This window comes from Suncus etruscus, chromosome 2, assembly GCF_024139225.1.
Source record: "Suncus etruscus isolate mSunEtr1 chromosome 2, mSunEtr1.pri.cur, whole genome shotgun sequence".
Taxonomy (NCBI): Eukaryota; Metazoa; Chordata; class Mammalia; order Eulipotyphla; family Soricidae; genus Suncus; species Suncus etruscus.
In genome coordinates, this window is record NC_064849.1 from 27,368,036 (window position 1) to 27,440,124 (window position 72,089).

General features: G+C 35.4%; 1 non-coding gene across 1 annotated transcript; it reads right to left on the bottom strand.

Moving 5' to 3' along the window:
- Nucleotides 1-42,378: 42,378 nt before the first annotated feature.
- LOC126002555 (small nucleolar RNA SNORA51) lies at nt 42,379-42,511 on the bottom strand. The gene has a single exon (XR_007493242.1). It is a non-coding gene; the product is annotated as a small nucleolar RNA SNORA51 (small nucleolar RNA).
- Nucleotides 42,512-72,089: the final 29,578 nt, after the last annotated feature.

A 72,089-nucleotide genomic window follows, 5' to 3' on the forward strand; every position in this document is an offset into this window, starting at 1 on the left:
TCTTTTTGTCATAATAAACATGACATTCAAATTTAAAAATTCTGAGAAACATTGTTTACTCAAAACATTTTAATCTTTCTGTCTTTATGTCTCTTCTTTTTACAAAATTTAAAAACTATAAAAGATCACAAAAGTATATCAGACCTAAAACCATAAGACACATAAAAAAATGTAAACAGAACACTCCATTTCATTGAAACTAAAGGCATCTTCAAGGAAGAAACACCACTGGCCAAAAGAGTGAAAGCAAAAACAAACAAATGGAACTACATTAAACTCAGAAGCTTTTGCACCTCAAAAGAAATGGTTACTCAGATATAAAGATTACCCACAGAATGGGAGAAGTTATTCACCCAATACCCATCTGATAGGAGATTGATATATAAGATCTACAAGGCATGGGTAGAACTCAGCAAAAATAAAAAAATTACTAACCCTGTCCAAAAATGGGGAGAAGATATGAACAGACATTTTCCAAAAGAAAGAAATACAGATGGCCAAAGGACACATTAAAAAAATGTGTCGACTAATCATCAGGGAGATACAAATCAAAACAACAATGAAGTATAATCTCACACGACAGAGACTTGTACACATCATAAAGATTAAGAACGAGTGTTGGTGTAAATGCTGGGAAAAAGACCACTCCTTCACTGCCAGTAGGAATGTTGATTTGTCCAGCCTTTTGAAAACAATATGAATATTTATCAGAAATCTGAAAATTGAGCTCCCATATGATCAGGCAGTACAACTTCTAGGCATAAACCCAAGGAACATAAAAACACAATAAAAAATACCATCTGCACTCCTATGTTCATTGTAGTACTATTTACATTAGACAGAATATGGAAATAACCCAAGTGCTCAAGAATGGATGAGTGGCTAAAGAAACTCTACAATGGAATACTATGCAGCTTTTAGAAAAAATGAGTATGAAATTTGCTCATACATAAATGGATATGCAGCATACTATGCTAAATAAAGTGAATCAGAAGAAGAGGGAAAAACAAAGATTACTCTCAATCATTTATGGAATCTAAGAAAAACAAAATTAGTGTGGTAATAATATCCAGAGACAATAGAGAGGAGGGCCGAAGAACTAGTAGGAAGTTTGACACGAATAGTAGAGCAGTGCCATTAGGTCATAGAAGGGATCATTATGTTAGAACTGATCATTTGGGACAATAACTGGGTGTTTGATGGAGATAAAATGATATGCACAGTACCTCTTCATTAACAATAGTGCAAATCACAGAGTCCAAAAAAGTTAAAAAAAGAAAAAGGGGATGGAGCAAAATGTCTGTTCCAGGCACAGCAGGGTAGATGGTGGGAGGGAAACCTGGAACTTTGGTGGTGAGAAATGTTGATGGGTGATGGGAGGCATATATTGTAAGACTGAAACTCAGTTGTGAACAACTTTGTAATCATGGTGTTTAAATTAAAAAAGTAAAAACATAACTAAAAATATAGGTTATTTACCCTATCCTCAGCTTCCAGAGAGCTGAATCTTCTAACCTTGTTGTAGTACAATTTGAATTTTTTTGCTTTGTTATTTTTTGCACCACACCCTTGATTCTCAAGCTTTTGGGCTAAACCAGGTGACACTCAGGGGTTACTCCTGGCTATGTGCTCAGAAATTGCTCCTGGCTCTGGGGACCATATGGGATGCCACTGGGGGATCGAACCTCAGTCTTTCCTGGGACAGCCACTTGCAAGACAAATGTCCTACTGCTGAACTATTGCTCAGGCCCACCCTTGATTCTCAGGAGTTACTCCTGGCTCTATGCTCAGAAATACTTCCCGGCAAGTTCAGGGGACCATGTAAGATGCTAAGGATCAACCCCCTAGTCAGTCTCATGCAAGGTAAATGCATTACCTGCTGTTTTATAGCTGCAAGTCCACAATTTGAATGTTTTATATCTAGTATTGTAAAAAAAAATGTAGTGATATGATTCAAAAGTACTCTATTATTTGACTCTTACATTCCTTAGTATATGATCAACATATTTTCCACAAAATATCACTCTGGATGTTCTGTCTTGTGCTTTTATTATGTTGACTCAAAAACAATCAACCTCACACAGAAGTTCATTTTTTAAAGCCTTGAAGTGAAATAGCAAGCAGCCAGTAGTCAGTAACTGAATTTTTTATTGTGAATTGTAAAGGCCTGTCAGTCCAACCTATGACATTTAGGTTTTCTCAGAACTAGATTGCCTTACAGAAAGAGTTTCATGGTAATAGTTTTGGCCCTAGGCTGATTTAGCTTGTTTGAGCATGCAAAAATATCTAAGATATCATGAACATGCCAGGTCCTATATAAAATATAGCATAGTGATTAGTGTCAGGTATCCTTAATAAGTTAATATTTATTAAGTTATTGCAAAATGATTAGGTGCTTGTGAATAAATTTTTAGTCATCTGAGTTCTCTCTCATGATCTCACCTGTGGCAAGAATCAGGATAATTAGGTTGATATTTTATTCTTAGTAAAAATATCTTGGTTATCATTCAATATAAAAGGAGAGTTTAAGAATTTTAAAATGTATCTTTTAAGTGTGCAATTTTTCAAAAATGTTTCTCCATACATTAAAACATAGGGTGATTTCTTCTAAAGAAAAAAAATGGTTTAAAGCTCTACCTATATAATTAATAGAAGTGAAAACCAAAAAAAGAAACATAGTTATTCGAGTTACAGTGATTGATGATTCGTTAGGGAAAAAAACCCAATAAAGCAGTATTTAATCCCACTAAAGAAAGAGACAATCTTACACGAGACAGGGAGAATGTCTTCTATGACAAAGTAGACCCTCTTTTTTCTCCTCATTGAGGTTAAAAGGTAGTAAGTAGTATTTCCCACTTTGGAATGGGAAGAGAATAAACCAGCATTACCTAAGCTGGGGCTTTACACTTTCCTTTCCTGGATAGGACTTGAGGCCCACAGAGATTTATTGAAACAGTTTTTGCTCTTCAGAATATTGAAGAAAAAAAATCAAAGTGAGAGTTAGAAAGACATTTTAGACTTTTTCAACTCTCAACTTCCTCGAAATACTCAAAAGTGGGGTGATAGGGATTCTTAGAACAGAGACTTTAAGCAGCACCAGATGTTCTAGAGAGTCTGAAATAACCTACTGAACAGGACTTTCTTTGCCTGTCTTTATCATTGTCATTCAAACACACTTCAAAACCAAGCCTTTGTATTGTCATGATAAAAGAGAAATAAGATTCACTCTAGATCAGTGGTCTTCAACCATGGACTTATGTACCAGTGCCTGTCTGCTGATGTATAAAGACTGAAAGCCACTGGTCTACAGCCTTAGTTATAATATATGGTCTATAGGCCTGCACATAGGACAGTATTGATTTATAGGTGTGGAAAGCAAAATTAAAGAATGCTGCTTTAGGTGACTCATTATCATAGGTGATTTGTTTCTTACTTGGATAAAAAGATTCTTTAGTAATATTAGGAAAAATATATTGTCTATTATATACCAGAGATGATTATTAGCAAAATCCTGTAGAATAATAAAAATGTATTTCTATAGCTCTTTCTTTCTCAGTTCTCTGATTGGTTTGTTGTGAAATCACTCCACGCACTATATTTCTAACCCTGGATGAATGGGTCAGAAACAGGATAGCCACAAAAAATTAATAAAGCAAGCAAGCTAGTCAGGAGAGAATCATGGAGTTGCTTAACTTTCTGCCTGTGGTCACACTCTGCACACCAAGCAAAACTAAAATCTCTTATTGACCAACGAGGAAGGAGAGAGTTGAGTAAGATCCAGGTGGACTTTTATAAGTCAAAGGGTTTGGTTAAAAGAAAGAGGAAGTTTGGGGAATCCCTTTATTTTGGGTGAAAGCATGGTGTAACCTATCAATTCACTCTTAATGTTCAAAAAATAGTTTTTTGAGAGGGCTACATAATTTTTTTCTGTTTCCATCAAACATAAAATAAAACCCCAGAGTGACTGTTAGTTTTCATATCCCAGTAAAAGTTGGATAGAATAAAAAGAAAATATACTTTCTCAGTAAGTAAGGTAGTGAGGATATTTTCTAATTCCTTGGAATCACTGCTGGTGAGGGCAGACTTGGCTGTAAAAAGTGTCATAGATTAGATTGTGCATACATCATTCTCACACCAATCAGCTTTTTCCATATCTTTGTCTTAAAAAAATCAAAAAAAAGTTCATAGACTTCTCTGAACATTAACATTAGAAAACTTTCTGCAGATATACTTGATTTGGAAAATAAGTTATTTTTTGTTTGTTTGTTTTTGGACTACACAAGGCAAGCTCAATAGTTACTCCTTGCTCTGCACTTAGATATCACTCCTGACAGGTTTAGGGGAGTACATGAGATGTCAGAGATCAAATATGGGTTGGCAGCATGCAAGTCAAATGCCCTACCTGCTGTGCTGCTTTGGCCCTGAAAGCAAGTTCTTAAAGAATCTTACACCAAACACTGTAATGAGTCTAGAGCATCTATGTTTCTTTCCCTTAATCTTCACTAAAAAATTATAAGAATATTTTTGTAAATAGTTTGCTAAAACATTCTTATAATGAGCACTTTAATAAGAGCCTATAGCACCCAAGTTGCTTTTTTTTTATATTTATGGGCAAAGCCCTGAGAACATTTTTGCAGATATAATTTGAGCATAAGTTATTTTTTATATAAAATCTTTATTTAAGCACCATAATTACAAGGATGATTGTAGCAAATAAAGTACAAAATCAAGCATTACAGCAATTGGCAACATTCCATTCACTAGGATACCTAAAATGCATTAAAAATCAAACAACATTATGCGTTTTTCTGGAACTGTGCAAGGAATATTAAGCCACGAGAGTTGGATATATAAATATTTGTGTGTAGTGGGTAATAAAAGAAAAGAGCAGCAATTATGATGTATACAGGTGGAACACACAATTAACCAGCAATATAGTGACCAATTCAAATATAGTCAAGAGAATAACTTGGAGAAAATTTAAGTTTGTTGGAGGTTACAAAGGTTCTGAAGGTAGCTTCTTCTCAGTTGGGTTTTGGTTGGGCTTGGATTCTTTATCTCCACTTTCTGTGGTAAGCTTGATTCTGGAATGGAAAAGCGTTTGGCACCTGGGCCAGAATCTGGGTGGGGGAATCCGCTCATCTCTCTACTGTTGATTCTCCTTCAAAGGAGCTATCTGGCTTCTACCCAATTAGTGACCTCGATACACGCTACACCCCAGCCGCGGGCCACATATTGTATTTATTCCCATTTTGTTTCTTCACTTCTAAATAAGATATATGCAGTGTGCATAGAAATTTGTTCATAATTTTTGTTTTTACTGTAATCTGGCCCTCCAACAGTCTGAAGGACAGTGAACTGGCCCCTGTTTAAAAAGTTTGAGGACAGGATGGGACGCTGAGGTCCTCGTACAAAGTACCTTTGATAAAAGAAAGGTGGTGGGCATTGGCTTTTACATAAAGAATTAATCACCACTGAGTAATGAGGGAGACCTCTCTCCTGCTCTTGGGCCATGTTTGTTGGAGAATCTCATACAGTCCAGAGCAAGAAATACAGGTAGATGGACAAGAGCAACGTGAAGCAGTTCAGAAGTGGGACCATGTGCACTGATATTTTAGTGAAAGGCACAGCACATTCAGTTTAATTTGAGAAAGCTGTCATGGTGATTATTCACGAGAGGCTAAAGTCACTCACCATTTTGGCGGTTTTTTCATGTCCCTAGGTTGCTGTTTAGGCTCTAGTTGTGAAATCATTCCATGTGCCCTATCTATAATCCCGGGTAAACAGGTCTAAAGTAAGGTAGCTGCAAAAAATTAGTAAACCAAGCCAGCCAGGGGAGAATCATGGAGTAGGTTTGCTTCTTGCCTCATGTTCCAACTCTGCACACCAATCCAAACTGAAACTTCTTTATGAACCAACCAGGAGGGAGAGGGCTGAGTGAAATCCAGGTGGACTTTTACAAGTAAAAGAGCTTGGTGAAAAGAAAGAGGAAATTGGGGAAACATCTTTGTTTTGAGTAAAAGCAGCGTGTGACCTAATCTTAATTTTTTTTAACTGAAAGGGTAAGTTGTTAGGTCATGGGATTGGAAATATGGCAATGGGGTGATTCCACAGTTTGCCAGCTAGCTAACTTTATTATTTCTAGAGTAGACTGTGACCCAAATTCTGAGACTCAATGAATAGTTGGAATCACTGGGTAGCACAATAATTTGTGCAAGGCATTAGGAAACATTTAGCTTAATTCTGAAATTTAGTAGGAAGAGTAGAGTTGTAGTTCATTAGCTAAATTAACATTGCTCTTTATGACTCTTAGTCATCTTGAAACTGATTGATTCAGATGAAAATGGTGAAAAGTTTTAAAATGTAAAACTTATTAGTTATTAAAAAAATAAGACATTACAATGATTGCAATTTATTTTCCAAAAGGTCATTCTTGTAATTACTGAAAAAGAAAGCAATTTCTTTCACTTTGCAAATGATTCTGGGAAAGATAATCAAGTACAACTCTGATTCTTTTTAACCTAGTATGTCAAACACCTAAAAAAACAAAATTGAAATAAAGGATATTAAATGCAGTGGATTGATATTTTAAATTAAGATAGTAATTTTACCATATATTACGTTATTTAAGAAACAAGAGTCAAGCAAAATGTTTGAGAAAAAGAGAAATTAATCATTGATTTCATTCACTATTAGAAATAATAGCCCCTCACAAGACAAGGCTGTCCTCTCTCACCACTCCTATTCAACATAGCACTGGAAGTACTTGCTATAGCGATTTAGGCAAGAAAAAGATATCAAGGGAATCCTGATAGGAGAGCAAGAAGTCAAGCTCTCGCTGTTTGCAGATGACATGATACTCTACCTTGAAAACCCTAAAGTCTCTACGAAAAAGCTTCTAGAAACAATAGACTCATATAGCAAGGTGGCAGGTTACAAAATTAACACACAAAAATCAATGACCTTTCTATACAAATACACCAATAGTAATAAGGAAGAAATGGACATTAAGAAAACAACCCCATTCGCAATAGTGCCTCACAAACTCAAATATCTTGGAATCAACTTGACTAAAAATGTGAAGGACCTATACAAAGAAAACTATAAAACTCTGCTCCAAGAAATAAGAGAGGACACGCGGAAATAAAAGCACATACCCTGCTCATGGATTGGCAGGATTAACATAATCAAAATGGCAATACTCCCCAAGGCATTGTACAGATTTAATGCCATCCCTCTAAAAATACCCATGGCATTCTTCAAAGAAGTGGATCAGGCACTTTTGAAATTCATTTGGAACAATAAATACCCTCGAATAGCTAAAGCAATCATTGGGAAATAGAATATGGAATTACTTTCCCCAAATTTAAACTGTACTACAAAGCAATAGTTATAAAAACAGCATGGTATTGGAAAAAAACAGGCCCTCAGATCAGTGGAATAGGCTTGAATACTCAGAGAATGTTTCCCAGACATACAATCACCTAATTTTTGATAAAGGAGCAAGAAATCCTAAATGGAGCAAAGAAAGCCTCTTCAACAAGTGGTGTTGGCACAACTGGCTAGCCACTTGCAAAAAATTAGACCCCCAACTAACATCATGTACAAAGGTTAAATCCAAATGGATGAAAGACCTCGATATCAGACCCGAAACCATAAAATATATAGAACAACACATAGGTAAAACACTCCAGGACATTGAGATTAAAGGCATCTTCAAAGAGGAAACTGCACTCTCCCAGCAAGTGAAAGTAGAGATTAACAGATGGGAATATATTAAACTGAGAAGCTTCTACACCTCAAAAGAAATAGCGCCCAGGATACAAGAGCCCCCCACTGAGTGGGGGAAACTATTCACCCAATACCCATCAGACAAGGGGCTAATCTCCAAAATATACAAGGCACTGACAGAAATATACAAGAAAAAAAAAACATCTAATCCCATCAAAAAATGGGGAGAAGAAATGGACTGACACTTTGACAAAGAAGAAATACAAATGGCCAAGAGACACATGAAAAAATGCTCCACATCACTAATCATCAGGGAGATGCAAATCAAAACAACTATGAGGTACCACCTCACACCCCAGAGATTGGCACACATCACAAAGAATGAGAACAAGCAGTGTTGGCGGGGATGTGGAGAGAAAGGAACTCTTATCCACTGCTGGTGGGAATGCTGTCTAGTTCAACCTTTATGGAAAGCAATATGGAGATTTCTCCAAAAACTGGAAATCGAGCTCCCATACGACTCAGCTATACCACTCCTAGAAATATACCCTAGGAACACAAAAATACAATACAAAAATCCCTTCCTTACACCTATATCCATTGTAGCACTATTTACCATAGCAAGACTCTGGAAACACCCAAGATACCCTTCAACAGATGAATGGCTAAAGAAACTGTGGTACATATACACAATGGAATATTATGCAGCTGTCAGGAGAGATGAAATCATGAAATTTTCCTATACACGGATGTACATGGAATCTATTATGCTGAGTGAAATAAGTCAGAGAGAGAGAGAGAGAGAGAGAGAGAGAGAGAAAGGTGCAGATTGGTCTCACTCATCTATGGATTTTAAGAAAAATGAAAGACATTCTTGCAATAATAACTTTCAGACACAAAAAAGAAAAGAGCTGGAAGTTACAGCTCACGTCATGAAGCTGACCACAAACAAGGATGAGTTTAGTTAGAGAAATAAATACGTTTTGAACTATCCTAATAATGAGAATGTATGAGGAAATAGAAAGCCTGTCTACAGTACAGGTGGGGGTTGGGTGGGGAGGAGGGAGATTTGGACATTGGTGATGGGAATGTTGCACTGGTGATGGGTGGTGTTCTTTACATGACTGAAACCCAAACACAAACATGTATGTACTAAAGTTGTTTTTAAAAAAAAAGAGAAGCAATATTCAAAAACTATCACCCATACATATATAAAAAAAGAAATAATAGCCTGTAATAAGTACTGAACAAGTATATCACTTCTTTAGGGCCATATAAATATATCCCACAATTTGAGAATATGATACTTGATACCTGATATTTTTGTTCCTCCCCAAAATATGTACTAATAATTCTGAGTGGCCTTTGTAATTCTGGAACAACACAGATCTCAAGTGGACTTCCTCTGCCATCCTTACTCCCCTCTGACCTTTACATAGTCCCATACTGTCCCTCCTCCATATAATTAACTTCTCAAGAAACTTTGTGCAAGGAAACATTGATGTGAGGACTTCAGTCTAAGAAATAAATATCATTTTGCATTTTGTATATGTATTTTTCCCAGCATCTATTTTACAAAAGTGGAGCATGTTAAATATGAGTCTACATTGTCTTTTCCTTTTTCTTTTCTTGTTTTTGTTTTTGGGCCACACCTGGTGATGCTCAGAGATTACTCCTGGCTATATGCTCCGAAATCACTCCTGGCTTCGGGGACTATATGGGATGTCAGGGGATCTAACTGTGGTTCATCCTAGGTTAGCTCATTCAAGGCAGACGTCCTACAGCTTGTGCCACCGCTCTGGCCTCTGTCTTTTTCATTTATTCAAGCATTTTTATTTGCTGACTCAAGTTTATATAGAGAACTCATCATATTTCAGTACAATATATCATACCTTACCCTATCTTTAATGCTTTTATTTTTTCATATTGCCACTCATTCTACAATATTATCAATATTTTGGTTTTTATTTTCTATGTGGCCAAGCAAAAGGTACTCAGGGAGGTTAAAAACTAATATCAAATATTGTTGGCTGATTCTCAAATTAGAATTTTTTACTGTTTCAATGTGAGGTGTGGAAGAGGAAAATTGGAGTTCATGTGGTGTTGTTCTTGGGTCAATATGTGGTGCCAGGGATTTGAACCAGCTTGACTGAATGGAAGGCAACCACTTTAACATTTATTATTGCTATATCCACCTACCCCATTGGCTCCTTTTGATATTTAAACTTGGGGGGGTCAATGAATGTATCCTGATATCCAGGGTGGTTGGTAGTTTAACACTGGGGCATGAAGATGTGGTGTTTGTGGGGAGTAGGGGTATTAGGGAATACCAGAGACATCATAACAATAATTGGGGCCACCAAAACCATCCTGGCAGTATTTAAAGCCTCCAGAATTACATGATGATATTGAAAGGGGAACATGTTTGATGGGCAGCAAACCATGCTGAAGCCCCTGCACTCTATAACCATCCTGCTATAAAAAGGTTTTATAGATATATTTTTGATTACTTCAGTTATATCTTAAGGCTATATACACAAAAGAAGAATGATTAAATTCAAGAATTTTCCTGTAGAAAATCTCAACATAGAGTGCTAAGATTTTTTCCAGAATTATTTTATATTGTTCTTATAAATGTATTTATATTTTCACTGCCACCTAGCATTTTGCTAGCTTTACAATGATCTTGCAACAACTGAATGGACATTAAATACTTAATTAAATTTTTGGCAATATTACTTAGAAAAAATGTGCTACTCTTGGTTTAAATTAAAAAATTAGCCTTTTCATCAGGTATTCCTTCTCTGATTTTTTGTTGCTCCTCTGTAGTAAATCCCAGCCACAAATATGTAATATGTGGCATGGTATAACAGTGGTCTGATAGCAATTTATGCTAACTTATTAGCTTCTTTATTTATCTCGAATTATTTATGGCACTTTATATGAGTCCTTGAACAACACATATACAATAAAAGTGCTTCAATGACCTTTTATTAGCTTTTCAACTCTATAATTTGCTTAAAAAGTGATTTAAAAATTCAGCACTAAGTCACCAATCAGCTAACTTCTGGTCTTCCTTCATTATAGATACATTTTAAATAGCTAAAAATCTATTTGATGGACAAATTCTTTAATGATGAATTCTGCTTTCTAATTTTGGTGTTGGGACAATTTACAGTTGGCACTAAATTCAAGACAGGCACAACAAAAACTATTCATTTGTTTTTCTTATTAAACTTTTTGCAGAAATTAATAACCCCAAAGCTATGATTTTAAATTGGTTTATCACTAATAAAAATAATAAAATTGTAAACATTTTAAAATAAATAATTGTTGACCAGTTTATATCTGACAAGATTAATGAATTAACTAAAGTGTTGTGACTGTGAAGTTGTACCACATGGAATTTTATTTTAAGTAATCCAGACCAGATTTTTCCCATCTGTGTTTCTCATTCAAGGGGAAAATCCAAAAATCTGTTCTGTTTTTAAGAACATCAAACTGCAATTTCCCTCCCTGACTCAGAACTCTAGTTTTAAACACTTATTGAGTTCTTTGTCGAGACTTTATATTGGTTTAAAATCAATGAAGCAATTCTAAAACTCCCACTCAATATCCTTAGGTACAAAATAATTAACTTGGAGATTTAAATGTTTCCATTGGTAAGCAGACCAATTTTCTCATCCAAGAATTAAAAACTCTAAAACTTCTTAGTAGCTAAAATTCATTTTTGAAAATCATCATTGGGTATAAGGTACTTTTATCTACAAGTTTTACAATGGGTTAAATGGCAGTAAAGTGAGTATATGAAGTAAGGATTTTCTAGTCTACAAGGATTAGAAAGTGGATGGTCATTAAGCAATGCATTTAGAATAGGTTGGACTTTAAGAATCAAGAAGAAAGTGGAAAACCTCAAGGACAGAAATTATAATCATTTTCTCAAAGCGACTTTCGTGAGTATGTAAGCACCAAGATTAAATGCCTTTGCTCTAAACCCCTTCTGGCTCTATTACTTGATTTCTATGCAAATAGAGATGAGCACCAGAAAAATGAGTTACATTCAGTAATCAAAACAAGTCAGAGTGCTAATAAAAATAAGGCTAGAAAACAGGGAAAAGACTCCATTTCAGGAGTATGCATGATGAAGCTATAAGTTAAAAATGTAATTTAAATTCATCAATTTAGGACCATCAAGAAAAGTCTATCAGTAACAGACACCTTTAATTTAACAAAATAAGTCTTAAATATTTAATCAATTTTAGGTAAGTGTAAGGTGTTATTATTAATGTTTATGAATACTCCTCTTTTCTCACATTGTTCATATTTGAAAAAGATACTTCAAATGAAAGTTTAATTTAATTTGATCTCAAGAACAAGCAGATAGATATTCCCTTGAGATGGGATGATCGAGAGAGAGAGAGATCCAGCAAGGTAAAATACTAGTCCCAAGGGAACTGCAGTACAGTTTGCACCTGGAGAAGGGGCCACCATCACAGAGTCTGGACACACCCTACAATGGGGCTCAGCAAGGTGGGCATCAGCAAAAGAGACAAGTATGGCTGTTCTGCTCCATGTATGCACATTTTTTCAGATCAATGAACCTCAGCACAACACATATAAAACATTATATTGCAAGGGTAACAATGGGAAAACAATGCAGCACTATACCATGTAACTATTCATTACAGAAAGAATGTGGGAAATTTGAAGACCTAACAAGTAAGAACCACCTATGTAGCTTCTCAGAAAAGAATTTTCAATAAAAAAATTTTTCAATAAAAAATATGAATGATGTTCAAAAAACTCAAAGAAAACAGGGAACAAACCAAACGAACCACAAATCAGACTCAAAAACATATGAAAGTAGAAATGAGAAAACTTCAAAATGAAAAAACACAGAACTAAAAAACTTGGTAGGTTAAATTAAAAACTCACTGGAAGGTTCAACCAGCAGAGTAACAGCTACCAAGGACAGTATCAATAAGATGGAAGATGAAATGAATAACACATATATACAACAGAAGAAACTAGAAAAGAACATTAATGTAAATGATGAGAAGATTGAAAAAAAATCCTCAAAGAAAGCAGACTAGAATAGAACTCTAGGATAAACTCAATTGCAATAACATAAGAATAATTACAATAATTTTCACAAACATACTTGTTACCGAACTTTTTCTTCTTTCTTTCGTCTTCCATTTTTTTAGTTTTTCTTTTTATTTTAATAATTGCTTCCTGTCATCTTATAAACAAATTATATTATGATCAGTTATGGCAATTATGTGATTAATTACTTTATGGAGATATAAGAATCATTGAAGTCCCAGAGAGAGAGGTCCAGGAAGAAAACCCCCATGAACAAACAACTGTCAAAAACATCATTGCCGTAACATACCAGGAGCTAAAGAGTGCATACAACCTCGTGAGTGGTGGGCTGTAGTGAAAAAACTGAACAAAATGAATATTTTGCAAAGAATATATCATGCAGTCAGACATACATTTAATATTGAAGGAAAGATACATAGCTTCACTAATAAAGAATAGCTTAGAAACTTTACAGACTCAAAATCAATCTTAAAAGAAAAAATGAAGGGTTTATTTTAAAGTAAGGCAGACCCAACAAATACACCAATGACACTCAATCCCAAGAAAATAATTTCTCTCAAGATCAATGTACTAAATGAACCAAGAAGAGTCTACAGAGTGGCAAAATGGATGGATCAGAAAATTGAATCCAACATTTTGCTGTCTGTAGAAAATGCATCTGAATATGCAGAGCAAATATAGACTTACACTTAAAGGTTGTAGGACAATTGTTTAAGCAAACTTCCTTGAAAGGGTTAGAGTAGACCTACTAATGTCAGATGACACAGATTTTAGGCTTCAAGAGATCAAAAGAGACAGAGATGGACATTTCTTAATAATCAAGGAATATTTACACAGGAAGAAATCACACTCCTTAATATGAACATACCCAAATAGGGGCCGGCAAAATATATAAAACAATTTCTGATATACTTGAAAAATTAAATCCATAGAAACACAATAAGTATGGAAGATTTCAATACTGCTCTGTCACTCCTTTATAGATCAACATAAACCAGACTAAAAGATAACGATATATATATTGGCTCTCAAAGGAAGGAATAGAATAAAGTAGCTTAGTAGTTTTATATAGGGCTCTTCATCCACAGAAAATTGGATACACATTTTTCTTTAATGCATATAGGACATTCTCCAAGATAGACCACATGCTGGGCAACAAAACATTCCTCCAAGAAATTAAGAGGATAGAAATTATATCTACTATGATTTCAAATCATGATGAACAGAAAATAGAAGTGAATTTCAAACAGACATAGAGAAAAACATAGAGAAAAACCTTTAACACCTGGAAATTATATAGCTCACTGCTGAACAACTAGTGGCTCAGAGACAAAATCAAAATATTCCTAGAAACACATGAGAATGAAGACACAAAATATCATAATTTGTGACAAACATCAAAAGCTGTATTAAAAGGAAAATGTGTAGCTTTGCAAGCATTTATTAAGAAGGAAGAATTAGCCTACCTAAATAATTTAATGGCACAGCTAAAAAAAGGTGAAAAATTTTCAACAAAATGAACCAAAAATAGGTAGGTAGAAAGAAATATTGAAGTTTATAATAAAATTTAATGAACTGGACACCCAAAGAACAACCCAAACAATCAATGAAACAAGAGTGGAATTTTTGAAAAAAGTAAAGATTGATTAAATACTTACCAAGACTTACAAATAAAGGGAGAGAAAATTAGAATAATTAGAAACAAAAAGGGAAATTACTACAGAATCTACAGAAATTCAAAGGGTAGTCAGAGATTTCTTTGTGAATCTTTTTTTTTTTTTTTTTTTTTTGGTTTTTGGGCCACACCTGGTAACGCTCAGGGGTTACTCCTGGCTATGCGCTCAGAAGTCGCTCCTGGCTTGGGGGACCATATGGGACGCCGGGGGATCGAACCGCGGTCCGTCTCCTAGGCTAGCGCAGGTAAGGCAGGCACCTTACCTCCAGCGCCACCGCCCGGCCCCTTTGTGAATCTTTATGCCTGAAAATAAGAGAATCTGGAAGAAATGGATTAATTCTTGGACCCCTATAACCTTCCAAGGTTGACCAAGATGATCTAAAATAGCTGAACAGATCTATCTTGATTGAGAAAATTAAAATGGTAATCAAAACAAAAGCCCATGCCAGGATAGATTCACTAGTGAATTCTTTCAAACCTTTAAAAAAGACTACCAATCCTTTTCAGGCTCTTCCATGATTGAAGAAACAGAAACATCCCAAAATTGTTTCAATGAAGCTAGCATTACCCTGATAACAAAATAGGACATAAATGCCACAGAAAAGAGAACTGAAGGCCAATATTTAGATGAACACAAATTAAATTATCCTCAAGAAAATTCTAGCAAATATGACCCAATGGCTCATCAAGAAGGTCATACATAAAATAAAGGATGGTTTAACATATAAATCAATATAATACACCATATCAACAAAAGGAAAAACAAAAATCATATGATCAGATCAATAGATGCAGAGAAAACATTTGATAAGATCCAATACTGGTTCGTGGTAAAAACTCTCAACAGGATGGGATGGAAGGAATTTACCAAAGTTAAAGTAAGCATTCTGCTTAATGAGAAACAACTAAAAGCCATTCCTCCAAGATATGGCACAAAACAAGTTTGCCCCATATCTCCACAGAATGCCCAACAAACTACATATGGCATAAAAGAAACAGAAAAACCACAGAAACAGTAGGCGTGCTGTTGGAAGAAGCAGCCTAAGAGTAAAGGGCATTAATGTTCAAGTGGGGACTATAGAACCAAATTATGGGGAAGAACTAATAATTGTAATAATAGTGACTATGTTATAGACTTTTATAAAGGGGTAAAGTATAAAATAACTCCCACTTATCACATTCTGGAACACTCTGATCGCACAAAGATTGGATGATTTGGCAGCACTGTCACCTAGCAGCTTCTACAGACCCTCTAGTGGAATTCACATGAAAGTAAGTATGCCCAGTAGTTTCCCTAGAAATTGATGGCAAGCAATTCAGAGGTATGATTGAGACAGAGGCAGATCTCTCCATCATATCTACCTGATACTGGCCTCATAATTGGGCTTTACTGGAGATTCCTATGGCTTGCAAGGAATAGGCAATATGCCTTCTTCCTCCATTCAACATAGAACTAGATGATTAAAAACCATTACCACCAAAGTAAATATAGCCGCATTCCAGTTCCAACTTTATGTGGCTCCTGTGTCCTATAATCAAGAGGGATAAGGTTTACATAATCAATGACATGTTAAGTTCACCATTTTTTCCCTATAAATCCATCTACCAATTTCCTAGCTCAAAATCCAGAGGACTCACATTATTAATAGGGGGTCACATAAAGTGCACACTACCACTCTGCATTCAGTGAAAATTTAAACATCCTATGTGAACAAGTCAGTGGTCCTTTAATAAAATTAAGGGCACTTATAAATTTAGAAGAAAAATAATTTAAATTGGGGCACATAGAAACATTATTTTCTGAAGGGAAAGATTCTGCCTTTGTTCTACTGAAAAAATTGGGAAAATGGCAAATATTTATTGACTTGAGTAATGTTAATACTACAGTGATTCCAATGGGAACTGACCAACATGGCATTCCTACTCCTGTAATGATTTCTAGAACTTGGCATCTGGTAGTAACTGACATCAAGGACTATTTCCAGAAGAGTCCCATTCACCCACACAACGATAAAAGATTTGCATTCTCCATTTGTTCTTTAAATCATAAGATACCTATGCACAGATTTCAGTGGACTGTTTTCCTTCAGGAAATGACTAACTCAACAAGTGTCATTATTTTTGAAGAATGCACTTTATTTCTTTAATCTTTTTTAATGATATCTTTAAGCACCATGTTTACAGTCATGTTTATAGTTGTGTTTCAGTCATAAAAAGTACACTTTACTTCATCAGTGCAACCCTCTTACCAATACTCCCTTCTGAATACTCCCCCTCTCTCTGACTGTCTTTGAAACAGGAATTTTATTTCTCTCACTCAATATCATTAGTTGTTAGTTAGATGTTAGTGTATTTATTTCTCTAACTGTGCTCACCACTCTTTGTGGTAAACTTCATATTATGGACTGGTCTTTTCAGCCTGATCTCTATTGCCTCTGGGTATTATTAATATAGTGTATTTTATTTTTTCTTAAGTCCTACAGATGAGTGAGATGATTTTGTATAGAACATTCTCCGTCTGACTTATTTCACTCAACATAATAATTTCCATGTCTATACCGGTATAGTAAAATTTCATGACCCCATTTAACCTGACAACTGCATAGTATTCCATTGCACCACAGTTTCTTTAGCCACTCACCTGTTGTAGAGCATTCTGGCTATAGTGCTTTAATGAACAAAGGTATGCAGAGGAAATTTTTGTATTGTGTTTTTGTGTCCCTAGGTTATATCCATAACAGTGGTATAGCTAGATATGGGAACTCAATTTCCAGATTTTTGAGGAATATCCTTATTGTTGTTTTCCACAAAGGTTGGACTAGATGATATTTCCACCAGCAATGAATAATAATAGTTCCTTTCTCCCCACATTCCTTCCACCACTGTTTGTTCTCTTCTTTGTGATTTGTACCAGTCTCTGTGGTGTGAGATGGTACCTTATTGCTGTTTTGATTTACATCTCCCTAATGATTAGTGATGTGGAGCATTTTTTCATGTGTCATTTGGCCATCTGTATTTCTTTTTTGATGAAGTCTCTGTTAATTTTTTCTCCCCATTTTCTGATAGGGTTCAATGCTTTTTTTATGGTTAAGTTGTCTTATATATATATGTATATATATGTATATCTTATCTATTAACCTCTTATCTTATGAATATTGGGTGAAGAGTTTCTTCTATGCTGTGAGTGCCCTTTGTGCCCCCGTAACTATTTACTTTGAGTTATAAAAGCTTCTCAGTTTAATGTAATTCCATTTCTTTATCACTGCTTCTACTTGTTTGGACAGTTGTGTTCCCTCCTTAAAGATTCTGTCATGGGGCTGGAGAGATAGCATGGATGTAAGGCATTTGCCTTTCATGCAGGAGGTCATCGGTTCAAATTCCGGCGTCCTATATGGTCCCCCGTGCATGCCAGGAGCAATTTCTAAGCCTGGAGCCAGAAATAACCCCTGAGCACTGCCGGGTGTGACCCCCCCCCAAAAAAAAAAAGATTCTGTCATAAGACGAACTCCAGGCTCCAGGCATACTAGGTTTTTCAACCCCATAGTCATTTCCTGTGATCCCGGTAATAGTTCTTCACCATCAAAGTTATTGCTGTCAGGTTTTTGTAGCTATAGATCCTGATTTCTGTACATGTCCTATGTCAGAGTCTGGGTGATGCATGGTATCTTCTGGTTTTGTCTCACCATTAGGTAGCATTGCAGAGAATCCTGCCCTAAAAGCAGACTGCTGCTGTTACCAGGTCTTCAGGTCATAAGAACCCTCTTTGGAGTAAGTCGGTGCCAGCATAATAGTAGGGCCTTCCTTGGTAGAATATTTGTTCCTGGTGATGGTGTAAGAAACCATGATTGTTCCTGTAGATGTTTTCTATGGTTCAGGGGTGAATGATCAATGTCCAATCTACTGAAGTTTAAGCCAAGTCTCTATGCCAAGTGTTCAGGGTGTAAGGTCCTACTGCAGTATAAAATTTTGTGTGTTCCTATCTCTATTAGATAAGTACTTTTCCCATTTTAATGTGCCTATGCAAAAGGAACAATGTCACAAGGTATTACTATAAGTAGGGGCCAAGGTATCAGGACCAACAATCACCATAATCTTTTTCTTACATAAACTCTAAACAGAGACAATATCTACTAAGATTCTATAGTAAACAAATCTTGAGGATGGGAAAATTGAAGCTACACGAGAAAATATCTGATAACGGTTATGCCTATTAAAGGAATGCAGCTAAAGAAATATTCAATGGAGATGTATATGCCCCCTTTAAGTCTTTTGAAATAGTTGGGAGAGCGGTACAATCTGGAGCTCATCTTCAACCTGTGATTTGACTTTGTGGAGTCTAAGGAAAATGTCTCACAGCAGTCATATATCAGGAAATGCCCTCAAGTGGGAAACTTCTTAGTAACCTAATTTGGAGACAAGCAAAAGTCCATGGTGAAGGGGAGGTGAAGGAAGAGAGGCCACCAAGAGCAAATCAATAGCAGCAGAGTGTCAATTTCTTCTCATGCTGAGAATCTATCTTTTCACTTTGGGAGCAAGTTGGCATCTGACTGGGATGGGGAGAATATTTTGCTTTGTGAGAAGTTATGGACTGAGTATAAAAAAGGTGAAAAGTGGTGAAATAACATAGGGGGCTAGAAATGGGTTTGTAAGGTGGTAAGCAAAGTGGGGAAAAGGGGGTTATCTAGGATGGGGGGAGAACACTATACAACATAGACATGTCTACTACAGATGGACATTAGACTGACATTTGTATGTTGAACACACTCTCATGCACATACATCAGCAAACACAGAGGATCAATCCATGGAATACATTAGAAAAGCTGACCCAGGTGATATAGGCATATAGAGGTGTATGAAAGAAAAAATATGGGACATTGGTGGTAGGAATATTAAACTGGTGATTGGTGGTGTACAGTCTATGAATAAAACTCAACTGTAAACATTTCTGTAACCATGGTGCTTAAATAACAAAATCATATAAAAGAAATAGGCAGGTAGGTAAAAACTGTTGCTAACTACTACAACCATTCCCTATAGGACTATGTCTACAAACAAAATAGTAAAGAAATGAGATGTACTTTTTAATTCAAAATGATCAATATATTTGTTAAAGCCCTGACAATTAGTAACTGTAGGCTCATATAAAGAATTCATGATTATTGCTCAAACACAAGATAAATATTATGATTCTTTCATGTAATCAACATCTTGAAATACGACCAAAAATATTTATAATACTCTATATCAGAACACATGAATTAAACTGTTTTTGATAAAAAATGAGTGGCTAATCTTGCACAAGTCATTAGCACCCGTTTGCCAAAATTGATTCTGTTGATTATCACACGTTCTCAATGTAACACATTCTAAATTTAAAATTCCTTGGTGTCATTTCTGCTCCTTTCCTCTCCAAACCCCTTGTCCTATTGCTGCTTTTAGGAAAGGTTCATTTAGTTCCATTGTTATTTAATGTTTTCAGTAAGGTAGAATAAAAATAAGCTTATTTTAGGAGAAGAAAACCCCATTCATTTTAATTTATAAAAATTATAGAAAGTATTCATCATATCCTTACATAAATGGGAAAAGTTATATGAAAAAAATAGAAAAAAGTCACTAAACCAAACAATCTTTTGACTGACTAAAAATAATTTAGATTCAGTTATCTATATAGAGCATTTGTAATCACAACTTGAGAATGAGAAAGAAAAAGAAACAGAAAGAAAAAAGAAATGAATGAAGAAAGAATAAGGAAGGAAGGAAGGAAGGAAGGAAGGAAGGAAGGAAGGAAGGAAGGAAGGAAGGAAGGGAGGAAGGAAGGAAGGAAGGAAGGGTAAAGGAAGGGAGGGAGGAAGGAAGAAAGGAAGGAAAGAAGGAGGGAAGGGATGGAGGAAGAAAGGGAGGGAGGGATGGAGGAAGGGATGGAGGAAAGGAGAAAAAGAGGGGAGGAAGGGAGGAAGGTAGGAAAGGAGGAAGTGAGAAATGAAGGGAGGGAGAGAAGAAGGGAGGGAAGCAAGAAGTAAGGGAGCGAGAAAAAGTGGGGAGGAAGGGAGGAAGGAAGGGATGAAAGGAGGAAGAGAGGAAAGGAGAGAGGGAGAGAAAGAGGGAGGGAGAAAGGAAGGAAGGATGGAAGGAAGGAAGGAAGGAAGGAAGGAAGGAAGGAAGGAAGGAAGGAAGGAAGGAAGGAAGGAAGGAAGGAAGGAAGGAAGGAAGGAAGGAAAAAGATGAGAGTGAGTAGAACTCCTTTAAGAGTGCTTCTCCAAGAACCAGAATTATTATTTGATTTTTCTTCAAGAATAAATTTTCTAATTCTTCTCTGAAGAGTTCTTTAAATTCTGCCACTACAGAAAGTTAGGTAGGGATAGGGGATTTCTTTGGAGTGCCTTTAATTGTCAATTGAAAGCACTCTAATATACATGCAGGTAGGCATAGAAAGTTGCAGTTCAGTAATTCCAGTTTACTTAGTTTTCTACTTGTATTATTAAGGTCAACATAGTCAACATCAGGAATTAAACGATTTGGAAAGATTCATTGTAAGCATTAAAAATATAATCTATGCCACTTAGAATAATGACCTCTTCCCAGATGCCCAGGGCCCAATTATGAAGTTTAAAAATAATTTGATTATATAAAAAGGGGAAAGATTTATGTAAAATGGGGACTACTAATAGGTAGATTACATGAATTATTCTGTTATACTCAGTGGAATCACAATAGATTTTTACATATATAAAATGATGATAGAAAAATGAGAGTTGAATGAGATCTGGTGATAGAATAAAGGCCAAGCTAGTGCAACTTGAGAAATACTTGACCTTGTTGGTGGCATTAAATATAGAGAAGACGTGATATAAGAAATGAGTGATGTATAAAGACTAAAAAACTAAAAATACTAAAAAAACACTGGAATATTATTTCTCCACTGAAGACTCCAAAATGGAACATAACCTTGTTTTGTATTGATTTTGGTCCAGCAAAGAGCATGCTAGTCTTCTGATATATAAGATGTAAGACATTAATTATGAAGTCACTGAATTTATTTTAATTTTTATAGCTAAAGTGGAAACTAAAATAAATACTTTTTATTGTGCATGTATTTATTCTATAATAAAAACCTTAATGTATGTAAATGGCTTTGTAATTGTTAAATGGAAAAATATAAAAGTTTTTTTGGTAAAAAATAACATAAAATGTCTAGTTTTCTTTAATTAGACATTCTAAGAAATGTGGTGGTTGAATTCTGCTAGTAAAATATTGAAGGAAATGAGAAACATTACTGGAAACTGGAGAGAATTAAAAGGATGCTTATTACAAATAGTGACAGAAAGGTTAGCAGGGCAATTCTATGAAAAGCAGAAAATAAGTAATAAACTAGAAGTCCAAGCAAAGCATTAATGGTATAACTATATGCATTTCTACAGTTTTCCATGATATGAGAAAGATAAATGGAGGAAAAATTTGAAGACTTGAAAATCATTAACTAATGATATTGCACGCATTATCTGTATTCAATAATACAAAGTGTTATTTGAAGAGATAATGTTTGTTTATCCTAAGAATTTCATTCAGACTCTGAAATCTCTGTTGACTAGTCAAGACTTTTAGGAAAACTTTATGCACTATCCTCAAAAATATAGAAACTAAGTTCCTATATGATCCAGCAATACCACTCCTAGGAATATATCCTAGGAACCCCTAAACACTATGCAGAAAAGACCTCTGCCTTTCTATGTTTATCACAGCACTATTTACAATAGCCAGAATCTGAAAACAGCCCAAGTGCCCAAGAACATTTGAGTAAATAAAGAAATTGTGGTTCATCTACACAACAGAATGCTACACAGCTGTTAGGAATATAAAGTCATAATATTTGAATGAGCATAAATGAATATTTAGAGAGTTTTGTTTATAATATCTTTATTTAAGCACCATGGTTACAAATATATACAACCTTTCCCCCACCAATGCCTTAAATCTCCTTCCTTCCCCATCTCTGGCCTATTTTTGAGACAGACTTTCTATCTCTCTCACTCACTATCATTGGGATGATAGTTGTTGGTGTAGTTATTTCTCTAATTGAACTCACAAATTTTAGTGGTAAGCACACATCATGGGCCAGACTTTCCAGCCCTCATCTCTATTGTCTCTGTGTATTATTGACATATTGTCTTTTATTTATCTTAAATTTCACATGAATGAGACTATTCTGTGTCTATCTAGCTACCTCTGTCCATTTCACTTAGCATAAAAGTTTCCATGTCCATAAGTATATAGGAAAATTTCATGGCTTCATTTTTCCTGACAGCTACATAGTATTTCATTGTACCACTGTTCATTACCCACTGATTTGTTTTCAGACCTCTGGATTGTTTCCAGGTTCTGATTATTGTAAAGAGTGCTGCAATGAACATAGGAGTGCAGAGGGTATTTTTGTATTGTGTTTTTGTGTTCCTAGGGCATATCCTTGGAGTATTATTGCTGGATCATATGGGAGCTCAATTTTCAGATTTTTGAGGATCATCCATATTGTTTTTCAGAAAGCCTATACTAGACAACATTCTGACCAGCAGTGAATGAGAGTTCCTTTGTTCCCACATCCCCAAATCACTGATTGTTCTTGTTTTTTTGGATATGTACCAGTTTCTGGAGTGAGATGGTACCTCATTGTTGTTTTGATTAGTTAGTGACTATTGATTCTTCCTGGGGATTTTCTTCCTGAGTCTCTGGGATTCAATAATTCTTATGTTATTTCTGTTGAGTTTATCAAAGACTTCTATTTTCATTTGTTCACATTCTTTGAGGATTTTTTCCATTGTCCTATAATTTGTTTTAAGGCTCTTTCCCATTCTCGTTTGTTGTATCGAGTTGTTATGCACCTCATCTTCCAGCTCACTGTTTCGGTCTTTAGCTGCTGTTACTCTATTGGAAAGGATTGCCAGTGAGGTTTTAATTTCATCTACTAAGTTTTGCAGTCCTATTATTTTAGTTTAGATTTTTTTCATTTCTATTTTCTTATCTTCTTGACTCTTATTTGTAGTTTGTTCAGCTCATCCCATGCTTTCTTTGAGTTCATGAGAATTCTTCATATTTTTTCTTTAAAGTCCTTCTCTGAGAGGCTAAAAAAGTTGGTCAGCCTTTTCAAATCATCAGAGCTGACATCTGTATGCATAGTGGAAGCCATTTCCCCATTGTCATACTTGTAGTATGGTGTTTCATTTTCTTTTGTTGGTATTTACTGACTAGCAGCTGTGCATGGCCATGGAGTGAAGAAGCTGGGCTCCACTCGATTTTGAGAGTCTTACGCTGAGTTCAATGAGTCAGAGGGTAAGGGTTAGGCATAGAATTATCACACGTATCTGTGGTTATATATATATATATATATATATATATATATATATAATAAAATACAATATAGTCTTGTAATAATAACCAAAGACAATAGAATCAAAGGAGAGGAGGGCCAGTTCATGATTAGAAGTTTGCCACAATATCAGAAGTGTGCAGTTCACACAGAAAAAGGACTACTATGACAATGATAGCTGGACATGAACACTCTGGACAAGAACTGGGATCTGAAAGAAGGTAAGGTGACTTGCATGATATCCTTTAGTAACACTATTGAAAGCCACTGTATCTAAAAGGAAGAGAGGGATGAAGACAAGAAAAAGTTTCCCATAGTGGAGGGAGGGTAGATAGCAGTAGTGAGCAGTAGTGATGGGGAGAGGAAAACTAGGACGTAGGTGGTAGGAAATGTACACTGGTGACAGGGTAAATGCTGGATATTGTGTGTATAAAACTCAAACATAAAAAGCTTTGTAACTGTGTAGCTCATGGTGATTCAATTAAATAATTTATATTATTTTTATTTTAAAAAAGAAGCTGAAATCTAAGATGATATTTTATATATATGTATATATATTTTATTGTAACTGTTGTGAATTACTAGTTTTTCACAGTTATATTTAAGGTACATAGTGACAGTGAATTAGGGCAATTCCTAACACCAGTGTTGATCTCCTTCTGCCACTGTTCCCAGAATGGATTCCATACCTCCACCCTGAGGCCCCTGGAATATTAGTATAACAGGACCCTTTTGTATATAGCTTGTTGTAGTTTGGGTCTCTTGATTCTATTGTAGTTGATTTTGGGTTGGGTATTTAGGTCTGATCATTTTTTCATTTCTACTCAATGCTTTTGAGTATCATCACTTTTTTTTTCAATTTTTAGGAAGACATTAAAATATAAGACAGAACAAGATGATTTATGTTGTATGGTTTTGTTAAAAAAAAAAAGTGGATGGGAGCCCCTGTCTAAAAGCTATAAATTTAAATTTAAAAGAAGAGAAAAAAAGAAGAAAAATTTAAAAACTGGAGGGGTGATGTTTGAATTTTGTTTTCGTTTTAATTTTTTTGTTGTTGTTGTTTTGCATAGGCACAGTAAGTATTTGGGAAATTAGAAAGGAAATTTCCTTGGCCTAAGACATACAGGGTGTCTCCTCCCTTGAAGCATACTGTTATGAGACCAACTACAGGCTCTGAATATGTTCATTGTCAAACCCCAAGGTCTTTTTTTGTGGTGTCAGGAAATGTTCTGCTCAGTTGTATTTAATTGAATCACCATGACATACAGTCAGTCGTATGTAATTAGAGATCTTGGTTTTTACACTGATACTAGGATGAAGTCTAGGATAGAGTCTTTCTTTATGGTTGCAGATGTTCTGATCAGACATGATAGTTGTATAAAAGCTCTATGTAAAGATATTTATTGTAGATTGAATTCCTTTGATACATAGAGGAGACCCACAAGTTTCCAGAGATTTTTATATTAGATCAAACTTCTCTGAAGTAGATGGTAGAGAGGAAATGAATAGGGAATTAAAAAATAAACATTTTAACAACATGAGAGTAAATGTTGATTTATGGATAAAGTTTAGTAGGAAATGTCTACTTATGCATTATAGAATAAAATCAGAATAAAAGATTATTTGGGGGAAGTTTGGGCACACTCGGTGACGCCATGTCTGACTCCTGGCTCTGACTCATAAATCACTCTTATCAGACTCCAGGAACCATATATGATGCCAGAGAAAGGATCTAATTTTTGTTTGTACCTGGTCAGCCACGTGCAAGGCAAATGTTCTATCTGCTGTGCAACCATTCCAGGCCCAGAATATAATATTCTTAAGACTAGAAGGATAATAAAAAAATTAAATTAAAATTAAAAAAGAATAATAAAAGTTCAATTTCTTTAAAACTATGAGATACTTATGGGGAGCAATTGAAAAGTGAATTTAAATTTGTTTGGGTGACTATATAAAAAGAAAAAATTCTGAGTGCAATTTAATATAAAAATAAATATAAGCCAATTATTTGAATAAAGTATGTAAATACAAAAAGATCTAGTTTAACCAATATTTATTAATTTTTTATGTTAGAACAGTCAGAACAATCCAAAGATAGTCAATGTGCAAAAATCCAAAATGACAAAATTCATGTAATTATATTGGTAGGCAATTGTTGCTTGAAAGCATACTGAGAAGTAATTCTTTTAAATAATTCTGCCTGATTTAAAAACAATGTTTAATTAAAACATTGTGATTTACTAAGTTTCCATAGTTAAAGTTTTTGGAATATAATATTTCAGTACCAATCTCACTACCAGTGTCAACCTTCCTCCACCAAAGTTCCTAGAGTCTTTCCCATACCTCAGAGTTTTCCCAGCCTACCATTTTAGCAGATGCATTTTCTTTTTTCTTTTTCTTTTCTTTTCTTTTTTATTTTATTTTATTTTATTTATTTATTTTTGCCATTCACATTAGTGCCACACAAACTCAAATATCTTGGAGTCAACTTGACCAAAGACGTGAAGTACCTATACAAAGAGAACTATAAAGCCCTGCTCCAAGAAATAAGAGAGGACACACGGAAATGGAAACACATACCGTGCTCATGGATTGGCAGAATTAACATCATTAAAATGGCAATACTCCCCAAAGCATTATACAGATTTAATGCGATCCCTCTAAAGACACCCATGACATTCTTCAAAGAAGTGGATCAAACACTTATGAAGTTCATCTGAAACAATAAACACCCTCGAATAGCTAAAGCACTCCTAGGGAAAAAGAGTATGGGAGGCATTACTTTCCCAAATTTTAAACTGTACTACAAAGCAATAGTTATAAAACAGCATGGTATTGGAATAAAGATAGACCCTCAGATCAGTGGAATAGGCTTGAGTTCTCAGACATTGTTCCCCAGACATACAAACACCTAATTTTTGACAAAGGAGCAAGAAATCCTAAGTGAAGAAGGGAAAACCTCTTCAACAAGTGGTGCTGGCAGAACTGATTAGCCACTTGCAAAAAAGCGAACATAGACACCCAGTTAACACCATGTATGAAGGTAAAATCCAAATGGATTAAAGACCTTGATATCAGACCTGATACCATAAGGTATATAGAACAACACGTCAGTAAAACACTCCATGACATTGAGATTAAAGGCATCTTCAAGGAGGAAACTGCACTTTCCAAACAAGTGGAAGCAGAGATAAATAGATGGTAATACATTAGGCTGAAAAGCTTCTGCACCTCAAAAGAAATAGTGCCCAGGATACAAGAGTCACCCACTAAGTGGGAGAAACTATTCACTCAATACCCATCAAATAAGGGGTTAATCTCCAAAATATACAGGGCACTGACAGAAATTTACAAGAAAATAAAAACAAAACATCTAATCCCATCAGAAAATGGGGAGAAGAAATTAACAGACAATTTGATAAAAAAAAAAAAAGAAATACAAATGACCAAAAGACACATGAAAAAAAGCAGGTGCATTTTCAAGTTTGGTTGTTGATGTTTGGGTCTCATGTTTTAAGTTTTGTTGATTTTGTAGTTTAGATATATTCAAAGTTTATTGATACATTTGGGAAAATATATCATCTCTTCTGTATCAAAAGTTTGTTCTCTGGGCTGGAGCCATGGCACAAGAGGTAGGGTGTTTGCATTGCACGTGCTAATTTAGGACAAACCACGGTTCATTCCCCAGGCATAACATTTGGTCATTTGGTCCCCCAAGCCAGAAGCGATTTCTGAGCTCATAGCCAGTGTAACCCCTGAGCTTCACCCGGTGTGGCCCAAAAGGCAAAAAAAAAAAAAAAAAAAAAGTTGGTTCTCAAACTAGAACATTGTGTAGTAATTTACCCATACATTTACAGCCTGTATTTAAGAAGACAAACAGAATTAATTAGAAAATACTATAAAACCGAAGTCAGTTGCCTGTGTCAGAGATTGAGGTCAGGTACTGGTGGAATGGTATATAAGGCTGGAGTTCTTGTTTTGCCTGGTGATCACAGGCACTAAATCCTTTTCTGAGCATGGAGTGAGGAGTGTATTTTCCCAGTACACTGGATGCAGCTTATGAACAGCAAACAAAAACTGCCTCTGCACCTCCAAAAGAGACAAATCACAATAATTATTGATTGCCTACATAGATTGATGCTATATGTATGACCATCAATTAATGGTCTAAGAAATTTTCATATTTTATTTTGTTTAACTCTCATTCATGAGAGAGAGACTATTATATATTAAAGAACTATCATAAGAAGCTTGAGTAATTAATTCTGAAAAACCCAATTGTTAGGTTGTGACTGTACATTAAGTTCTCAGACTCAAACTATGCTTTCTTGCTACATGCATCCATATAAAGACTATAGTGGTGATAATGCTGGTGTTGGGTGCCAAATCTTTCTCTACAAGTGTATTGAGGCCTGAGAGTGCCGGGTATTGAACACAAGATCTCACACCTGCAAAGTTTTGCCCTATGTCTTGAAACACTTTGCAAGCCCTATACATATTTTATAAGAAAAAATGTGATGAGTTAAACAAATTGCTCATTTTTATCCTAGTTAAATGTTTGGTAGAATGTATAAAGGGGAAAGCTTATGCCCCACATGGGAAAGGCATAAGTATTTTATTCCTGGATCTCCTCAGTCAGCTCACAATAAATTTCAGATGATTCCTTATGGTGCCATCAACTCATAGACTTTCATTGTTAAATAAATTTTCTTCAATTTCTTTCATGTAAAATACCTTAAAATTCAGGGACATATTTTTTTCCTCATCCATTTTCAAGAGGTCGGTTTTGCTATTTTCCCAATCTGCTAAATCAAAGTGCAGATGGTGCCTCCAGTCTATGTGGTTACCAGAGTCATGAAGAGTGGGTACTTAGCAACCAGATCAGATAAGCACAGGATGTTCACTCTTTCATGGCAGGATTTACATTTTAACATGTCCTTCAGATCATTTGCTAATATTTTAGCCTGTAAACTCATCATAAACAGTTTAGATGAAGAAATAGACAGGAAAATCATTTTATATCATCATTGTGCTGACAAATAGTAGGATTTGAAATTTTCCATAATATTTTTATTATATGTTTCATTCCTCACCCTTTCCTAGTACTGTAAGAGCCTTTAGTTGCATCATAAGATTGTTCTAGAATTGATTCTGTATTTCACAGTTCTTTCCTTCATTTTCTTCTTCCTATTGTAGCAAACAAGAAATGAGACGTTGCTTAGAAAATACAAATAGCCACCAACTGGTTTCCTGACATTTAAGAAAGCTTCAAAATCTATCAATAGTACATTATGAGTCAAAGCAGGTTCAAATAATTTCAAAGCCATATCAAACATTGATTATTCTTGACAAACTACAAAGGGAAATAACTCATTCATAATATTTTATAGTTTAACTCCCAGTCTTCCATTCAAAGAACAAGGATCTTCATTAGCTTAAATGTTACTTACATGCATTCATTATATTTAAAATATGTAATTCAATATGTAAAAAAAGAACATATAGTGTGATTATGTACATATTGTTATTCTTATACTAAAATTGATATGTTGTATTGATACATTAACTGGAGTATTGAGTTGCTATTAGTGAATATAATTTAAGTGATGGCAGCCCAGGTGACTGTCAATAATGTCTTTTGACAGTTTATAGTTTCCAACTGCTCTTAAGTCAATATTATTTTGTATATATTTTTATTTGTAATCAACATTAGTATGATCCCAAAGTGATAGCCCAAGTAAGATAAGTATTCCTTTTCTCTGAAATATTTCTTGTCATAGAGCCACAGTTTTAGAAAGAAGAGAAATTTCTTGAGTCAGAAATGCAGGATTAGTTATTTTTCTCCAGAAGTCTTTTGACAAAAACTAAAATTTACTATTTCAAATTTTAATTTAAAAAGTAATTTTAAAAAGAGCATATTCATATTGTATAATTTTTAGTAGTTGCATTGTGCATAATAAAAATTTAAATGTATCTGGCAATATCTTCAGAATAATTAATCAAAGTTTGACTAAAAGTCAGCCAGACAGATAGGCCTTATTCTAAGGGTAATGTGGGGATACTTGACTCATCTGTCATCTTGTAAGCCCAGTAGTGGCTGATCATGATAGTAAGCAGATGAGCAGTTATTGCTACGGTAATTGGATTTTGTTAAAATAGGAGACAGAAATAGAGATTAATATCCAACCCCCCCAGAGGTTTGACATTTTTAAAGCTATCCCTGTCAGTGGTAAATTTGGTGATGTTGCTCTTCTAGAGTGGAATTTTCAAGAAAAACATGTGGCATGATGATTCATGTGAAGTTGTCAGCCTATTTAATAAGAGCAAGGTATTGACCTCAAAGGAGCCAAGAAGTATATACACTATTTCTGAGTAAAAGGATTTGCATTTGTAAATTAAATCATTCTTTTCAATACTTAATCTTCTGAATATTGAATTTTAAAATATTCTTTTCAATGGCTGGGTTCAGCAAGTGAGTCAAGTTGATCTTTGAGAAAGAAGGATGTGAGAGGGAAGTTTTGGAATTAAGAAGAGCTGGTGTGAATCCTTTATAACTGCTCTGAGAAATATATATATATATATATCATATGTTGTGTATGTAAATATTTTAGGGGATTATTATGTTACTGACCCTACCCTGATCGGTGATTGTGCCCTACCCTAGGGTGTGACCTCGCATTCTGCCCCCACCCTAGGGTGGTACCTGATTCTGCTTCCACCATTGGGTGGTATCTGATCCCACCATTGGGTGGGCACCTGATTCTGGGGGATAAAAACAAGGGTCTGTGGAAGGCGAGGTGCTTTTGGCTGGAACTGATGCTGAGTCTTTGGACTTCAGTCTTGTCCACAGAATAAAGCTAATATTTCCACAAGCCTGACTGCGAGCTGTTTACCTGCTGTTTCACTTCAGAACCGTCGGCTGGACAGAGTGGCAGACACGTGCTCTGAGCTGGAGGGGAAAGACCTCATCCTCCATCCCTCCATCAGTCAACCTCTTTAGGGGCTGACTTGCAACATCATAGTTTTGCACTTCAAATTGTTTATATACTAAAAGTAAATAATAATACAATGACTCAGTACTATGCCAAAGCCTTTAGATACAAAAATTCATTTAACTTTTTATATTGACTCAAAGAAGATAGTTCTATGAGAAATAAATATGACTTCAAGTATAAGACTTCTGGGGTACTTTATCCATACTTAGCGAACATAGCTGACATATTCTGAATAGTTAGTGGCCTGCTAGAATGTGTAACTTTTGCTGTAGTCTCTTTATTTGGGCACATTTATTATATACATAAAGTAAATCCTAGGATAGAGACTTAGGTGTACTTACCTTATTTGGGAAGTGGGAAAAGAAAAACAAAAGAAAACAAAAATTTTAATAAATTGAAAATTAATATTATTAAAAGTTACTTCAATTCCTTTCCAGAAAATGAGGGAGACAGAGAATTTATGTCATCACTTGAGATCTCTTACGGAGGAACCTGAGCTTCTCCCACTCCAAGTCTTATCTTATGCTTATCCTTTAATAAACAAGCACCTTACCCAAAAAAGTACCAGTATACTTACCAGTATACTTACTTAGGAAATATTGTCTAAAAGTCATTGTCAGGGCCCGGAGAGATAGCACAGCGGTGTTTGCCTTGCAAGCAGCCGATCCAGGACCAAAGGTGGTTGGTTCGAATCCCGGTGTCCCATATGGTCCCCCGTGCCTGCCAGGAGCTATTTCTGAGCAGACAGCCAGGAGTTACCCCTGAGCACCGCCGGATGTGGCCCAAAAACAAAAACAAAAACAAAAAAAAGTAAGTAAGCAGATTCTTCGGGGCCGGGCGGTGGCGCTGGAGGTAAGGTGCCTGCCTTACCTGCGCTAGCCTAGGAGACAGACCGCGGTTCGATCCCCCGGCGTCCCATATGGTCCCCCAAGCCAGGAGCGACTTCTGAGCGCATAGCCAGGAGTAACCCCTGAGCGTTACCGGGTGTGGCCCAAAAACCAAAAAAAAAAAAAAAAAAAAAAAAAAAAAAAAAGTCATTGTCTTAGCTCTGATGGCATTACTACCTACTGTGATTATAAAAGGTCATGTTTACTCTGAAAGGAGTCATCAGATTTCAACAACTGTGCCTTTCCTTCATCTGAGATCAGATTTCTCAGTCTATACTTACACAGACACAACACAATTGTACTACATCTTGTATTTACATAAATTGAAGATGCACAGAGGGGCTATTTAATGAATTATTCTAGCTATGGAGAGGAATTCAACATATAGAGTCTGCTGTTATTATCCCTGAATTGTGCCCCAGTCACAGACACTGCTATGAAGTACAAGGCAATGGTATCATCAAAAAGAGATCATTAGCCAGGTAGATAGCTCAAGATTAGCTTGACTCCCACAGAGCCATCCTTGCTTCAGCATCATTTGGTAGAGCCCTTGTGGTCTCCAACACCACTGACCCTAAACAACAACATACTGGTAAACCCTAGCATTGAAGTATTCAACTTTTTTATTGAGTATTTGGAGGAGTAGTTCCTAGATCCCCTGAATGCTGTTTGGAGAACCCACTAAAAAAGAGAACATTAGAAAAGAGATGACTGAAGTGATGGGAAAAATTTGTATAGTCTAAAACCACCAACAGAATGAAGTAGCAAGAAGCCAGAGGAACATCTTCCATTATACTGGACAGCAAGTGGTAAATTCACTTTCCAAGTAATGCAATGGCTTATAGACAGCTTTCGGAATCAGACAGGTGAATATGTTGAAAATGGTGGCTCATAAAGTCTAACAAAACTTATGCCACATATCTCCAAGTTATATGCTGACAATAATTTTTTGGGACTTTGCCCAGCTGGTGACTTAAAGACAATACCACATTAGTCTGCAGTAAACTGTTCATAATGGTAGATACCCAGTGGGGATGGAGGAGGCGTAGCTGAGATAGACAATTAGGTAAGATATGCCATCTTGAGGAGTCAAGATATGATTGTGAGTAAATTAATATTCCAGTTTATTCATTGCTTTTACAAAATAAAACAACATATTTTATTTACTTTTGTATTTAAAGCATTAAAATTTAAAGTTATTCATAGCCAAGTTTTAGATATACAGTGCTTCAGTATCAATTCCACCATCCCATACCTTCTCCCCAGCATCCCTCCACCAAAGTGTCATTTTAGCAGGCAGAAGTTTAAGTTCAGTTGTTCAAGTTTGGGTCTCAGGGTTTCAGTTTTGTTGACTATGTAGTTTGGACAGTTAGTTCTGTCCTTCCTTAATACTACCAATGTACCTAGAAATTCTTGCTTTCTAAGAAGCTCATATTCTATTAGGGAAGACAGATTTCCACGTTGTCCTTTCTAATCTCCTCTTAAAAAACTACAATACAGTTAAAAAGATGTTTTGTGTATTGAAAAATGTAAATGTAACAAACACATTGGACATCTTAAACTTATGCAATATTATATGTCAAAAATGTAATGACAACAGAAAGTACTTCGCTGAATTAGAGAAAGCACATTTAATTAAGACTATGGGAGGAGGACTGGGATAGAACCTGCTGTTGCTAATGCATTATTCTGAGATTAGAAATAAAAGTGGCATGAATGTGGGAACAAGAGTTAAACAAATAAGCTTGCAAACAGAGAATATGTCAATGATTTAATTCATGCAGAAGCAAACAAAACAAAATAAAGGCAATCTATGCCAGGGCATCCCAAGGGTTGGCAAAATGAATTGAGTGTTTAGTATAAATCCTTCATCTGGCATCTAGGGGAATGTTTAAACCATTTTACAGGTGAGGAAGTAGTTGGCTTCAGTCACTAAAATTTTAAAATATTTATTATAAAAGTATTTCAAGTTTTATGTGTTTTATATATTTACTGGTAAAAATATATTTAGTAATTTTACAAGTTTCAAATTTTGAGAATATCAAGATTCTCCTCATGTGACCCAGGTCCAGGATCTAGAATCAATTTGAGAAGGAGTATTTAGAGAAAACTCAAAATATATATTAAGAGAATCTGTTATGCATGTATATACCCACATTTTTACACATGTGTATATATTTCTACAGTACATATGTTTGTATAAACAAATGTACAAGTATGGGTAACAGCCCAGCATTCTCTCTTGCCTTAAATAAAGCCTTTCTCTTCTCCACAAACAGCATTCTCAACATAACAAGCTTGATTTAGTCAAGTACACTTGACCTAATAAGAGAGATGAAGGGAAAGTTTGCCACACACAGAGGAGGGATACATAATTATCTCTCCTAATATGTGTCTTTATATAATTTCTATGGAGATTATTTTCCAGTCAGCTGGATGTAGTCTCAAGCTTAGATTATAAAGCAAGAGTATAAGATCTAGTGTGATAGGACCAGGAGGCATTTGACTAAGAACTGTGCATATGAGAGCTTATTGGATGGGCAATCATCATTTTATATAGAAAGTCCTTTGGGATTCTAGGTAAGAGTGTAAAACACTGCTTCCCCACACTTCTTGTCTCTGGGAATCAAAGCAGTCTGAGGCTTGATCATTAAAATAGGAAATGGAGTCAAAACAGGTACAGGGCTGACAATAGGAAGGAGCATTACAATTTTTTTTGTTTTGTTTTGTTTTGTTTTGGGGTCACACCCAGCAGTGCTCAGGTGTTACTCCTGGCTGTCTGCTCAGAAATAGCTCCTGGCAGGCACGGGGGACCATATGGGACACCGGGATTAGAACCAACCACCTTTGGTCCTGGATCGTCTGCTTGCAAGGCAAATGCCGCTGTGCTATCTCTCCGGGTCCAACATTACAATTTTTAGCTCTATTTTATAATAATTTTCAACTCAAACTTGCATTTTAATTATATTCTACAATTAGATATTGTCAACTGGGATGATTGAAATATGGATTTGGAGAAAAGAGATGCTTGAAAAGATTAAATGTTAAAATCCATTGTAAGTTAAATAATTATGAGAAGGCAAATAGTGTGAAATTAACTTCTGTCCCTAGAAAATGTCCCAAGATTTTAAATTATTCTGTGCCTAAAATAAAGGAATTATATTATTAAATCAGCAAAATTTATCTACAGAATACTAGTTAGACAAATAAAAAATAAATCAAACCTAGCTGAATTCTCTTAGACATATTACACAGATGAAGGATGACAACAGTTTAAAGTTGTTTTGGTGAATCCAGCAAATCTAAGATTGCTTTACTCAAAGTTAGGTGTTTATGCACCATTAGGTATCTTATTTATTTGTTTTGTATAATAATTTACTGTGAATTACAAAGCTATTTATGATTGGGTTTTAGTAATACAATGGATCAACACAAATTCCTTCACCAATTCACCAATATTCATTTCCTCCACAGTTACATTTCCTCCTCCACAGTTACAATCAACACAAATTCCTTCACCAATTCACCAATATTCATTTCCTCCACAGTTACATTTCCCACATATTAATTTTTTATAACTTTTATAATTTTTTATAATTTTTTATAATTTTATTAATTTTTTATAACTTTTATAATTTTTTATAACTTTTGACAGTGTTGTTTTCAGTACTGATACTATATTATAAATATAACACATTACAACTATATTACTGTATATATATTATATATATTATATATATATGTATATATATGTATATATATGTATATATACATACATATATATGTATATATATGTATATATATGTATATATACATACATATATATGTATATATATGTATATATATGTATATATGTATATATGTATATATATGTATGTATATATGTATGTATATATATAGGTATATATATGTATATATACAACTATATTACTGTATATATACTGTATATATATACTGATACTATATTATAAATATAACACATTACAACCTTTCAGCCCCCTTTCATCTTCTGATTTGGATACTTAGAGGAAATCTACTTCCTTTTCATTTCCCCACCTGGACACTTGGAGGAAGACCACTTCCTATCTATATCCTCTACTTTCACCCAAGTGGCATACTTCCTTCTAAAGACCAGTTCTCATGTTCCTCATTTCTGTTGCCTTTCAGCACTTATTATTTCACTGTTATCTTTCTTAATATCCCACACAGAGAGAGAACATTATATATCATAAATATGCAGTTAAAAGCCTTAAATCTAGCAGAAAAGTGCATTTTGGAATATGGATATTTTCTTAAAGGCTATGTCTGTTATTTCTAACAGATTGGTAGGTAGCATATTTTGAGTAGTAAGGGTCTAAAGTGAGTAGTGATATGTGCCTCTACGATGAGATTGCAGTTAGTGAGTTCCTCTGAGTAAGTTTCTTCTTGCAGATTCACCCTTCACAGATAAATAGTTTTAACATCACTCTACAAAAATCAGTAGCAGAACACTTGAAATCTGTAAAATCTGTAATTTATTCTAATTTTGTGACCTCATTGAGTCATTTAACCATGTTAAAACTCACTATCCCTAAATGTAAAATGTGTAGAGAAATAATTATCTTCCTACCTCAAAGGGTAGTTTGTAAGATCAGATGATGCTGTTAACAATATGGGTTCATGTGGTATTTGTAAATACTTGTGTCTATCATTTAAGTATATAAATTTATTTAATTCTTCTTGAATAATTGGATTGAAAATATTATTATTGGTGCTTCCCATGAAGTGAATTATATAAATTTATTTAATTATTTTCCAATAATAAGATTATGTAAATACTATTACTGGAGCTTCTCTGAGAAGGTGCAGAGCACCTTATAAATGTTCACAGCTTGACTAAAAAATGGAATACTAGATAATTAAGTTAAAGATTCAGATAAGCGGTAGAGAATAGAAATGTATGGGCAGATTCTTTATGCTTACCAGGCCCTCCCTATTTATTTTCAGCTCAAGGATTCTTCTGTTCTTGTCTTGTTTGAAGCACACTATGTTTGGCAATAAAATATCTCCTTTCACAGAAAGACAAGAGGGATATCATTCGTATTAGCTTTTCATGCTATAAAAAACCCACCTCAAACTTATTGACCTCAGAAAACACCAATTTATTAGCACATGAATTTCTAGGTCAGCCATTCAGACAATATATGACTGAGATCTCTGCTCAGATCTCAAGGCTGACGTTTAAGTATTGTCTGTACTGTTTTCTTTTCTGGAGGTTATGGGACAATCGCCATATAAATTTATTCACAGAGGTGAGAGTCACCCTCAGTGTTATTTGTAGTTTCATAATTGAGCCTTCAGTTCCATACTGGTTGTCTGCCACGACTTCACACAGCTCATATGATTTCTTCTATGAATTTTTTCATTCCTATTATCTTTTGCTAGAAAGAGCCTTTACCCAGTGAATTCTTGCCACAGAAGATAAATTTCCTTTCTTAAAGTCAATGGAGACATATAATAGTAGCTACACAGGAGCAAAATGGTCCTCTTCACTGTATTTATCTAAGAAATAAGCAACGAAGTTAGGAATCCTGACTAAATCTCATAATTTTGCCTATATTACATTTTTCTTTGAAAATATTTTTCTAAACACAAATGAATCATCTTCCTTTTCTTTCTATGGTGCCATTTATTTAATGCTAGTTAGATCATTTCTTATGACACTATATTGCTCAAAATGCTGCTTAGGAATAGCAATTTTCAGTGATACTCTCAAAGGTTGTTGTTCCTCCTTATTAAATGATAAGCACACATATCATATTTATTCAGAATATGTAGAAGAAGGTGAAGAATAATCAATCTGGGGTACATTCAATTAATCACTCAAAACTTTGTAGATAACTTATAGGAAATACAGCTTCCATTGATGCCTTAGATCCTTTAAGCTGTAGTCAACACAATATTAGAAACTTAACCCTTTCAATGCTGAATACATCTCTGTCATCTAGAGAGTCATGGGGAAATAAAAGAATGGGACTGTGAACAGAGTAACAAAAATAGTTTTATTTGTGCAAGGAATGTTCTTCCCTCATCTAATATGACTTCACACTGATAACAGGGGCCTGAGAGATGACACAATTGGGGAAACTGGCTTAAATCCTGGCACTACCAAATATTGCCCCAATCCTATTGAATTATGGTCATGTCCCCAAAATAAGCCAGTACTAGTTTGATCCTGAGCACTATATCCATTCTCTTAAGGTACTACCAGAAATGATACCTGAGCACAAAGAAGAAATAAAATTACACTAAGTTTGGCCCCATACCCCTAAAATAAATAATTAAAAATAAGACTGACAGAACATTACTGAGTAAAGTAAGAACACTGTGTGTTGAAGCAGTGGACCTACTAATTTTTAGTCTTTTTTCACATCTGAGAAAACACATAGGTAAGGAAATCAAACAATTTTCCCCAAATAAACCCTCTATTAAATACCAAGATGTGGGCCCGGAGAGATAGCACAGCAGCGTTTGCCTTGCAAGCAGCCGATCCAGGACCAAAGGTGGTTGGTTCGAATCCTGGTGTCCCATATGGTCCCCCACGCCTGCCAGGAGCTAGTTCTGGGCAGACAGCCAGGAGTAACCCCTAAGCACTGCCAGGTGTGGCCCAAAAACCAAAAAAAAAAATACCAAGATGTAAAATGAGACAGTAATTCTAGAACTTGTCTTTATAAATAATTTCCAGTGCAGCTTCTGTAAAACTGTAGTGTACATGAAATCACTTTTTTAGATGAAACAATAATATCTAGGAAACAAAACAAGCAAAGATGTATGAAGAAAATGACATAAATTCCATAGTAGTTAATATCCAGCACAGATACCTTTCAGAATAAAATGCTAAGAAAAGATAGTTTTGAATAAAGAAGTTGAGAAAATAGTTACTAACACAGCCCAAAAAAGGCAAAGAAAACTCTTTTGGCAAATAGAAATGGCATCAAATTCAAAATAAGACACACAAAAATAAAAAGCATGATAATCATATACATATAAAAGAATCTAAAAAAGAATTAAAAAAATGTCAAATGCTATTGCAAAATTTGTGAGTGTAGTCTAAGTGTTTAACAAATGTGATACAGAACTAGAGCATGTGAGTTGAAGCAGTAAAGCAAACAAGAGTATTTGCTTTGCCTGCAGTTAATCCAGGGTTCAATGTCTGGCACTAAAAATAGTCTCCCCAAGTACTATCAGGAGTGAACCCTAAGCATTGCTGAAAGTGGCTAAAAAATCAACAAATGCTGAGATAAGATACATGAAAATAATTTAAATCTTAGCCATGTAATGTAGAATTAATTATACTGCTGCAGTTTTAATATTTTATATAGGAGTGCTATAATATTAATTCTAAGTAGAATGCAGTAAATTAAGGGTATGATAAATTATCAAGTAAATGAAATGAAATGAAGGGAAGAGGCTAATACAGAACTATGTATCTTATTTGTGGATAATAATGAAGCATAGTAATAAAATGACAAATGACCATGTCAATCCCTGTCACCTACAGAACTGAGTTTACCAAAATGACAGGGTATTGTTGATTGTAGCAAAGGCTGGTGGAAAGACACTGACACTCTACTGGTGGACATGGTATTAGAAAATTGTATTCCTAAAACTGGATTATTGTAAATCACAGTGAACAATTTTTTTAAAAAAATATAAACTTGTGAAATTGATATTCATATGAATTAAAAGTTAAACTGATAATCAAATATCAAATCAATTTAGGTATTACTTGGGAAAAACTAGATTTTACTGTATAGCAAGAGTATTGCAAGAAATAAAAAAAAAATTTTTTTTTTTTTTTTTTTTGGTTTTTTGGGCCACACTTGACGGTGCTCAGGGGTTACTTCTGGCTGTCTGCTCAGAAATGGCTCCTGGCAGGCACGGGGGACCATATGGGACACTGGGATTCAAACCAACCACCTTTGGTCCTGGATCGGCTGCTTGCAAGGCAAACGCCGCTGTGCTATCTCTCCAGGCCCAAGAAATAAGATATTTTAATAAAATTACTGTTAGGCTGTAGAGATAAAACAAAAATTAAGAAATTTACCATGCCTATAGTCATTCATATTTAGATCCTCTGCACTATTAATGGTTTTTCAACCACCACAAGATATAATCTAGTACCAAGAGCGCTGTCCAAAACAAACAAAAATCTGATTTATCAAGATCACTCACAAATACATTCAAATAGGAAAATATAAAATGGCAAACTGAAAAAAAATGGAATAGATTGATCCATAAAAGTGGGAGATATTTAATATCATTCTCTTATAAGTGAAAAGAAAGGAATATCAATGAAATATTAGAAGAACTTTTGTTTTTACTTTAATGGAATAACTGGGACTGAACTTGCCATTTGTTTTAACAACTAAAAAAACAGAAACGCAGGGCCGGAGAGATAACATGGAGGTAAAGTGTTTGCCTTGCATGCAGAAAGGATTGCAGTTCAAATCCTTTATCCCATATGGTCCTCTGAGCCTGCTAGGAGTGATTTCTTAGCGTAGAGCCAGGAGTAACCCCTGAACGCTGCCGGGTATGACCCAAAAATCAAAAAATAAAAAAATAAAAAATAAATAAACAGAGACACGTACCAAATAACTGTTTTCAAAATCTGAACAATGGCAACATTCTAAAATCCCTGTGCAAAGGTAATTAAGGACAGTGAGCCTTTTGATTAAAAAAAAGTGAGCTTTCCGTCTGGAGGACTTTCAAGACCATGAGTGAAGTGGGGTAACAAAAAATTAAAGAGTTCTCTGCAACAGCTCCAGGAACCAAACTCGCTCTGGGACATTCTTAATACTGCTTTGACACCAACATGCACCAGTTTTTACATGACATCCTGACAATAAAGAAATGGCAGCAACTTGATCTAAGAGTAGGTTGTCTTACCTCACCATCTAATGATAAGATGAAATCAGAAGACTTGTCATCCTTTGATCTGTGCAAATGTGAAGATTGCTATCTATAGAAGACTGACTGTGACAACCATGACTGGGCAGAATTTATCCTGGGACCAATAAAAAAGACCCTAGTCTAGGCTTTGGTCTAGGATCTCTACAACAGTCAAGATCTCTAATTCCAGAGGTCTGACTGAGACAACTGTAACCGAGCAGGTCTTCTGGAAACATAATGAAAGACTCTATCCTAGGCTTCGTCCTCGGATCAGTGCAAAAACCAAGACCACCAACTACATAAGACTGATTTAAAACAACAGTGATGGAACAGAACATCTAAGACCATAAAGAAAGACTCCATCCTATGCTCCATCCTTTGACCTGTGCAGATATCAAGATCTCTACATAGAGAGGTCTGATTTTATCATCCATGATGGAGCAGAAGTTTTCCATATGCAACAAAAGGACCTAGGGGAGAGTAAATGAACATGTATGGAGTCTGTAGTTATACCCATGACAGTAAAATTCAAGGGTGGAGAAATCCTGTATCTATTAGGCTAAGGGAATTCCCTTTCTAATTTCCCCAATATTTACTGTGCCTATGCAAAAAAAAAAAAAAAGAAGCAGTACAAAATATTTTTTATTTTGTTAGTGTTGTTGTTGTTTTCTTTTTTGTGCTTTGTTTTGTTTTTATTTAAGGACTGTGGTTATTGTGTGGTGGTTGTTTTTATTGCTGTGGTGCTTTTTGGATTTTTTGTTTGATTTTTCTTTTTGTATTGTGTTTCTCTTCCCTTTTCCCATTCTTCTCTCAAACTAATATTTATACCTTCTAGAAGGAGTCCACCCATCTTTTGCTTGTTTGATTTGTGCCCCATTTTATTTTTTTCTTTTTTTTCAAACAGAACCACATAACTTGAGCCATCTTGTTTTGCCTCACAAATTGAGGGGGAAATAATGGAAGGTACCAAGACCAAACAGTTGTATTATCACTAAGTAGTAATAAAAAATGATCAGACTTAAACACCATATCCAAAGCCAATGACAACAGAATTGATACACAATCTACAACAAGCTAGACACAAAGGGGGCCACTTATACTTGCAGCCCAGGAGGCCAGGGGGGTAAGGGAGAGAGATAGGATGCATGCTAGAAATGGGGGTGGAGGGAGGACAACTTTGGTGGTGGGAATTCCCCTAATTAAATGTCAATATGTACCTAAATATTACTGTGAAAGATATGTAATCCACTTTGGTCAAAATAAAAATTATTATTGTAATAAAAAAATTACAGAGGCCTCACTGCATAGAGGACATAGGAGTCTAAGGTGCAAGGAATCTGTGGGCAGTGTCCCAGAAAGGAGAACAATGGAGGAAGCTTGTAGGTCTCTTCTTTGAGTTTCCATGGAATTCGTTGATGAATATTTAGCCACACATGTAAAGAACTACAGAGGAGCTTAAGTACACTTGTCCCTAGAGATCACTCTACCAATAAAGGTTAGTGAGCTGTTACTAGATAGATGCCATCCTCACTGATGGCAGAAGCATTCTCTGTTGATAACACTAAGATCAGACCTTAGTCCTAGGACTTTACTGGTCTCAAAAGGAGAGAAGAGAATCATCCTCAATAAAGATAAAATCAAGTTTTATATACTTCAACTAATTGACAAGAAACTTACCTGCTAGTCAGAACAAATTTTTTGTCCAATTCACAATACAGACCAGGCAAAGGGCCTGAGTTGAGGTGTATATGGGGTGCATTTACTGTACCTCCTCTTTCTATACAGTCAGTGTAAAGAACACAGCCTGTGGTAAGAATTGGGAGGCCTTATCTTTTCTTTTCTTTTTTTTTATTTTATATATATATATAATCCTTCACCAGCGCAACATTCCCATGATCAATATCCCAAGTGTCCTTCCTCCCCACCCTACACAGGCCTGTACTCTAGACAGGCTTATTTGGTTTTTTTTTTTCAGAACAAGTTTAATACTTTTTAAATTACAGGTATAATCTAGATACTCAACAATGCAAAGCCACTTGTAAATAACTATAGAAATATCAAGAAGCAAGTTATAAATACTCATAACTGTGGGTGACAGCCAAATAACAAATAAAGAAAAGGGAAGAAAAATAGTTAATAACTCTAACCCCAGAAATAAAAAGATAGTTAACAAAATTATAAAACAAAGATTTGGAGTGGAGACTGGGTCACATCTGTCTGTACTCAGGGCTTACTCCTATCTTTGCACTCAGGGTTTACTCCCAGTGGGGCTCATGGAACTACAAGGATGCCAGGGATAAAACCCGTGTTGGCCATATACAAGGCAAGTTCCCTACCCACTTTATTATCACTTGGCTCTCTAAAAAGAAAATGTTAAAGTTGTAGTAATGTTAATTTTATGTTAAAATAAATCAGTGATATTTTAAACTAATTACATCACTTTAAAGTATAATATAGCAGTGTAAAGCAGTTTGATCTCTTCCACCTTAAAAATAAAATATAGAAAAGCAATGATTTTAAATGACTAGTATAAAAATACTCAAATGTATTATACTCAAAAATCATGTTAAATGAAAAAGAAATTAAAATAAAACAGAAATATTAAAAATAAAAATTTTACTATCTAAGGTACCAAATTCACTCTCTCAAAAGCATTTGACTGAATTCAAGCATTTATAATTAAAAGTATTTGGCAGACTAGCATTAAAGACTCCTCAACTTTATATAGGATACTTGTAAAAAAAAATACATCACAGCTAACAGATTGTGCTGAAGGTCTGAGTCTCATTGAAACAGGCAAGTATGCTGTTTTTAAACAGTATATCATATGAAATTAATAAATTGTTGAGGTCTGCAATAAATGCTTTGCATGCGGGAAGGATGGGTTTGGTCCCTGGCTACATGTAGGGTTCTCCTAAGCGTCAGTTGGAGTGGCCTGTATGACTTTATCTCTATGTGTAGTCCCCAAAATGAGCAAAAATAAATACCTAATACAGAAGACATAAATTCCAATTCTCTTTTCCTCTACACAGGACTGATGATGTGCTGATTGCCCAAGGTACCTAGCCAGCCCATCAGTGTTAGGAAGAGAATGTTTTGCAACATGTTTCAATGTTCCTGATGAATATCTTCTCCTCCATCCCTTCTCCTTTACAGGCATTCATTTACCTTAGGAGAATAGAATTCATAAAGAGTCATTCAATTCTGCATGCCAAGTAAAATTTTTGAATCTGCAACAATAAAATTGTCTTATGGCCAGCCTTCATAGAAATAAAAAGCAATTTAAAAAATTCCTTCAGATATCATTGACATATTATGAGCTAAACTGGACAGATTAAAGCACAGTTTTTCCACAATACAGGGAGTAGATTAACTCTGCTGTCAAGACAGTGCTTGGAGACAGCATGTTCCCAGGAAGATGAATAGAGAACAGAGATATACTTAAGAACAGTCCACACTAGAGAGTGAGAGAGACAAAAACCAGCCTTTTGGAAATTTGGGGTGAATTGGACAGTGAGAGCTGAATTCTCTTTTGCTGCATATCAAGGCACCTCAAACTTACCTCCCAGAAATTTGATAGTGCCTTATATACCTTTTATTGGATGAATGGTGTGCAAAATTGGAGCAAGGAAAGCCTCTTCAACAAGTGGTGTTTGAAACTTGTTGGTCATATGCAAAAAATATGGTCACAGATCTCTTTCTAATGCAAAGTACAAAAGTCAAATAAAAATGAATTAAAGACCTCAATAAGATATAACAGAATCTGTTGTGTGCTTAGAGGAAAATATTGGCAGAACTCTCTGTGACATTCAAGTTAGAGAAGTCTTTAAGGATGAAACATCACTGACCATGCAAATGGAAGCAATTAAGAAGTGCCTACACTTGTGCATATTGTCAAAGAGCAATGATCAAAATACAAAGATAGTCCTCATACTGAGAAAATATTTTTTACCACTCACCCAACAAATATTTTGTTAATATCAAAATATTTAAATCACTGTAAAATTCTGCATGAAAAAAATCTAACATCATCGAAGATGAGAAGAAACATCCTCAAAAGATATATACAAATAATTAAAGGTTATGTGAAAAAAATGTTTCATGTCGCTAGTCATCAGGGAAAAGCAAATCAAAACAATGAGATATTACCTCACACCAGAAAGTCTGGAACATGTCAAAAATAGCAAAACAGCAACCTGTGTTGGTGAGAATTGGAGAAAAAGGGACCTTCATTGCCTTTTTGGTGGGAATGCTAACCGATCCAGCCTTCTTGGAAGTCAATATTATCACTTCTCAAAAAACTAGCAATTGAACTTCCATTTGATCCACAATCCCACTCCTCAGATATATCAAAACAATCCAAAAACACATTCCAAAAAAGGCATCTGCATTCCTATTCTCAATATCTTATTATTCACAATAGCCAGAATCTGGAAACTACCCCAGTGCCCAAGAACAGATGACTGGATAAAGAAACTATGGTACATATACACAGAATACTACTTGGCAGTAAGAAAGACATGCAATTTGCTGCTATGTGGAAAGATCTGGAGAGTATCATGTTGAATAATCAAAGTGAGAGTGACAGAACATAATAATATCTCTCATATGTGCAAAATAAAAGTAATGTCATAAGGGAATAGCAAAGCCCAAAAGGCCATAGAAACTAAGAGCAGAACTGTTCTTAAGCATGGAGTTAACCACTATATTGGAGGTGTATACAGATAAACAAGGAAAGAGAACATTAGGACAATGAGGATGGTAGTAGTGCCTGCTTTATAAACATATAATAAGACAGGATGGATATTGGGGACATTGGTAGAGTGAAGTGGACACTGGTAATGAAATTGGTTTTAATACATCATATGCCTGAAGTTAATCATAAAACATTGTGAAACTCTGTAATTCATAATGATTAATATTTTTTAAATTTTTTTAAAAGAGTCTGTGCCAAAGGCTACAGGATGAGATCACCAGAGAAGTGATAAAGATAGATAAAGGCAGTCTAGGAGACTTCTGTCCAATCATCATCACAGCAAAAGCTATATAGACTGAAACCATAGTACCTAAAATGAAAAAGTCCTTGTCATAGAGACAGTTGGGGGGGGGGGACAGAAGGGAAACTGGAAACATTGGTGGAGGAGATAAGTAGACACTGGTGAAGGGATTAGTATTTGAGCATTGTACATCTGAAACTCAACCATGAATAACTTTGTATTTCATGAAAATTCAATCAAAATAAATAAAAAGGGCTCCTGTGTTCTGAGGAGAAAGAGAAGACCATGACAAGTGACCAAATAGGCAAACCACAAGTCTTGAAGATTTTAACAGCTACCACAGAAAGAAATGGCTAGTTGACATAAAAAGAGTTCTTACTACTTCAGGACATGGTTTAAAACTGCTCTTCAAAATTTATCCTACAGTGATGGGATTATGAAAGTGGGGCCTATGGGAGAGGATTAGGTCATGAGGAAAAATCACCATGAATGAGATTAGTCCTTTTATAAAAGACCTGGAAAACTCCCTTGCCTCTTTACCACCATAAACTCATTCTATATCCTTAACAGAGTGAAAATGTAGTTAAATTCACTTTCAGCAGTTTGCATTTTTTTCTAGTCTCAATTAAAGAAACCATAATGCAATCAGTAAATATGTGAATTCCATTTTTTTCTAATAGCTAGTATAAATAACAATGCAAATAGGAGGAGGTACAATATGATGAAGGGCTGACTTCTTTCCAGTCACAGACTATTCCCATCCCTTGATGAATCAATCTTCACACAGAATCTGTAAGAGTTTATTACAACTCTAGTTCAGGTCATGAAGGTGGTAAATATTTCTTAAATGTAACAGAAAACCTTCACTGCAAAAAAGGAGAAAAATAAGTTGGACTTTATTTTAATTAAGAACAGGATCAAGCTTATTAAGAGACATTTTAAAATGAGAAGAGAGTAGCCATCAAAGAGAATGAAGATTTTCACCATACCTAAAGTCATTAATTTTGATTCATATTAGAACACATAAAACTTGCATAAACTAAAAAAGTAAGCTATGTGACTCAGTAGACACATGGATGAAAATTAAACAGACAACAAAGCTGGGATTCAGTTGTACAATAAACTCTCAAAGTTGCTTAACTTCATTAGCTATCTGGAAAATGAAAGTTAAAATGACCAAGAAATATTATTTTGAGCAAAATAAAAGTTCAAGTAAAATAGAAATAATCATGGGTAAAATAAAGATGTGGGGGGAAAAAAACGGGACTCTTTATGTGCCTCTCTTTGAAAATTCTCTTGGATTCTTTATACCCTCTTCAGACTTAAACCACCAAAATTGTAAGAATAAGAAACACATACATTCTTTTTTTTTTTTTTTTTAAAGATTTTTCTTTTTCTTTCTTTTTTTTTTTTTGTTTGTTTTGTTTTTCATTTTTGGGTTACACTCAGCAGTGTTCAAAGGTTACTACTGGCTCTGCTCTCAGAAATAGCTCCTGTCAGCTTGGGAGATCATATAGGACGCTGGAAATTGAACAGGGGTCCAACCAGGGTTGGCCACATGCAAGGCAAATGCCCTACAGCTGTGCTATCACTCTGGCTCTGACACATGCACTCTTGAACCATCAAGTGTATAGTGGTTTGCTACAGCAGTGAAAGAAAATTAACATACCCTCTTCCTTGTCTTGAGTGGAGGACAGACATCACCCCTTTCCCAAAGGGAACTTTATATTTCTCATTAGGGTCAAGGCTCAGAAATCCATTATACTTTCCTATTCCTCCAACACCATACCCGCATTTTGCCTTCTTTTATCTCCTGCAGAGAATAAGGAAGGGAAGGGAGTGTTTCGTTAGAAGGAACAGGTCTGTTGGGCTACATCTTGGGAAACTGGAGAGACTGCCTGGTTCTTCTTCCTTACTTACAGGTCTTTATAGGTACAGTTATTTTCAGTCTCTCAAGCCATATTTTGCTTTTCTGTTTCTATTCTAAAATAACAGAAGAAATCCAACTATATGCATTTAGACTTGGATCAGTGAGTGGTAAATGAAGCACAGATTCAAAGCAGCTTTTAAAAAAAATAATATGCTCTTTTTTTACATTCTAGTGATGAATATGTGTACATTGTTTTAAAAGTCTAATACCAGTATGAGTACTAATAATAATATGATTTTTCAAAACAGGGTTTATATTTTCTACACAAGATTCTTTACAAGAGTCAGCTAATATCCAAAGAAAGCTGAACAAGGAAGAGAGCTTGGTGTCTTATTTAGTGCTGTAACTTCCATTTATTACCTGATTAAGGCCTGCAACTGACGACCTGGGGGCATGAGTTTGGGGAGGTCAGGGACAATGTATGTAGTTGTCTGCACACCATAATCTGGATTTCACTTTGAAGATTCTAGTTTTTTCACTGTGCCTTTGAGGATTCTGTGACATGAATCTGCTTGCTGGTTCTCATCATTGTCTCCTCCCCCACTGCAGTTTGATTTCAGCATCCCAGCTCCGCTAAATCAGTTATGACTCATTCATCTATTTTCCAACCTTCCAAATTTTATTGACAATCTGGCTTGCTGTCATCTCTTCTTTCTTATCTTTGTGTCACTGCATAAAATTGTATATCCTCGTATTCTTTTACTATTATTGAAGGGGGCTCTGAGATAGAGATGAGATAAGCATGTGTAATTCATCTGCCTTAGTCATTTCTTTTGTTTCTTAAAATCCTTAGATTGTGTATGTGTACTGCAGAAAATAGTGCAGATTTTTTTTTTTAAATTCCCACTTCTTTGGCTAAATCAAACACTCTCTCCCATTTTGAACTTCAACAAAAATGCCTATAATCAAGTGCAATTCAATAAAGCTATAAAGCTTGTATGTTTCCTAGTAGCCATTTAGATAAAGTGTCAAATATGGTCTTCATTCGGGTTATTTTGTAGTACCTGGTTTCCATGGTCACAAGCTTTATATAAATGGAGTAAATAAACAAGGAAATAATGTATCTACCTCCTCAGTACCAGACATTTACAGCCTCAAATATTTATAAGTATAACAGACTTACTGAGTTTTCAACTATATCAAAATGGTTCTGTTTCCTAAAGGCTATATATACCTTTGCTATTGGTAGTTAAGGGGCATAAATAAAGCAAATTTTGGCTTTCAACAGGCAAATATTAAAGGAAAACTAAAATAGAGTCTCCCAGAAATTGATTTTAGTTTATTTTCAAAGACCATTGACTTTCTCAAAAGAACATTGACTTCATTTTTATTAGTATAAATTAAGGGTTTAGTATCTAAGCTTTTTTATACTTAATGACAATCAACATCAAAGTAAATTTATTTCATATCATGACAAATCATGACTTACTTCAATTGAGATGATCTAAGTCTTACATTTTTCATATTTAAATTTTATTTTCAGAAAAATCACATATATGTGATCTACCTTTATAGTAAAAATTTTTGGTATAAAAACATATATAATTTCTCTTTTTATTCTTTCTTCCTTTCTTTTTTTTTTGGGGGGGGGGCGTTTGGGACCACACTCAGCTTTGCTCAGTGGTTACTCTTAATTCTATGCTCAGAAATCACTCCTGGCAGACTCAGGGGACCATTTGGGATGTTGGGGATCGAACTTGGAACCTGGGTTGTCCTCAGGTCAGCTGAATGCAAAGCAAATACCCTGCCGCTGTGCTATTGCTCTGGCCCAGGTGTAAAATATATTTTAAATTTGTTGTACTGCAGATATCTAGAACTTGATTACTGAAATGTTGTGTTTACTTATTTTCTATTTGTTCAAAATAACTTTTAAATAGTTTTTGAGTCACCAGCCAAGCAAATAACTTTTTCCAAAAGATCTTTTTTAAGTAGCTTGACTTAAGAATCTTAGAAAAATACAGCAAACTTCAAATCAAAATATAGGAAAAAAAGATAGTGAATTGTAGGATTCTAGAGAGGCGTTCAGAAATCATTCTCAAGTTATATTAAATTTTACTTAAACTTTTGGGGTGATAGTGCTGGCAGGAATTAGGTGGGGGGAGTTGTGATGCGATAATAAAACATGAAACAGTTGTAGCTAATTAAAACTTCCCAGCTTTTTTTGTTTGTTTGTTTGTTTGTTTGTTTATTTTTTGGTTTTGATTTTTGGACAACACCAGATGGTGTTGAGGTGTTACTCATAGCTCTGTGCTCAGGAATCACTCCTGGCAGCTTGAGGAACTCTATGAGATGCAGGGTTTTGAACCTGGGTTGACCAGATGCAAGACAAACTTCAAACTCACTGTTCTCCAGCCCGCTCACTGCTATATTCTAAGATAATTAGCATATAATCAATCTAAATAGACCTCACACATATAAACCCTAAAATACTATATAGGTGAATAAAAGTAATCCTACATTAAAGTCAATTGAACTTAAAGGGAATGGGAGTGAAACTACTGGTAGAATTTTAACAATAATAATAATTGAAAAAAATGCTATTGTTGAACACAAGCACCAGATGGAATTTAAAGATCCGGCCACTGTTAGCAAGAGTTGCCTTTAAATGGTCATACAGATTTGTTCCAATGCTCTGACCTAGGTAACAGATCAGCATTGACCATTTCTTTGTTTAGTATGACCTAGTTATTTGGCAGTTGATGTAAAAAGTTGGCTGAAAAAAATCCAATAATCCAGTCTGTCAACTCAATAATTTGTGAAAAATTTCTAGAATTAGTCATTATTATTAATTCATACATGAGTCTCTTTTTAGAAAAACTATTGGGGTGAATGTGGAGCAAGCTGTGATGCAGAATTGCTGTGCATCACTGAATGAGTGGTCCTTAAGCTCACCCTTTTGCCCACAGGATACTTTGGGCCAGAATTCATTATCATAAATTTTTATTATTTTCAGTCAGTCGGATTTTATTGTTTACTTGTATTTGAATAAAGTCATATAAACATATGCCTTATATCCTTTTTTATTATTGAAGAGGGTTCTGGATCCGAGAAGAGTTACATATATATAGCATCTGTTTGCTTGTATATTATCTCTCTTCATTTTGATTAAAAAATATTTTTAGAGTACAAAAAAGAAATGTTTGCATATAAACTCCATAAAATATTACTCAGCTATAAAAAAGGATAAAATATTTCTATTAACTGCAATGTGGGTGGAGCAAGAGAATATTGTGTTAAGTGAAATAAGTCAGAGAGGTAGACATATATATTAACTCACTCGTGTGATATATAAAGAAACAAAGCAAGGGAATGGACATACATAATGATGATAAGCTGTTGACCTTTGACCACAGAATTGAGGTTACCAAGTGATGGTAGAAAGGAATTTGTAGGGAAAGAAAGAGCTATACTAGAAGTAACATGAGGACAGAGATGGAGGAATGGCACATTGATGTTGGCGGAAGTGCAGTAACTTTTTACATCAAAAGTTAAACATGAACAACATGGTAGCTATTTTACCTCAACTACAATAAAAACTTAAAAAATCCAATTTTCTATGAATTAAAATCAATCCACAAAACCAATGAAAACACAATATGATAACAAGTTGGTTACATTAACTTTTATAAAATATAATTATACCTTATTATTTGTAACTTGTGTGTTTCCCAGTCATATATAATTATATACTTTCATAAAAAGAAAAAGTAAAATTTATGTTACATGGTATTTCAAATAGACTTAAGTTTAATCAACTTGCAAAAGCTTTGGTGCTTTCTCCAATATCAGTTGTACTTTATCAAACTGAAATTAGATCCTTAAATGTAGTTCAAACTTTACAAGAAAAAAAAACTTTAGTGAAGCTATACTCAAAATTCTGAAGTATCCAAAAATCAATGATTTTTAGCCCCTGGTTACATTATTTAATTTACCTTATAAAAAAAGAGAAAAAAAATTAAAGCACCAGTATTTTTCCAGAAACAAAATTTTAATGAGAAGTATACATTACACTGCAGGGTGATTTTGTACAGTTGGTAAACACTCAATAAGTGATCTTTATCTTTTTATTATTCAAAAACTAAAGCTTTCTGAAATACTTGATATTTCTCCTCTGGAAATGACCTTTCATCTTGTCTTTAATGACATTTTTTCATGAAGGTTCGAGGTAGAATATATTCAACTAAGATAGACATATATGTAATCATCTGTAAGAACTAAATGAAGAAATGATAATGAATTTGAACAAAAGAAAATTCAATGAAAATTGAAGTCAGATCATTCTTTTATTTTCTGCTTGTTGGTATAAGGAAAATATTGAGTGGCATTTAACTTAAAATTGTAAATAGTACATCATATATGTTCTGGATTGAAGATAAAATTTAGGTCACAAGAGCTGGTGCATCATCAAAATAACTTAGGAGACTTGTTAAAATAATTGAATCCAGAGCCACCAAAAATGCCAGAAAGTGTAATTCATTAGGTGGGTTGGCATGAGATAAACAAAACTTATTGTGTTTCTGGCCTTTGAGTCCATTGGCAATGTTTAAATATCCTTTCCCTGACTACCTCTCTCTGACTTGCAAATTTTCCAAATAATATTAAGGATTTTGTTATTGCCACATTGTCAAAAGCCTTGCTATGACCATCCACTCTCAGGAACACTTTTCATTTATTTTCATATGTATCAGTCAGGATGGACTAAGGTTTGCTGAAGCAATAAAAAGCTCCAAATTGTCATTGGAGCAATTTATTTTTACTTAAATAAAGTTTTCAAAGAGCTTCCAGGCAACTTTTTAGCTCATGCCTGTGTAACCCAGTGTTCTTCCATCTCATACTTTCTTGTCTGCCATAAGTGCTATCATAGTTATTACAGTAAATAGAAGGGGACTGGAAAGTCAAAATTAGCAATCTAACCCTTTGGCCAAACAGCTACACTATAATTAATCAGGCAGGTAGATAGAGAAACACACACACACACACACACACACACACACACACACACCCACACTGGAAATAAAATTATTGGGATGTAATAAAAGTTAGGATGCAATAAAACCAAGAGATAGGACTTGAGGGAGTTGCTCCTTTTAAGATAAGACCTTTACCTGGTGCCACTGCAGACTCCTACCAAGAGAAGCTTCAGCAGGAACAAAGGCCAGAAAAAGAATATCTAACAAGATCATCAATTCCCCCCCACCTCCCAGACAACCACCCTAACAACAGGACTAGGTAGAAAGCCCCAAAGAGGTTAAGAGGTAACTTACCAAAGAGGTAAGTAGGGAAAACCTTATAAAAGCCTATTTAGAAGGAAAGATAGGAAGCACATGTCTTCCCTGAGCCTGCTCATGATGTTTGCATAGATGTCACAAGAATCTTAAAATGTGTACTTTTGTGTGTGTGTGTGTGTGTGTGTGTGTGTGTGTGGTTTTTGGGTCACACCCGGCAGTGCTCAGGGGTTATTCCTGGCTCCAGGCTCAGAAATTGCTCCCGGCAGGCACGGGGGACCATATGGGGCACCGGGATTCGAACCAATGACCTTCTGCATGAAAGGCAAACGCCTTACCTCCATGCCCCAAAATGTGTACTTTTATACTTTCCTATTTTAACTGGGAAGTGTATCAGGGCTCTCTTGATCTTTGAAAGTCACACAGCTTGAGCAGATGGTTATACTCAGGAAATATGGGCCTAGGGCTCTGAAGATGACCTGGGGCTATATATATATTTTTAAAAAGAGTATCTTTTGACACATGTATTACCTGGGCACATGGTACCCAAGTACATATCATTTTCATCTCCCCTCTTAAGATATGCACTTTTATGTTTTCATATTTTAATGCTGGGATGTATATTGGGGCTTTCTCTACCTTTGGAAAAAACCATGAGCAGGTTTCTCTCTCACATTTTCTTCCTCTTCCTTCCATTTCTCAGAATTTCCACATAAAACCTATTTTTTACTTTACTGCTCATGTCTTTCTGAAATTTTTTTTCCTGTTAGGGAAGGCAATGGACCCGAAAAAAACAGAAAAGATTTAGGACTGACTTTGTTTTTCTTGCCAGAGCAAGACCCATGGTCCTAGATCTTCCCAAACCTTGCCAGTGGCAGAGATAGATAGAGAAAAAGTTACAGATTCTCTTCGCAAGACTGCTGCCTCTCTCCTTTCACTTCACATAAATCACCAGGCATTTCAATTAGCATCAATTCTTCTCAATTATTTTTATCAACCAGAATTAGCACATTGATAAGCGTGATTTTCAGAGAGAGAAGTTTAATCTACATCAACTCAGAAATACAATAAAAAAGATAGTCACTAGCTATAGATACATTTATTTACTATGCTCATATCTCCCCCTTTCCTTCCATTGGGTATTGGTGACATGGTTAAGGTCTTACACACACTGGATGTGATGCTTACATGCACCTGCCTATAGCACTGCTTTAATCACTTGTGGTGCTGGGGATCACAGACTACAGAGCTGCCAGGAACAAAGAGAAGGGCCACAGGGATCATGCTCAGGACTTGTAGAAATACGAAGATCAAATGTGTGACATCTCATTGAAGGCAATGCCTCAGCTAGCTTTGGTCCGGTTGTGTTAAAGAACCCCTTGTTTTTCCTTATACATTGTGTGGTCTCTCGTTTCTTTATATTTTGCCATTGGTGTCACCCATTCTACTAGAGGGAACTCAAAGAAATTCTCTAATGTGACTGGCCAAAGCTCTGGTGAGGTACCCTCTGAAACCTTAACACTTCTATTTTTTAATAATAAATGTATTCGTCTCTTGGCTTATTTTGTTCTTATTCTGTTTTCCTACTAAATTTCTAATATATGAGAAAAAGATCATTATTTTGTTTTATCACACATGTTCATCTCTCTGCCTGTTTATTTTATAATGAATTTTCAAAGAAATTCTTAAATGAATAGATGACGATAGAAAGCTGCTGCCTAGCAGCATTCAGATAGTGAGAAATTTAAATGAAGCTAACAGAAAAAAAATTACATATCAACTGATTATTCCTTGAACCTGGGAGAATTAGATGATTAAACATTTATTGAATACCTGTATTTTCCTAGACTTGCAAAATTGATTGCACCAAGATGATCACATCTCATGTTTATAGTATCTTCTGGTAAAGAAGGTACTAAAGTACTAGATTCTGTCATCTTATGATAAACTGGCAGTGATTATCTGTTTTATGAATGCTTCATTTTTTTCAAACAAAATTCACAGTAGGGCTTTTTTCAATAGCAATCTCCCCAGGAGACCTTAAAAATAGGATGCAATTAAAATACAAGCTCTTAGAAATATATCTACTAAGTCAACTTTATTTGTACCAATGCTGTAGTTATATGAAAGTTTTCAATAGAAAGACATGACGAAACCCAGACATAACATTTTAGAAGCCATCTTGGTTGTTCAGAATATTTCGTCTTATTTCTAAACTCCCTCTAGTGTCTAAAAAGAGTAAAATCGATTGATAGGGGCAAAACATTTAAATACAGAGTTTAAAAGGAATAGGAGAGATCGTCGAAATTATTTGTGTTGAAATTTTATTTCTTAGCTTTTTCCTTTGTCATACTAAGATGTAGCCAATAAAGAAAATTGTAGGTGACTAGCTTGTACAATATGATTTGGATACCTTGTGACAGGATTCCCTGCATCAAGTTGATTATTGCATATATCATCATCTTACACATTTTCTGTTTTGTGTGCTTGTGTATAATCCAAAACTTAAGTTCTACTGTAAATGCTATGTTCAAACACATGAAAATGTATCTAAAAGGAAGTATGTACAATAGCTCATTAGCTTACTAAATGTGTACAGTGTGCACACACGGAATTTCAATAATTGTGAGGCAAAAATAAAATCCCAAACAAAAATGTTTACTTATTATCTGTGCCTTTAAAAATGTGTATAAAGGGACCAAAGTGATAATACAGCAAGTAGGGCTTTTGCTTCATATCAGCTGGCATGGGTTCAATCTCCAACATCCCATATGGTCCCCAGAGCTGGCCAGGAATGAATCCTGAGTGCAGAGCCAGGAGTAATCCCTGAGCGCTGCCAGGTATGGCCCACAAGCCAAATATGTACATAGAATACATATAATATATAATATAATATATTAATAAATATAAATTATATATTAAAATGTGTATTGAAGAAGTTTGATCTGGGATGGTCTACTAGGTTGGTTGGCTGTTCAATCCCTGGCCCTCTGAACATAGTTAGGAATGATTCCTGAATGCAGAAGCAGGAGTTTAACAAGGTGCAGCCCCTAAAATAAAAATCAAGCTATTAGTGATTATTTCTATTCCAAATTAAAGGTATTCACTGGGAATTTTAACTATATACAATTATACATATTGGGGCCCGAGTAATAGCACAGAGGTAGGGCATTTCAATTGCTCATGACCAACCCAGGATGGACCCGGGTTTGATCCCCAATATCCCATATGGTCCCCTGAGCCTTGTAGGAGAGATTTCTGAGTGCAGAGCCAGGAGTAACCCTGAGAGCCACTGGGCATGGACCCAAAACTAAATACTACTAATAAAAATAGTAATATATACTTTGTAAAAACTTGTTTTAATAGATAAACATAATTTACTGAATAATTTACTAAAATAAATTATTACTAGACATACCAACTCAAGTATTTACATTTCATACTTCTCTTATAAAACAAAATACATATTACATAATATTTCTGCTTGCACTTTTGTATGCATATATTTTTAATTTTTTAATTTTAATTTTAATTTTTGGGCCACACTGGTGATATTCAGAGGTTACTTCTGGCTATGCACTCAGAAATAGCTCCTGGCTTGCAGGACCATATGGGACACCAGAGATCAAACTGAGGTCTGTCTTGTGTCAGCTGCATGCAAGGTAAATGCCCTACTGCTGTGCTACTGTTCCAGCTTCACATATATTTTATTTAAAAAAAATACTGATATAAACTAATAACTAATGTAAAAAATTTATCATGTAATATGGAACTGTTCTGTATCAGTGTTGCCCCTCTGTTATTTTTGTTCACATATACAAGTATTACTCACTTCATGTAATTGTCTACTATGCATACTGAAAGTAATTAACAGTGAAATAATAATCATTGTTAGGCTTTTTTTTTTTTTTGGTTTTGGGTCACACCCAGCAGTGCTCAAGGATTACTCCTGGCTCTGCACTCAGAAATCACCCCTGGCAGGAATTGGGGGACCATATGGGATGCCAGGATTCGAACCACCGTCCTTCTGCATGCAAGGCAAATGCCCTACCTCCATGCTATGTCTCTGGCCCTCATTCTTAGACTTTCATTTAGACTATGTGCTCTTGTTCTTTTCATCTAAACCAGTAATTTAAAATCTTCAGAAAATAGGAAAACAACTTTCTATATCAGGTCTTAAGAATCTCACTTTCAAAGTACTAGATTCTAAAAACAAAATTTCGTTGAAAATTTAAGAGGCTTATTCATGAATCTTTCTACCTGTAAATAGGTTTGCCAAATGTATTTTTCTGCTGCCATTTGAGTGCTGACCAGACCAAAATGCCACATAGTGGGTAGATGAACCAGAGACTCATTTTCTCATCATTCTGGAGGATAGACGTCTATGACTAAGGTTTTGAAGGTGAGTTCTTGCCTCCAAATCTGCACATAGTTATTATTTTGCTGCCTCTTCAAATCATCATTTTTGTTTTCTGTGTAAAGAAGTCTTGTACACATTTCATAGCGTCTTCTTATAAAAACACAGGTGAGACTTGGCTTAAATTCACCCATAGGAAGGCCTTCTTTTAAGTCCTAACCCCAGTCATATTTCAAGGTTATATAACTAGAGTTTAGACATGTGAATGGGAAGCGGGGGGGGGGGGGGAGGCACAATTCCATGCAGATGCATAGCTACCTCAGCATAGACTATAACTTTTGAGACTGAAGCAGTCTTCTGAAGCAAAATGCAAAATGCAAAAAAAAAAAAAAAAAAAAAAGAATAAATGCTCTAGGCATCACCATCACCTAGTGAGTTTGTTGAAAGGAGTGAGAGAAGTAGAATGCCTGTCTCCAATTTAGGCAGGGCATGGGGAAGGAGGGAGATGAAGAGCATTGGTGATTGGTGGTGATTTTGCACTGATGAAGGGGGGGTGTTCTTTTTTTTTTTTTTTTTTTTTTTTGGTTTCTGGTTTTTGGTTTTTGGTGTTTGGGCCACACTCGTGCCACCCGGTGACACTCTGGGGTTACTCCTAGCTATGCGCTGGGGATAGAATCATGGTCAGTCTTGGGTCAGTCATGTGCAAGAGGAACTCCCTATAGCTTTGCCACTGCTCCAGTCCCATGGGGTGTTCTTTCTTATGACTGAAATAAACATGTTTGTAATTATGGTGCTTAAATAAAGATATAATTTTTAAAAATAATTTAAAAAAAAGGTAAGATAAGAATAAGGGCAGTAGCTGTGTAGAGCAGACTCCCTGTTACAGGCAGGAAGACTTGGTGGCCTTGGTAGTATCTTAGGAGAATTGTGTCTGAGGACTCCTTTCAAGGGATCTCGCCTCCTCTCCTCTCAAACTTGGGCCTAAAAAAAAAAAAATCTGCATTTTAATAGTTTCTTAAGCTCCTGAGAGGAAGCCTGGTTCAGGTTTTAGACACTATTTACCCAGTAGTCATTACCAACATCCTGCTCTCTTCCTTCCTGAAACATTTCCTCTAGTAGAAATTTTTCTTTTGTGGAAATGTCTTGTGGAGTTCTTGTTGTTTTACTGTCTGTAATAAAAACAGAACACTTGATTGGAATTGAGTTGTAAGTAGATTTCTCTGGAAAAATCAACACTTTTACCTGGAATTCTTTCTCTTAAGGTCAACTCTGGATTGTCTCTGCCATAGTAAATTATGGTGGTACAGAATAAGGCAAAGTTGCTAGCTTAAAATAAGACGAATTGAATTGACCCTGGCTTGAAACTATCTCTGAGCTTCTTGTAAAAAACAAAATTGGAACTGTCTTAGAGGACAGAAAATATTGGGTATTGTAATGGCTTGGGACAAGGGCAAGATCTTGTCTCCAGACCCCTATTTTGCAGCATGTTCATTTATTTTTTTAAAACAAACTTCTTAGAAGTAACCAGTAAGTCCTGAAATGGGCCCTTCTTCTGAAAATGACTAATTGCTGAGGCTTTTTTGAGAACTAGCTGGTAAAATGACCTTGCAACTGTACCAACTTTTCCCAGTTTTGTGAACCTGCTTGTCTACTTGTGCACATCTGCTCTAGGAAGATGCTGTCCACAATTTAAAAGGCTCAGAAAAACCACGATGAAGGTTGTACTTTGCTCTCCTCCTTCCTCGCCCTCTTCTCAAGACCCTGTTCTTAGATGAAGGGTAATCAGTGCCTAAAAAAATTCCTGATCAAGCATTGTCATATGTTTCCACCCTTGTAATCTTCTTGGGCATAACTGATCTCCAGTTACACTTTCTCTAAATTGGAATTTTTCGAGATCCGAGAAGTTGGAAAAGATCTATGGCTAAGTATTGATTGCATTTTCAGCTGAATACACCCAGGAAGTCATCTTCTGTGACTTAGTGCTAATGTTATGAGGAAAAGAATTTATCTACATGAGAGGTTTAGCTAATATGCATATGCAAGAATAATCAAGTGTGAGTACACCGACTAGATAACAGTAGGAATCATTCATTTTGTTCTAGAATGATATAAAATAGTCTATATTGTACTTAAAGTGGTAACTGACAACCCAGACACTGGAGTTAGAATTAGAATTTCTAAGTGGGAGTCTCACAATTAGAAACAAAGACCCAGTGGGTAGGGCATTTACCTTGCACACAGCAGTCCCAATTTCAATCCCCAGCATCCAATATGGTCCCCCAAGCCTGCCAGGAATAATTTCTAAGCACAGACCCAGAAGTGACCCCTGAACACCACCAGGTTCACCCCCCCAAAATAAATAAACACCAATATAACTTTCAACTTCAGCTTACCCATTGAAAATTAATGTCTACATTTAAAGATTAAGCAATATTAAATAAATTCAATCATGTGATACACATTAAACATTGTCTGTCATATAGCAAAGACTTTAAGTCTTTACTATATTTTCCTGTATAGAATCAATTGACTTATATTGGATTCTTAGATATTTTCTAGAGGTCAAGAATGAATTAAGTTGAAAATAATAAATAGTAATGGTAAGGTCAAAATGCAATGTACTAAACATTTCTCTTTTGCTTTTTATTGAAATTATGGTAATATTTTTGAGAGCAAAAAAAATTGAAATCTTGAAATGAGGACAGTCTGACATGCAATAGGACACTCTGACTGGGTCATTTTGACATGACATTTTTGACAATGACACTTTGATGTGGCTATTTTGTTTGGATTGCACGCAGAGCAGCTGCTTTGAAATGCAAAAGCTCTATTTTATTACTAAATAAGTCATCCAGAGCAGACTCTCCTTACTCCTCTACCATACAGCATCATTATCTTTTAACACTCACCTTCCTTCCTTTGGATGCATGTTTAAGTGTAATTTTATTCTTCCCAAATCAAATGGTCATAAGAAATTTTGCCACAGTAATAAAAATAAAAGAACATATTAAAGATTCGTGACATGCTCTTTCCTAAGTACACATTACAGCAGCAGCATTGCTAGAAGAGTTCAGTGATTTCCCCTGATAATTTGAAAACCTTCACAACATTGTATTTCAAGGAAGCTACAGTTGGAAGAACTTGAGTTCAGTTCAGTAAAGCTTTGAACCAAAGATTAATTCTGGATCTAGCCATAAATCAAAACTAAAGACAATTGGGATATCTTTCATAGCAAATTGTCGATTATAAATTGGCACTAGCAAAATCACTAAATCACCATTCTGTCTCCAAAGCAAAGACAATAAAACACAACGTCAGAAAATGATACCCATTAAAAATTATCCAAAAGATTGATGGATAGCAATTATTAAATGATTAATTTGTAGGTAAGCTACCACATCAATCTCATACATTTTTGCAGCAAGACCTCTAGACAGCAATGTGAACTCAGGGTGGCATTCGTGAAGTGATGTGCTCCAGTCATCAAAAATGCAAGAGTACTACACAATAGTCTAATAACTTAATACTGATAGTGAGTTTTGTTTTGTTTTGTTTTGTTTGTTTTGTTTTGGGCCACAACCGGTGAAGCTCAGGAGTTACTCCTGGCTATGTGCTCAGAAATCGATTGCTCCTGGCTTGGGGAACCATATGGGACACTGGAGAATCGAACCACTGTCCGTCCTAGGTCAGAACGTGAAAGGCAGGGGCGGGAAAGATAGCATGGAGGTAGGGCTTTTGAAAGACGGTGGTTTGAATTTCGGCATCCCATATGGTCCCCCGAGCCTGCCAGGAGTGATTCTGAGTGTAGAGCCAGGAGTAACCCCTGAGCGCTGCTGGGTGTGATCCAAAAACCAAAAACAGAAAAAAAAAAAAAAAAAAGAACATGAAAGGCAGACACCTTATCACTTGCGCTATTACTCATGCCCCTATATTGATAGTGAGTTTGAAGACCTTCCTCTTTTTTGTAGGTAAGCTCTCTCTACTTCTCAGGATGGGTTTTGAGACAGACAAAGCTGAGAAGCCATGTACAAAGGAAAATAGAGAAACTTGAGGTTACTCTACAACCTTCGAGTATATGCCAATATTTTTTCTTATATGTGTTTGAGTAAGTGGGGCTTGTTTTCTTTCTTTCTTCTTAAATTTAGAAAGTCATGTTAGGACAATGTTAGCTGAAATAGCTTATTTTAAAAGTCATGTGATCCCAGGTAAGCTCAGCCATAATGTCTTTAAACATTGAAACAGATTTCAGAACATTTGTTTCCTCTGGAAAGTGAGAAAGCAAAATAAGGGAAATTATGAATTATCTCCTTATGCTAGCCTTGCTCTAAGACTTTTAGAAAACTACATAGCTAAAACAAACATTTTGTTTGTTGTCTAAATTAAGAGATGTGAAAATGCCAAAATAATCTCTTTTCTTTATTTATTTTTTTGACTTCTTTGTTTTGGTGTAGATATTGAAGTTGATGTCTCCCATTTTTTTTATCTTATTTTATTTTTTCTTTCTTTTTGTGCTCTAGTATGTTTTTATTTCAGGACCAAGATTATTATGTGGTGCTTTTATTTTTTGCTGTAGAGCTCAGTGGATATTTTATTTGACATTTCTTTTTGTATTGTTGTGTTGTTTCAATTTCTTCTCTTCTTTCCTCTCTCAAACTGAGGTTTAGAGCCTCTAGAAGGACTCCACCCATTTTCGGCTTTTTTAATTTTTTACTCCATTTTATTGCTTTTCTTTTCTTCAAACAAAACCACATAACTTGAACTATCTAGTTCCGTCTCTCAAATAGAGGGGGAAATAAGGGAGGGTACCAGGAAAAAACAGATGTATGATCACTAAATAGTAAGCTAGACACAGAGGGTACCACTTATTCTAGCAGCCAGGGGAAGGTGGGGGATATGGGATGCAAGATAGAAATGGGGGTGGAAGGAGGACAATTTTGGTGGTGGGAATTCCCCTGATTCAATGTTAATATGTACCTAAAATATTACTGTGAAAGATATGTAAGCCAATATGGTTAAAATAAAAATTATATTTAAAAAAAAAGCTTGATCTAATAAAATGAGTTAAATAGCTTGGAGAAAAGAAAGGAGATGTGAAAATGATCCTGATGCCTATTTTTGAATGACTGACAAAGAAGATATAACAAGGTGCTAAGGAGTGGCTCAGTAGTAGAGGCCTTGTTTTAAATGTATTAGGCCCTGGGTTCAATTCCCAGAGGAAGGGGAAGGAGAAGGGAGCAGAAGAAAAGAAGTAAAGTAAGCAGAGGGAGAAAATCGAATAGTGTGCACAGTGGACACAACTTTCAACTATTATTTGGGGAGGGGATTGGGCCACACCTGGTGATACTTGGGGCTTACTCCTGAATCTGTACTCAGGAATCATTCCTGGCATGCTCAGGTACTATATAGGATGCTGGAAATTGAAACCAAGTCAGCTGTGTGCAAATCAAAACCCTACCAGCCCCAAATCTATTTTTGAGAATGAGAATGAATCCTACTGGTATTATACAAGAGAAATGAATCCAAAATAAAAAGAGATACCATATATTTTATCAACACATGGAACAGAAAGAACCAACACAAACATGCAAAAACCAAAAATATAAAAAACACATACAGAGAACAGATTAGCAGAGGGGAAGAAATGTGAAACAAATAAAGAGGCTGAGGTAAAAAGTGATGAGGACAAAATAGACTTTTGTGGTGATCATAATAGAAGGTACTGAATACCCACTTATGATATAACAACATAAATCATGTACTATGCTATAAACCAGTGTTGATTTCATAAAAATTTATTGTTAAGGGGGAAAAAAGGATGCATTATTATCTAAGCACAAAATCAGCTCACTTTCTCTATGTTTCTTTTAGTTGATTTGACCTAAGCTCTTTACAGCACCTTACAATTGGGCAGAAAACGAAAATCTCTCAATCTTTTGTCTCTTTGCATCTGAAGATGTAAAGTAAGTAACTAACAGCACCACTGGTGGTGAGAAAATGGCCAGGAATCTCCCTCTTGTTTTATCTTCTTTGTCACTATGGTTTGATCCAAAAATATGGTCTCAACATGTACCAACAGCATGTCTGTCATTATATGAAAGATACATATTTCATTACATTGGGTTAAGTGAAGTTCCTGCCACTGGTCCTATAAGACCATCTATGCTACCTTACAGCATAAATTATGTTAGTTATTTGTCCATAAAGTTAAAAGGAAATGCTTTGAAACAAAGGTTATCATCTGTTTGCCACCTTATTCTGGTTGTTGACCAATCGTCTTACCCAGAGTCCAAGAACTATGTTCTTACCTTTCTTAGCTCCACTCTACCCATTTTGCCACCCTAATTGACATATGACCTGTGTGTACATTTTATCTGAAGAAAATCGTCTGCGGATAACTGAACTAGTTCTTCTGTGTAAACTTCAAATACCTGGCCCTTTGAATCTTTGACATCAAATATAAAACCAGGTGTAACTTGTGGTGGTAATTTTGGAATAGTGATAGTGCCAGGAGTCCAATTGGGTAGTGCAAAGAATCCAATACATTCAAGGCTTTACTTAATCCTGAAATACACCTCCTTCCCCTAACTAGTTTTACTAAAAAGTTAAGAGCAAAAGAGAAAAGTAAGGAGTCTCTGAGTATGTATGTATATTTATATCTACACAAATATGCACTTGGGAGAAAAAGAAAATATAAAGAGTCTATGTTTATGTATGTCTTTGTTCAAAGTATAGAGTGAAAGAGCCTTAAAAGTAATAAAATGTAGGGGCCAGAGCAGTGGCACAATCTGTAGGGCATTTGCCTTGCATGCGCTGACCTAGGACAGACCGCTGTCCCATATGGTTCCCCAAGCCAGGACCGATTTCTGAGCACATAGCCAGGAGTAACCCCTGAATGTCACTGGGTGTGGCCCAGAAACCAAAGAAATAAGAGTACTAAAATGTATACTAGCCATACATGTATTCTTAACAACAAAGAAGCCCATTTTGCATGGGCTCTGTTCCCTAATCATGATTAAAGGCATTTCAGACACTAATAAAATAGAAAAACATGTAAATTTCCTGCACACTATAATATCTGTATCCTCCTAGGTAAACCATGAGCCAAACAAAAAATCACCATGAAAATTATGAAACATACATTCAAGTGTCAATTATATATCACTTCCCTCGAATAGAACAGAAGCTAGTGTTTTAGGATTCTTGGAAACATGTTCTGGAGAACATGCCAAACAATGTACGCAGGTTCTAGGACCAGACAGAACATTTGGGATGCTGCAGAAGTTTCTGCTGGTTTTCTGCTGGAATTTCCTTTTAATCTCACCCTTTCATTCTGAGGTGTGTGTGTGTGTGGGAGGGGCTTACTCCTCACTCTATGCTCAGAGGTCATGTCTACTGGGCTAGGGGGACCATATGGGATGCTGAGGATCAAACCTAGGTTACTGAATGTATTTAGTAGTTGTACTGTCTCTGATCTCCATCAGCTTCTTTAATAGTCTGCAAACTGAGATACTTATCACGGCCTGAACTCTGACAGACCAGAACCAGAAAATAACCAAAACTTGCCTACATGTGCACCATCCTGGGAACATGCAGTGTCTGCCATACCAGTATCTGGGATCTCTCACTCTAGTTTTATTCTTTTGGTGGGTGAGACATACATGGTGGTCCTCAGGGCTTACTTCTTGCTCTCTGCTCAGGGGTCATTCCTAGTGGATCTCAAGTGACCATATAGGGTGCCAAGAATCAAACTCATGCCAGCGACATGTAAGTTAGGTAGGTGTCTTATTTCATCTTTCTGACCCCTCACTGTTTTTTCCTCTTGGTTCAGAAATAAACCAGTTTTCTAGTTCCTCAACCCTGCTTTGTGATTCTCTTTACACAAAGGCTAGAGCTCAGGAAACTACCAAGATTTCTTTTGCTGACAAAAGCATATTCTGTAAATAGTCAAAAAAAAATCCAGAAACTCTGAATATAACAGGAGGCAAACAATAGATTTCTTACATTGTTAGAAAAACGTGTGAGGTAGTACTGTTTGTGTATATGTTTGTGTATTATTTGGGCAGGAATATATTTTGCCAAGTTTTCCAGAAATATTTCATTAAAATTACTTTTGATTAGGCAAAGGTCATATTTAATCTTAGCATTTCTGTTTGGGACATTTCTTTGAATTTGTTTCAGATAAGCCAAGATGTATTTGCTACTATGCAAAACTATTCGTTGAAATTATTTTTTTTTGCCTAAACATTGAAATTTTTTTATTGCTTCAAACAATATTTATGTACTTTCTCATCTCTGCTTATTACTCCTCTTTTCTCTTTCTTCTCTAAAATACCCTTTTCCCCTTACACTCTAAGATACTTTTGTTCTATTCTGTTTTTCATTTGTGGCTTCTCATGTATGAATGAGGACACTCTTCCTGGATTGGAGCTGGGAAGCACCTAGAGAGTGTTGGTAGTTTAGAAACTGCTGGAATTTACTGTTGTAATTTAAAATTTTTCATTCTGAAAATATGTAGACTGTGAATCAAGGTGTCGATGGTCTAAGTAAAAATAATAATATTTGCTGAGTAACTGACATACTAGTCGTTGTCTTACATTATAACATAGCCTTAGAGTTTATGTTCTGATTATATATGCTATCTGAAGAAATTGATGTCAGTTTGGGTCCTGGGATGTCTTATGTGAAGTGAGGAGAAGAAAGAAAACAGAAGAGAATTTACCACTTTCTAATCACCTCTGACACTTTAGGAATGACTGGGTAGATTTTGATGTAAGACTGTGAGCCTTGCTCTTTGTAAGAAAAAATGTCAGTCCTAGATCTTACCCAGATCTTCTAGTCCATCGCCTTTCCTGCAGCCTGCCAAATAACCATTTGTCTGATGCAACACATATTAAATAACCAATCTTAGCTGCCTGACTGATGCAGCTTTGTACTGGGTACCAATAATTTTAAAGATCAACTACCCAGAGGCGGAAATCCCCTAGACTGACCCTCTGGGTACCCTATAAATTGGCTTGAAAGGGGCCAGAGTAATAGCACAGTGGTAGGGTGTTTGCCTTGTACGTGGCTGACCCAGGACAGACCTGGATTCAATACCCGGTGTCCTATATGGCCCCCCAAAGCCAAGAGCGATTTCTGAGGACATAGCCAGAAGTAACCCCTGAGAGTCGCCAAGTGTGGCCCCCAAACAAAAACAAAAACAAACAAAAAATTAGCCTGCGAGCCATTCTTGGGGTCCTAATTTCTTAGGAGATGTTGGACCCCAGCATGCTAAAATAAACTCCAAGATTTTGCATTACTGAATTGTCTTGCTGGTGGGGTGGTCTTTTGGTTGGTGGATCTTGAGTTCTGAACATAACAGTTGATGATCTTGGTATTCATTTCTTGGCCTTTGTTCTTGCTGGAGTTTTTCTTGGCAAGGATCCAGCTTTGTCTTTGCCTGCAGGATGTTAGATAAATTTCTTATAAGGCTTTGTCCACAAGATGACCTCTGGTAGTAATGCTTTTAGTAGCTTTAGCCTAATTACAGTGGTCGGCAACCTGCGGCTAGTGAGCCACATGTGGCTCTTTACACTTTTAATTTGTCTCTTCTGTGTGCCGGGCGGCCGCTCGAGGAGTCAGGACTCTGCTCCTAGCCTCTGTCAGTGCGTGCCCTGTGTGGCTCTCAAAATAAATTTCAATCGTGGTTTTGGCAAGATTTGGCTCATTTGAAAAAAAAAAAAAAAAAAAAAAGGTTGCCGACCACTGGCCTAGTAGAAGGGTAACTCCTCAAAATTTATCTCTTGATTTTTATTATGTCAAAGAACTTTTATCACATCCCAAGAACTTATTGCCATAAGCTCTTCTTCCCTACTTGCCTGCCTAACAAAAGAAACTATCAGAGGAAATGAAATATCAAACAAAGAGTATTTCCCCAAAAGTCCTGTTTCAAACTTTATAAATGTATTCTTTTAATTTCTCTATTTAAAATAATTTCTACCAGGAAAATGTAAAAGTAGCACAACTCTATTCAATGTTTGTCACATTGTGATGAAAATGTGATAGTTTGAATCATTTCTTCTCTTTTTTGAGAAACAAGTGATAGAAATGAGACTTTTAAAGAATACTTATATTCAGAGGGCTTTCTGACATAAACTCAAGTGTTCTAAGAAATGTATAACTATGTTGAAGTGTTTTGTTAGCTATATTGTGTTTATGGACATTGATGCAATTGTACCCTGATGTCGCTAAGCAACCCAAAGGGATACGCACTTAACTATTTAATATGTGACGATGTTTATACGTTGCCATGGAGAACCATAGTGAACATGCATACCTCTCCATACAGTTTAGCCTTGTAGAGTGCAAAAGTTGAAGGTAAAAGAATCATCATATTAAATACCTCATTTTAATGAAGAATGGACATCATTTAGGAAAAAATCATTTGACTAAAGTTATTTTTCAAGCTGTAACTATAGCAAGGATTTTAAATCACAGGAAAATGTGTGCATTTAAAAAGAATTATGAATGCCACGTTTCTAAAACTTGTGATTAATGGGAATAATTATTGCACAAGATCTGTATTATGAATATATTGATATGTATACCCAGCATGCATTTTCCCAAGTTATTCCAGGAAATGTGACAAAATGTATATTTGTGGAACAATAGTGTGGGTTTCCATTGACTGATGAAGTGCACTGTTCCATTTCTACTTCTTATCTGAAATGCAGTAAATATTACTCACCTATTAAATCATGAGCTATATCCATAGAACCAATCCAATTTGAGAATAACTTCTCTAAGCATCCTACTTCTTTACCGGAGTGTAAACAAATTTGTTGTGCATTCAATGGCTGAGTTGCTATTGTTCTTCCTTTTGCCTTGGATATTGCTACTTAATTCAGGGCCACCAGGTGCTCTCAGAGACTTTATTAGTTGAGTACTCATAGTAGTTATTTTTCTTTTACTTTCTCCCCAAACTCTTATTTATCCCAGTCTCTCTGACACCTTTCTCTCCAAAGCTGGTAAACTGGAATGGTGGCATTTCTTCCCCAGTTTCCTGTGTTGCCCCAGATATTTTAAGTTCTACAGTCACCATTTCCTTACCAACTTCCCTTAGTTAGATGTTATCATTAAATTATTATGCATATTTTTCTTGACAGCTTTTCTAGGGGGCTGTAATTATTGCTGATTTATACAAATAGGAAGATTAAGAGTCAAAACAGTAGAGTGATTGCCACAGGCTATGCAGTTAGTAAGCAATAGTTACAAACTGAACTTGTAATTTGGAGACTTACATTTCTCTCTCTTCCTCTCTGTCTCTGTCTCTGTCTCTGTGTCTCTGTCTCTGTCTCTGTCTCTCTGTCTCTCTGTCTCTCTCTCTGTCTCTGTCTCTCTCTCTCTCTGTCTGTCTGTCTCTCTCTCTCTCTCTCTCTGTCTGTCTGTCTCTCTGTCTCTCTCTCTCCTCTCTAACTTTACTTCCTGACTTTTAGTCTACTCAAATATGCTTTAGATGGAGGTATTTTGAGTAAGAGGCTTCTGATACACAGGAAAAGCAAATTACAGTGTAACCCTATGGATCACTTGAAACTAGCTCACTATCCTCAAGGTCATCTCATTTCCTAGTTCGTAGCTAATCATCTCATACAGGTCAAACGTTCTTTCTCACAAACTATCCCCAACATGTTCATATGTACTATGATGTATTTAGTACATATGATGTACTAAAGTGAAGTAAATTTCTAGACATCTTTTTTAATTCTAGTAATGATCTGTAGTTTAACTTTATTTACAAAAGATTTATTATAATAAGCCTAACAGTGGCTCTAATGAAGCACAGCCTTTGTGATAAAGTACATATGAGAAAAGAACTTAAAAGGAACAGGATTTTAAAAGCAAAGTCAATGCTGTGTGATTTTCTTCTTTGGCTTAATAATCATGATGAATTATAATTGAAGTTAATTCATTAATGATTATTAGTTAGCTTTTATTTACTAAAATTTATTGATTAATGTTTTACTATACCTTAGTATACTAAAGTTTAAATATCTTTTTTACTATTAACATTGGCAACAAGAAAAAATTAAACAAAAGTACATTTGTTTATTTAAATTTACTATTAACTTTTATTTTATTTTGTTTTGTTTTATTTTGGTTGTTTTTGGGTCACACCTGGTGGCGGTGCTCAGGGGTTCTCCTGCTCTGAGCTCAGAAATCGCCCCAGGCAGGCTCAGAAAACCATATGGGTTGCCGGGAATCTTGGGTTGATTGTGTGCAAGGCAAAAGCCCTACCACTGTGCTATTGCTCCACCCCCAAAATTTTCTATTAACTTTTAACCCTAATTTCTGACAAAGAAAAGCAGAGAAAATATGCATACTTGGAAAGTACAATAGAATAGTGAGAGAAGAGGGGCAGGAGCCAGTGGTACAGTGGTAGGGTGCTTATCTTGAATGTGGCTAACCCAAGAAGAACTGCAGTTTGATCCTGGGTGCTTCATTAGGTCCGCCAAGCCAAGAGTAATTTCTAGGAGTGAGCGTCACCTGAAAATCACTGGGTGTGCCTCCCCCCAAAAAAGAGTCACTTTGAAAAATGAAATAACCTTGCTCTCTTGTTTTGTCAAGCCCCTGTTCTCTTCTATATGGATCTCTTTCTTCTTTCTTTCCAAAGTTGGGGACTCTTGAATATGAACCTCTCTCTCTTCCCCTGCAAATATCTCTAAACTTCATTCAGTGAAAACTAGTTTTCTTCAACAAAATAAATAAGTTTAAATAAAAAGCATAGGCATTTTTAGTCAGACAATAACTGGAAATACTTTTATTTATAGATTAAGGAATGTTACTAACATATACTACAACATCATAGTTATTACAGTAAACTAGCTTTTGATCTATATGTAAGGCATTTAAGAAAACAAAAATTTATACAATATAAATGAGAATATTCTAATTGTTGGGTCCGGTATCTCAATCCAACCCAAGAACCATATCACTCAAGATGCAATCAAGTAGCAAGTGTTTATTGAGAGCCACAAACTAAGCACAGTAGACCCAATATGCATTCTTAGAGAATTTTCAAATGGGTTTGGTGACCTTTGCAGGGATTGGCTACAGTTACAAAATTGCTTATAAGGCTCTAGGTCAGGAAAAAGCCATACCTAAATAAGAGCCTCACGGTAGTGGCAGGAAGGATGTTGGCTGGGGAGTGAGGAGGTAATAAGAAACTGTCCAGTTGACTATCTGGGGCTCGATTGGCTAGATGGGATGGTGGCATTTCCTGGTAACTTACTGCTTCATTTATAGTAAAAGACCTACTGCACCACCTATAGCCTGTCATGGCTTCTGTCTGGCCTTTCAGTGATAATTGTGACTATTTTATGAAAATAATTTTCTATCTCTTCACAGAAAACTCAGGCATGGTTTGATCAAACACATCTATTTAAGTCTATAGGATACAGTCATAGTCAAGAAGATAAAAATAGGGGCCGGGCGGTGGCGCTAAAGGTAAGGTGCCTGCCTTACCTGCGCTAGCCTAGGACGGACCGCGGTTCGATCCCCCGGCGTCCCATATGGTCCCCCAAGCCAGGAGCAACTTCTTAGCGCATAGCCAGGAGTAACCCCTGAGCGTCACCGGGTGTGGCCCAAAAACCAAAAAAAAAAAAAAAAAAAAGAAGATAAAAATAGAGCAGCCAAAAATTTTACTTCATTTTCACAAAACATTCCTCAATTTTTACTTCTTAATAATATCAGTTATTTGTAGTATAGCCATGAAATAGAAAATTCATATTAAAAATCTATAAAATTTAAGGTGACAAGATAGTACAGGAATTAATGGATTACATGAACCAGATGTTAGTATAGTCATCAACACCACAAGGACCCTTGAGCACCATCAGGTTTGGCTCTGGAACCTACAATGGCCAGTGGGTAGCCTGGGTGATCCCTGGCAGTTCAGGACTTAAGAGCACCCTCAGAAGGGGTCCCAGAGCTCTCTGAGCATCATATAAAAATGAGCTCTCAAAAAAACAGTTAATCTTTCTGATTCATGCTGGAAATTTTATTGTTCTTTTGGATGAACTTTTTGATCTCAATTTTGTTAATTTGTATTCTAATTTTTATTGTTTCTTTCCACCAACTGACTTGTTCTTCTATTGGTGCAAGCTTAGATTTATTTATATAAATGTATGTAAGTATACATACATACATACATACATTTATATAAATAAATATATTTACTATTTATATCATCCTGAAGAAGTCTTGTATTGCTATAAGCTTCTAGGGCACTAGGTGATGAGCTATAAGCTTGTCTCTTAGTTTTGCTTTTACTATATCATATGAGATAAAATAAGTAATATTTTATTTGAATTTATTTCAGGTACTTCATTTCATAGTTAATTTTTCTATAAACACAATAATATTGTTTGATAGCATATTATTTATTTTTCATAAATCTGTGATTTTCCCAACTCTCCTTCTTTTGGTTGATTTCTACTTTTATGCAATTATGTTTGGAAGGTGTTTGAAATAATACCAATCTTCATAAATGTATTAATACACTTACTTTTAGTTTCTAGTTATGATATTTTTTAAGGATTTCATGAGTAGTTGTAAAAACATGTAACTTGGTACTTAGGGTAATATGTTTTGTATATATCTAACTTGTCATTTAAGATTTTTGTTCTTTGGTGATTTTTTTTTCTTTATGAATGATCTATTCATTGTAGATGGGGTATTATATGCAAGTAAATCTCTTAGTTTTATCATATTGTCAATATGTCCATTTAAGTCTGTTGATATTTGTTTTAGGCACGTCAGAGCTGTTATGTTGAGTGCATATTTATTTACAATTGTTTTGTATTTCCATTGTGTTGATTACTTTATAATTATATAAAGCTCCTCTTTGTCTTTTACTAT